A 64,013-nucleotide genomic window follows, 5' to 3' on the forward strand; every position below is an offset into this window, starting at 1 on the left:
CAGCTTGGGTGAGCCTAAAAGTTAGGTGAAGAAGGCCTCAGGGAATCACTTAAGCAGACAAACAATGTGAGCCTGGTTCATAGAGTCTAAGATCTGCCAGCTCTTTGGGAGATGGCCTCATCAAAGGAGCAATGGCCTCTGCCAGCATGTCTATCTGGGAGAAAGCTGTCCCTCCCCAGCTCTCACCCTGAGGCTGAACAATTCAGTTGCTCCCCAATACAGTTTCCCCTCATATGTCTATGGTGCCTTTCAAGCTGCTGGCCAGTGCTGGAGCTCAGAGAGAGTGAGTCTCAGAAAGTCTTTGCACACCCTCTGTCTCCCTCAGCCTCAATCTCCACTGGTTTTTGTAGCTAAAAGTCATGAGGACTTCTCTTCCTTGCACTGGAACCCTGGGCTGGGGGGCCTTTTGTGGGGCTGGGAACCCTTGCTCCTCACAGGGAACCTTTGCAGCCAAGATATTCCTCCAAATTGTTATCTGCCACATGTGGGTAAGGGACCAGCCCATTACACATCTTTGCCCCTCCTACCAGTCTTGATGTGGCATCTTTAATTCCCTGGTTGTAGGACTTCCACTCAGCCAGATTTCAGGCAGTTCTCAATGGTGACTGTTCTATAGTTTAGTTATAATTTTGATGTGATTGAGGTATACTCTTGATTTAAGAGATGTGTGAACAAATTTAGCAACAAGTTGTCATTTTCTGTTTTTTAAAATAATAGACCATCAATGAAAAATTTAAAAAAAAATAGAACTTATGAAATTCTATAGGAACACAGAAATGGCTGGAACAAATGGTTTAAAAAATCACGTCATGAATGAGTGATTTGTGTGGTCAAAAATATTTTATATATTTGTGATAACAATTTACTATACATGACCCAAATTCAATGTATAAACATAATATATAAAATTAAATTCAGTCATCTTTGATAATTTTCTGACTGTCAATCCTGGAAACCACAGCTTTACACATTTTTCTATTCTGCCATTACAAAGGTGTGTCAGTCAGGGTAGGTGAATGGAATGTATTTTATTTAACAATGTGCTTTCTTGATTTAAAACATTTAAATATTTAGGCATATAGTATATGGGCCTCCATGTGTACTCTTGCCAAGGATTCCACAAATTCTAGGGACAGCATGAACCTAGCACCCCAAACCACAATTACATTTCCAAATTAGACTAATGCTCACTGAGAATTAGGAGTGAGAAAGAATGATTTACTGGCAATATCTCTCTATTAGGACTAGTTGGTGGCAAGAGTAAGAGGGACAGGGCTGGGGGAGTCCTCAACATGATTTTTCTGGGTCACAGCTCCTGTAGCAGGAATGTAGTCCAAGGAAGGGGCTTCAGGTTCTGTTTAGGATGGTTGCAACAACAGGTGGGAAACACGATTCTCCTTCTAGGGCTGGAAGAGAGAGAAAGAGACAGCAAAGCAAATAATCAGCTTCAGAGAGAGCAATCTGGAAGCCTGAAGACGGAACAAGAATAAAACTGAAGTCTGACAGGCTTCTGTATTGAGGCAGAGGAAGCAGGGCGACTGGGTCTGGAGGTGAAGGCTCAGCCAGAGCAGACAGGAAAACAAAGGATGCAGGACTGGCTAAGGAGCCCCAGGCAGTATTCTGCAGAGCCAAGGACCTGGATTGGCACTGGCCAAGGGCAGGGACAGGGTTGGGCTGGGTTCAGAGACCTGGACTGTGATTGAGCTGAAGAGAAAGAGGAATGCAGTCAGGAAGGGGAGCTTTGTTCTTTCTGTATCAGGAGCAGCTTGCCTGCACCACATTTGGGCCCAACTGCCATAGGGTGTGGCCTGGATGGGTTTGGCCAGGGGTTGGAGATTCATGGCCCTGAAAGAGGAGAGGGAGTCCAGGCATATTAACTGATAGCTGCTAAAAAACAGTTGGCAGATGAGTTTTCCCTAGATCCTGGAAAAAAAGGGGTGTGTGACAACTAATCAAGGATCAGCCTGGGCTCCCTTTTCTGCCTTCTGGATTAGGAAGCGTCTTATGTCAAATACTTGAAGGTTTGCAATAAATAAGGGGACCAAGAGTCCAGGAGGAGTAACATTCCTCAGGCTCTTTGCTTCTGGGTCCTCATCCCTTCTCTCCTGAGTGACAGGGAGGGAGGACAGTGATTTCCAAACACTGTAGCTCTAGACAGAGGCTTTCCTTCTGCTATGTCTGATCTCCCAGAGGCAATCAACTCTCAAGTTCTTTTTTCTCCAGGTCAGACACAGAAGGCTAAGTTACACATTTCCCAAAGGAAACTGACTACTTTACTAAGGGAAAAGTCACATCAAAAGCTAGATAGTACAAGACCACAGGGATGGATGAAGCCACAGGGAATCATGTTTTATCTGGACAGAATCAAATTCAGCCTCAGGAGATTCAGCTGGCTCTAGTGTGGACACCAGATCATTTCTCAGAGACCCAACCTTGCATGGTCCCCTGGGCTGAGCAATTCATCCCAACAACAGAGCCAGTGAATTCATAATGTGGGTTCTGGCTGCTTCTTGGCCTTGCTTGACCCGAGATGTTAGTCAGCATTGCATAGAATAAGCCAGCCTAATTCTCAAGAAAGGAGAAAGAACTAATAATTACTGTGGACCAACCGATGTGTATGTGGGCTTTTGTTTAATTCTTCCAACAAGCAAGATAGGCTAAGATTTGTTTGGTGTGAGGTCTTAGGTAACATCCTTTCTTTTCCCACTCCTGCTCCCACCAGGTTTTGCATAGATGTGGAGGAGACTGAGAAGCTCAAAGGAAAAAAAAAATTAACCATGCTCATAGTTGGAATGCTAATGGGAGTCTAGATTCAAGCAGGAAGCAGGTGACCCAGTCCTGGTGAGGAGGTATAAAGCAGAAACCGTTACATGTTGCTGATGGGAGTGTAATTGGTGCAGCATTTTGGGAGGAAATTTTGTAATGCAATTAAACAATTTAAGTGTGCACACAACTCCTTGACACAGCAACTTCATTGCCACAAATTTATTCTACAGATTTTCAAGTAAACAAAGATTTGTAGGCAAGAACATCCATGGCATCACTGTTTACCACAGTGAAAGAACAGAAACACATGCCCATCAACAGAGAAACAATTTAGTAAAATATTCTATGCCTATTAAAAAGAAGGAGGTAGATATCTATATGTGCTTATATAAAAAGATCTATAAGATATAGGAAATGAAAACAATGCAAAAGAGCCTTCTAATACTAAATTACTTGTGAACTTTTAAAGAAAATTGACTATATAAATATTTGCACTGGAACAGAAAACATCTGGAAAGATACATATAACAAGAAACTGAACAGTGACCACTGCTGGGGGACCTTTATTTTCTATTTTAAATTTTTCTCTACTGCTTTGAATTTATTTTCATGAATATGTATTACTTTTTAAATGTAAAAAAGAAAAAAAGAAAAAAGGAATGTGAGACCAATGAAAGGTAATTTATCAAAAAGAAAAGAGGGACTTTTTAGTCAAGTTTATCATTAGAAGGCAACTTCAGTAATAGGACGTGAAGGTCAATAAGACATGGTGGCTGATTGGAGGACCCTTCGCTCAACTTGGCAACATGAACATGCTGCTCTCCTTCATTAAGCTCTCACTCCTTGAGACCCAAGCAGTCTTGCTGTGGGGACTCCAATAACATGGCTGAAGAGAAAAGTGGTTCCCTTCACCTCTTGAAACCAACTCCTGAGTCATCAACACATTAATAGCGAAAGCACCAGTGGCCAGAGCCACTGCCAGGGATTTGCACTCAGTGACAGGGTCCCTACTCAGCCGAAGGAAAAGGCAGCAAATCTGGTGGATCCCAGCCCCAGCTAAGAGCAGAATGGATCTCCAGCTTGGTTACCACCAAGTCTTGGCACAGTGGAGGTGATGACAGAGTTGCAGGTGTCCAACAACAGCAGAAGGGAGCAATCAGCAGGACTGGGTCAGGAATGTATCTGAATAATACAAGCTTGAAAAATCCCAGAAACACTTGAGGAAAATCTAACAGAAACCGGAATGTCTGAGTGAGTCCTTCAGCATCTTAATCTAATGATATTCAGGTTTCATTCATTCATATGATATACTAAGGTCTTACTATGTACAGTAGTGAGCACAGGGGATACAGCCATGAATAAGGTAAGCATGGAAGTTATTGAGTTCAATTGGATCAACATAAATACATTCTGTCAAGAGAGAAAGAAAAGTCAATGAATTACTCAATTAATTGCTTGATTACAATTATGAAAAGAGCTATGAAGGAGCAATCAGATCTAATCCAGTCATGCGTGTGTGTGTGTGTGTGTGTGTGCGCGCACGTGTGTGTGTTTTTTGGCCAAGAAAAGCTATAAAGAGTTACTTTGTCAGGAAGTGAGGATAAAGAGTAATTATGATAATTTAGTGAAGAAAAGTGAGGGACATCATTCCTGGCAGTCAGGTGCAAAAGCCTTGGAGGTCAGTAAACTGGCCTGTTCCAGGGACTGAAAAGGTGACTGAACCCACAGAGAGAGGCAGAAGTGGAAGAGGTTGAGGTCAGGTGGGAAGGAGGAGCCAGAACTTTACAGGCCATTTTGAGGACTTGGGTTTTATCCCAAGAGATTTTAAAAACAATGGCATATTTTTTTTGTATCCAAAAGCTGGCAAAGTCTAGGGAACACTCGTGTTACAAAGAATTTCTAGCCCGTTTTTACAGGCAAGACCAGTGCTCTACAGCTAGAGGGCTAGTATATGTGGTTGTGTTACAATTGGAATCTAGCCCTGGCCAGTGTGGCTCAGTTGGTTGAAGCATCCTCCCATAAACTGAAAGCTCTGTTAGATTCCCAGTCAGGGCACATGCCCAGGTTGAAGGTTTGGTCCCCAGTCAGGGCACATCAAAGGGGCACCTACTGGGTGTTTCCCTCCCCGCCTCTCTCCCTCCCTGCCCCTCTAAAATTAATGAGCATGTCCTCGGGTAAGAATTAAAAAATAAAAGTAAAAATTGGAATCCAAGGTCTCCATAAAGCCCCATCCTTCTTTCTTCTGGCCCCCAAATCACAAACTCATCATCTCAGTAAGATTTTCTTGTTTCCCCATCCAACCTGCTGTAGTCTTCTCTGTAACAGCAGGAGGAGGAGCAGGAGGAGCAGGAGGAGGAGGAGGAGGAGGAGGAGGAGAACAAGAATGAATATGGGAAGACTCAGTCTTATTGTCAGTTAACAGAGACCAGGGAAAGCTTGTTTCTGGAGCTGCCAAACAGCAGATCAAATGCAGACAGTACCAGGTGACAAGATGAGATCCAGGCATGTGACTCTGTGCTACTCTACTCTACTTCCCTATGAAAAACAGTAAACAGCATTTCTAGGACCAAGGAACTATGAACAAGACAACTTTCAGCTTATTTTTATCTTTAGCAATATAAAGAAAATAGGACATGTCTATATAATGCCCTGGGTTGAAAGTGAAGATTAATAAGAAGGATATACGGTAAGTGATGAAAAGCAAGGACCTACAACCAGGATTACTCTATCCAGCAAAGCTATCATTTAGAATGGAAGGGCAGATAAAGTGCTTCCCAGACAAGGTAAAGCTAAAGGAGTTCATTGTCACCAAGCCCTTATTATATGAAATGTTACAGGGAACTATATAAGAAAAAGATGATCAAAACTACGAACATTAAAATGGCAATAAATTCACAACTATCAACAACTGAATCTAAAAAAACAAACTAAGCAAACAAGCAGAACAGGAACAGAATCATAGGTATGGAGATCATTTGGAGGGTTATCAGCTGGGAGGAGGAAGAGGGAAAATAGGGGGGAAAGGTGCAAGGATTAAAAAGTACAAATTGGTAAGTACAAAAAAGACAGGGGGATGTTAAGAACATTATAGGGAATAGAGAATCCAAAGAACTTATATGCATGACCCATGGACATGAACTAAATGGTGGGATTGCTGGAGGGGTGGGGGTACTGGGTGGAGGAGGGCAAAGGGGGGAAAATTGGACAATTGTAATAGCATAATCAATAAAATATTTTTTAAAAAAGAATTGGAGTCTAGGCTCTTCAAAAGAGCTTTCTCCATCCATAGATGCCACTAGGAGGGTGGCCTGGGTGAAGCGGCCAGGGAGGCTGAGCCTCTCTAGGAGGAGGCCAAGGAGGCCGCTTGCCATCCCCCGACCAGGTCTCCCCATCCCCCGGGGGAGGCAGCTGGGCACTCAGTAGTCCTGGAGGAAGCAGCGCACGGAGAAGCAGTAGATCAGCGGGTCCAGGCAGCTGTTGAGACTCAGCAGCGCCAGGCTGAGGATGTGCAGGACGTTGAGCGTGGAGGCAGCGCAGCACCTGCCGCCATGACGCCCTCCTGCCCGGCCACCCAAGGTGCCAGCAGTAGGTGGTAGAGACTGAAGACAAGCAGAAGCCCCAGCACCATGTTCCTGGACGCATGGCGGCATGGACCGGCTGGGCCAGAGGGCTCTGAGAGTGCCTGCACCAGGGTCATGCAGGCCACGAGCACCAGCAGGAAGGCAGCCGCGAAGAAGGCCACGGTGGCGTAGGCCAGGCCTTTGCGTGCCCAGCCAAGCACGGGGCAGCGGACAGCACCGTCCAGCCCCGGGCGCAGCGCGTGCGTGGCGGCCAGCGAGGGTGTGGCATGGGCCAGGCGGGCCAGCCTGGCAGCGGCACCAGTGGCATGGACGGGGCCCCAGCAATGCGATGTGGGCGGTCGCCCTGGGCCCGAAGCCAGGGCTCCGACCAACCCGTGGCGGCCTACACTGATGACTGCGGTACAAGCCACGGCCGCGTAGGTGAACAGGTAGTGCGCAGCCCCAGGCACACGGCAGGTGGCCTCGGGGAAGGGCCACTGTGCCAGGCCCATGTAGCAGGTGAACCAGAGCGGCCGTGTGAGCATGAAGAGCATGTCGGCCAGGGCCAGGCTGAGCTGGCAGAGATGCAGGGCCTGGCCCAGGTGCCTGCAGCCACTGATGAACACCGCCATGGCAGCCATGCTGACGAGCAGCCCAGGGCCCCAGCGCCAAAATGTACACCATGGGCACCACAGTGAAGTGGGCAGGGTCATCCCTAGGGCTGCAGCTGGCAACACCCAGGTCCCCAACACTGCTATTCATCTTGGACCTTGGACTAGGGAGAGAAAGAGGTCACTGCAGAGGCTCACCATCTTCCCCCAACCCCAGTCCTTGCTGGCCTGAGGACTGAGCTTACCCAGCACCCAGGAGGGATGGAGAGGAGGGAATGGACTCCAGAGCTATTTGAAGTTGAGTGGGATTGTTAACAAGCTGTGGGAAGTGAGGAAGAGGCAGAAGTCCCAGACAGCTTGGCAATTTCCATCCTGATGCCTGGGAGGGTGGCAATGCCCTTCACAGAGGGAGCATGGTTCAGATATGTGGGGGCACAGGCGTGTGGGGGCACAGGTGTGTGCAGTCAGCCCAAGCAAGGCTGAGCCACCTGGGAGTTCCATGGAGAACCCTTCTCAGAAAGAGCCCAAGCCATCTACATCAGTGGGGGAACCGGCAGGGCATGGATGGAGGACCCGTCTTATGATGCACTGATCCAGAGGACAGGCCTATGCATGGTGACCCTAGACTTGTCTTGGTAAAGGTCCTCCCCCGGGGCTTGCCTGGAGTACCTTGGACAGAGCTGAAATGGGTTCCACAATGCTCAGGCCTTCCAGCCTGTCCTACCCTCTTGCCTTTTGACCATAAAGAAGTGCTGGATCTGACTCCAAACACTAGACGGCAAAGCAAAAAGAGCACAGGCCCTGTTGTACAGATGGTGTGCTGTAGAATTGTGCACGTGAAACCCATATCATTTTGTTAACCAGTGTCACCCCAATAAATTCAATAAAACAAAAATAAATAAATCAAGCTGAAAATTAAAGGGGGGGGGGGAGGACACAGGCCCTGGAATCAAGCAGAGTCTAGATAAACGCATTTACTTTTCATGTGACCGTGGGCCAATTACTGAGCTTCACTGAACCTGTCTTCTCTGCTGTAAAATGACGATTAAAATACCTACCTCAGTGTTGTTGGGAGGATTATGAGGAAACGAAAGTAAAACTGAGCACTGTGGCTGACCGTGGGGAGATACTTCATAACCGTTAGCTCCCTTCCCCTCTAGGCAGCGCACAGATAACTGTACGCCCACACAGGCACACACAGCATTAGAGGCACAGACACTCTGAGCGAATGAAACTACATAAAGACATCTGTGGGCATATTTCTCTCCTCTCCCCAAGGCAGGTAAGTGCACAAGCCAATGTCCTGTCCCTATTTTGGACACGTAGACAAATTCCTAGGGCGTCCCAAAACTCGGTTCCTCCAGTACCAAAATTTGTATTGCAGTACTTTTGCCTTTGAACCTCTCAGGGCAAGCCTTTGTGGAAGCCTGAGTGGGTGTACTCCTTTCTTGCCCTCCCTCCCCAGCCCTGTCCACCATGGCTCTAGTTCCCGACTGCCCCACCCCGGACCTCCGCTTGTCATCGCGCTAGATCAGTCCTCTCTTACCTCTTGCTGCTCTGGCTGCTGCAGCTCTCTCTGGAGCCCTGGGACCTGGCTTTAAGGAACTAAGACAAAACAGAACCCACTCCCACCCACACATTCCACACCCTCCCATCAACAGATTTAATCCCAGGACATGACATGAAGATTGGGTCCAACAATGCGGGGGAGGGCTGGGACCCACTGTGACAGCTGTGAGCTGGGTTTCTGGGGTGAGGCCAGGTCCCCAAGGGAAGGGAGTGTCACTGCAGGGCAAGAGGGCAGAGGGAGGGAGATGGAAAAGTAAAAGGAAGCCCTGGCAGCTGAACGTCATTGTGCTTACCTGACTTAGGTTTCAGCTGCAGTTTGGGGGGCACATTTCCTGGGGCCTGGCTTCTCCGTGGGCTCAGCAGCCACTGCTGGAGCTCAAGATACTCCTGCTGCTGTCAATCCCTACTGCTCTTCCACACCAGCTGGCCAGCCCACTCTCCTAGCATCCTGCCTTCCCACAGCTGCTGGGTGGGCCCTACAGCCAAGCTTGAGGGTTGGGGGGCGGGGGGCAGCTGTAGCAAATAACCAGCTTACAGGCCAAGCCTTAGTAAACAGGAACCCTCAATCTAATGCCAGCTGTGAGAGGTTTTACTCAAAGTCCTGGCTGGAGACAGCCTGGCAGTGGCATCCTGGAAGGGGAGATGGTGAGAGGCCAGGATGCTAGGGGTTCCAGGCTCTACTTTCATGGGCTTCAAAATTTTCATGCAGAGGAGCAATTCTGGAAAGCAAGGCAGACTGAATCACATTGGACAGATCACCCCATGCACCGTCAAGCTGAAGAGAGCAGGGGTGCCATGCCTGCCCACTTCCGACTTTGGCAGCTGGTGCAGTGGAAAGTGTGCCTTCTGGAGTCAATCAGGCCTTAATTCTAGTCTCAGGTCTGACACACAGGCACTTAAGCTTCCTGAATCCATTTTCTCATCTGTAGAACAGACCAGTATTTAATAATAGCTTTTACTGAACACTTATTATGTGCCAGGCACCACTGTAAGCACTTTAACCCACTAAACCCTCACAGCAATTGTAAGAAGTATTTATCATTATTAAACATATACTGCACAAAAGCTAGTAAGTGGCAGGAACCATTTTCTACCCCTCTCCCTTACTGACCAGCGTGGGTAAATCTTAGCAAGTTTTAAGTCCATTGTGGGAATTCCATTCTCCTTGCTAGTGATTGGTCTAGGAATGGAAATGTGACATAATTCTGACAAGTGGGATGTGAGGGGAAACCTAGAAGTCTTCTAGGATAGCATTCCTTTTTCTTTTCCCCTTTGAGTCTTCAGTGATCCTGACAGCAGTAGCCAATAGACTGAAAGCAGCAGAGCAGAAAGCTGAAAAAATATCAGTCTTTGATGTCATCGCAAGGTGGCCAAATTACCCAACACTGAAAATGAAGCTATGTTATCTCTGGACCTCTTATGTGAGTGAAAGCTTCCTTATTGTTCTGACATTCTATATATGTAGTATGTGTATACTACTACATATATATGCACTAATATATGTATATTTGTGTGTGTGTGTGTGTGTGTGTGTGTGTGTGGTGAAGACGGTTGGTAATGTGATGGTCACTTTTCCTTGAGAATTGCCACACACCTCCCTCTGATTCCCTAGGACCTCTGGGATTGATCCCAGGCTTCCGGCGCTGCTTTAACAGGCAGCACCCCTTGGAGTTGTCTGTCCCCTGCCTCCATGTAGGTATGCAAGCAGCACTGCACTGAGTGCCCCACCTCACCACCCGAGGCTGGCAGTTTCAGGTCCTGTAAAATGATGACTCGATGCCCATCTTTGTTAGCTCTGCAAATCTAAAATGCCCAAGATAAAAAGAAATTGGAAGGAATACTTCATGTGGCTCAGCTCAGAACGGCACAGGCAGAAGCAGGCACTTATACTCTGCCACACTCAGTGTGCATGTCTTTTGAACCAGCACTACTGTCACTTCTAGGAAAGAAAAGTAAGTGTGCAAAGGTGATTTACTGTGAGGTTTACAACAGTAAAAAAAAATGGAAATAATCCCAATGTTGTTCAGTGGGAGCTTCAGTAAATACATTACGGTACGTCCTTACAATGGAATACTACACAGCCATTAATATCAACAAGGTGAAACACACATGGAATGCTGTTAGAGTGTATTAGCTTTAAAAAGCAAGTAATAAAAATTCATTTTTTAAATAAAATTTTTTCATTAAAAATATCCATATAAAGGCAGAGAAAGAAGTTAAAAGGTACAGTTATGCAAAGGCATTGACAAAAGGAAGGCTAGTAAATGCCAAAGGAGAGTGTAGACTTCCAAGAGAGAAAGCAGGGCCAGGTGGACATGATGTCTGTTTCAACACTGGCCATATTTTGACCCTGGATACATTGTATTGGTTACAAGGCGGTAGATTCTGTGTGTCCTTCCATGTTCTTGCTGTGATAGTGACATGGCACAGAGAGGCAAGAGACACTCTACTCTCAGGACTTCGGGACTATACGTCGAGTCTTCAGCCTGGTGGACATGACTATGTTTTGAATTTTGACTATGAACTGGCAGAGATCCAGCAGCAGCAGGAGCAACAGGCAGACGACAGCTGGGATACAGGTGATCAGTGATTCTCTCAGAGACACCAAACTGAAGATAGCCACTAGAATGGAAAGTCAGGTCACTGAGGTTCCCTGGGGGCACCCAGGAGATGGCAGGAGCTCAGGGCTCTCCAGCCAAGGCTGCCCATTAAGTACCCCCCACACCCCTCCCCAAACTAGCTGCCCTTGTCTCCCTTGCCCCCCAGAGAAAGCAGGACCAGAGATTATAAGCTTTTTTGAACTAATGTAACCCCTCTCAGAGGGCAAGGAAGAACCAGGAACAATACAACCAAATAGGGTAGGGAGGTGGCTAGACAGGCATTTTGGAACAAATTCTTCCTACTCCAACACCTTTCTTCATCCTACCGGAGGGACCAGGGGTTGGTGGTAAAAGTGAAAGAAAGATGTGAAAATGAAGGAAGTCCCAGAGGTGGACAGCAAGGCTGGGGGAGGGCTGGTAGTGGTGGCAGCGATGGTGACAAGGCCATGGGTACAGAAGAGCCTGAAGATGTCTGGCCTTTCAAGCAGCAGCTGTCTTTGTACACCAGTTCCTGGGGGCAGAGCTGCTATGAGGGGGGCCCTCTAGGACTTCTTGCCCCAGGGAAATTCTCTGCCTTTCTGTTCAGGGGGCTCAGCTTCCTTGTTCCCACCCACCAGACACAAAAGTCAAGTGGCAGCTGCTACTCTGTCCTTTCATATCAGGGGTGGGATGGGAGGAGAGCAGTAGGAGCTTTTAGGTTACAATACATCCTTATAATGGAATACCATGCAGCCAATAGAGCTGATAAGGTAAATGGTATATTTGACATAAAAGTGTTAACAGTGTACGAGGTTTGAAAAGCACTTGTCCTTGTCTGAAGACCACGGAAACTGCAGTACAGCAGGAAGTGCCCCTGGTTCCAGAGAAAAAGGGAGAGTAGCAACAGTAGAAGGGAACGGAGGAACAGCCAGGTCTTCCCATCATACCCCCCAAAAAGCCCCCCTTTGCCCTGCCCGATGAACCCCTCTTACCCATCATGAGCACGATCAAAAGAAAGATGCTGATCTCCTGCAGCGTCGGCGGGCCCAGGGCCAGCAGCAACCCGGACAGCAGTTCCAGCCAGCCCACGGCCACTTGGTAGCTCACGGGATCTGGCCGACAGCCCAACACCCTCAACGGGAACACCTCGGAAAACTGCTTGAACATGATTTTCTAAGGGCGGCAGGAAACACCTGTCAGCCACTCACCAAGGATCCACTCACTGTCCAGGTGCTTCACAGGGGCATTTGGTGCCGACATCAACTGCCCCAACAAAGGAACTACTCCTCTAGGCTGAGGCCATCCTAGAAAGGAGGGACTCCCTGGGGGTGCTGAGCTTTGGAATCAGTGAACAGACTTCATGCTCCAAGGAAAAGAGCTGGATGGTGAGGCAGAGAGGGACTGATTTTCTCATTGGACTCTTAACCAGTCCCAAATTCCAGGAAGAGAAGCAAGGCTTGGGCCTTCTCACCTAGAGCCAAGGCCTTGGGAACCCACAGCTTCTCTTTCTGCCTGGCCTGGTTTCTCCGCAGGTACTATTCAGGGAATATTTGGGATTGGGAGAGGGGATGAAAGGGCACCCTGTTGCTCATTAAACAGATTCCACTTTCTACATTGTGTGTTGGTGCCTGGGGCCCACTGTAGTAGTTGAGGGAGCTCCAAGTGCTTCATCTTGCTGAGCCAGGCTCCATCCTGGGACACAACCTCACCCCATCCCTCAGGTTGGCTATCTTTTCCTGCTCCTCCCACTTCAGCGCTATCTCCCCTACTCCACGATGCAAGGAAGCTCTAAGCTGTCTGGCTCTGGGGATGAACTTGCCCAAACCCACCACCTTTTGCCAGGACAGAAGGGGAGAATCCAGGCCTGGGAGAGGGAGCTGGAAGGAGTCTCCAAGTCAGGCTTGTTTGAGAGGCTTGTTTGGTGGGCATAAGAAGGAGCAAGCATTCCCCAGAGTCTAGAACTAGACAGGTGGCCTAAGGGCAACTTCTAGGCCTCCCTCCAGAAAAGGGCTCTCGGGATTATAAATTAGGAGTGTCTAGTTTGGGTCCTACTTCCCGACTAGCTGTGTAACCTCTCCATCCTCAGGGCGGGTTTCCTACACTGCCAAGCGGGGATTAGTAAAGCCCTATCTCACGAGGCTCCCAAGAACTCAGCAAAGGAAGGAGGGGAAAGGGGTAGGAAAGGAGCTGTGTCTCTTTTCCGTCCCGTATTTCTCCCCCAGGGTCCCGGAGCATTCCTCCTGGGGTTCTCAATTTGCCTAGACCACCAACGACCCTTCCGTCTATGGAAGATCCACAGAACTCAGAGAAACAACGCAGGAAGGCGTCAACGTCGAAATCAAGGTCCAGGTGCTCTTCCCCCAGCTCTAGCGCCACCTCGCCCGAAGGCAGGCGGGTCAGCGGGGCACAGGTGCAGGCAAATGGGGGCCGGACGCGCCGGGCGCCCGGGTAACTGCGGGGGTAACCGCCGGGGCCCATCCGCCCGCTACCCACGCCACGCCGCTCACCATCTGCTGCGATGCGGGAGCCGAGATCTGCTCCGAGAGCTTGGCCGCCCCCGTGAGCATGAAGAAGCAGCTCAGCAGAACGCGCAGAACGACAGCGACCAGAACAGGGAGCAGAAGCGCCATGGCCACGCAGACTCTCCGCGAGGGCGGGCTCACTCGCCCCGGGTCCGGCCCCGCCGAAAACCCGCCCCTGCCTCGGATGCACTTCCTCCCGTCTTCAGGCTCTCAGAGGAAGCTTGTTAGGACCTCCCTTTCCTCACCTTCCACGGGGGTACTACCCTCTCTTTTGTCCCAGCACCGGCTGCGGGGTCGAGGGTGGGGGCGGGGAAGGATGGGAGCGGCGTTTGCGGCAGATGGAACACTGGGGCCCATTTGGCTCTTAACTGACTAAATGGGTCTCCTTAAATTCAAGGAAATCTCCCAGTCAATGAGGCAGGGCGGAGTCAAACATGGGTATCTGGATGTGTCTTGCAGAAGCGCTCCCTTAGGTTCCAATGACCAGGGCTTCATTCCTGCCTGGGCCACCCTAGCTTCGCGACCTGAGCTGTCACCTGACCTCAGCCGGACTCAGTATCTGCTTCTGTAAATGGGGATAACGCCGCATCAGTCCTCCTGCGTCTGTAATAGGCCTAGCACAATGCCTGGCACGTGTATGAGCTCAAAAAAGTTATTTGCAAATTAGTTATGTTTATGAAATTATTAGTAATAAATCAACGAGTCCTTATAAAATAAATTGCTCTTTTGTACTTTGCCTGAAACCTATTTTCCCTCTGATTTCTCTCAGCTGAAATTAAAATATAAAATGTGTTTGAAAATTCAGATACGTGTGATATAGGAGGCAGTTAGGCGTGAGCAGAGTAGGACCCACAGGCCAAGTACAGGTCACCATGGCGAACGTTCCCCGGGCTCCAGATGCCTAGCCCTTACTGAACAACAATTGGGGTCCTGCTGCCGCCACTCTCTAGACAAACTTCCAGAAGCAAAGGTTTGGTGATATAGGAAAGGGATCTTTATTCAAAAGCTTCACAATTTTGGAATAACATCTTTCCACATGCATTAGTCACTCAGGCCTATTAATTAAAGCTAAACTCTTTTAACTCTTTAGTTACAGCTTTAATCACTTACGTCTATCAGTTAAGGCTAAACTCTTAACACCTGAGTTCTCCTAGCATTTTCCCCCTGTTAGCTTTAATTATCATATTTCTACAGGGTTAGTTTACAAACCAAAACAATGTAAGATACAAAAGCTACACATTCTTTTGGAAGAATGGCAGGTTTTTGCCTCAGAGGTCATTTCCTCTAGATCACTCAAAGAATAACCCTGCCACCCTCTTCCAGGCCAGCCCACCCTAGGCTGCACCCAGAGTTTCTTCCCATCTGTTGGGAAGCACAGGCAGCTGCAGCATGATCATCGAGGCATCCATGAGGAAGAAGAGAGTCCAAGAGCCAGAGAGAGCCTGTGCTCACCAGTCTGAGTCCTCCTTTTATTTCAAATCTTCTTGCTCATAATTCCATGTACTTTGAAGGCATTCAGCTTCTCAGCCAATCTTGTCCTAGGCTGTTTACCATTGCTTTGGGCAACTGCCTCCTACAGCACCTCCCTACTTCTCCCCAGTGATTTGATCATATTTCTCTGTATTATAACAGGCAAAACTGGGAACACGAGCATTGTAGGTTGGGACCTTGCCCCCAGGGTGACCCTTCCTCCCCTAGTAGGTCGCTGGTCATGTGGTTTAGACCCCCTGACCTTACCTCCCCTGGCATATAGCCAATCATGTGTTAGACTCCCTTAGAGGAGGAGCAGGGGTCTGGAGAACAGTCTCATATGACTACCTTGCATGACTCCATTAAGGAGGCCCTCAGGACAGGGAAGTTCTGACGGCATCAAATATTCTTAGTAACAAAACCTCTGTGGTATGTCGACCTGTTTTGGTCAAACTACAGATAACATCTAGGCCTCAGCTGTGTTTCAGCTCCAGGCCCAGAAGAGTATCATGACCAGGCAGGGCAATGCTATGCATCACAGTGGGGCCAGGGCCCACGACTAATGATCCCCTGCCTTGGTGTGGATTCATCAGTGGAGGCTAGGACCCTAAGACAGACTTGGAAAGCTGATGAGTATTCTATTGAGAGCCTCCCCTGAGACCTCCAGTTTAAAGCCCTTAAGACAAAGGACCAGCAAGCACACTCTCCCTCTCCCCTCCCTCTTGTCCCTCTTCTCTCTCTCATTCTCTCTCTCTCTAATGCCCTTGCCTTTCCCCCAGGCACAGTTTCTTTGCCTTTCTTTGTCCTAAGCTCCAAGAGCCCTTCTTTTGCCTCTGCAACTTGCTTCCTGAGTCCATACAGCCTAGTTAGCTCACTTCTACCCCTGTGACTTTTAAAATAAACTTCCACTTATCTTCGAGTGCCTCGTCTCTGAATTCTTTTCTCAGCCAAACTGAAGGACCAAGGTCTATCATCTGGTGCTGTTCCCCATTAACACTTGCAGCTGTGGGAAGAGAGGCTTCCACAGAACAAAACTACTGGCGACTCCTGGCCCATCTGATCCTACCTGGAAATCTGTCTAGACCTGGATGGGCAAACTGGGCCAGATTCAGTCAGCTCTCTGGTTTGTTTTTGATTCCCTCCCCCTTCCACAGCTAACAATGTATGTTTGTTTACATTTTTTAATGATAAAGATTTTTAAGCTAGCTTTCAGGACACAGGAAAATTGTATGAATTCATATTTTAATGTTCAAAAATAAAAAGTTTTATTGAAACACAGCCACAATCATTTGTGTACTGTCTACAGTTGCTTTAGTGCTGCAATTGCAAAACTGGGTACTGTAGTTACCACCTATGGCCTGCAAAGCCTAAAATATTCACTATCTGGTCCCTTCCGAAAAAGGTTGCAAAACCCGGGTCTAGTGGGCCAGAGGGGTTCCCTACAGGGGTCTCAAACTCCCCTGCTGCTTTCATTTCCTGTTAACCACGCTGCTTAAATCTTTTTTTTCCACCTACCCACAACCTGCTGCAGTAGAAGGCAGGCTGGCTGAAAACTAACATGTCCTAGGTGCTTCTAAAGTCCAAGCAGTTTCAACATACAGCTGTGCTATTTATTAATTATAAATTGGGCCTTTCGTTAACTATATCTTTGTCACTAACCCAAATTATTTAATCAATCAATAAAATAGCCGAATTCTCTATGTTGGACACTTAAAATTATATACAATTATGTATAAATGTGCAATGATTAAATTCCTCAACAAAAAGAGAAAAATTATTAAAGCATTTAATCACTGAAAACATATCCACATTAGGAAATTATATTTTAGGATACTTATCTCATACAAAATATAACACGATTATAGAATCTGATAAGCAATATGCATTTACTATTCTTTCTCCTTTATTAATTTTTCTATCCTTGGAATTAAAGTTGTGACTGCAAGTCTTAGAGCAGGGCCAGAAACCAACAGATTTCTCTGTTTTGACTCGGTCAAAGCTGAAAATGTAGCATCACATAAATAAACAGTTGAAAAAGGCAATAAAAATGTCATTGCCTTTTCATGGAGTTCTGGGTAACTTGTCTTTGCTTTTATCCAAAACTGAGTAACAGACATTGATTTAAATACTGATTGTAATCCTAAATCTGAAGATAACTGTGATAGTTTTTCTTCTTCAAAGTCCTTGAGATTACTATTCTGGCGATTCATAAAAGGATTAATTATCCATAAATTTCCTGAACGCAAGTCTTCTTCTGGTGGATAACAGTCATTGAACATTTGAGAAAGTCCTTCCAGGTGCTCAAAAACAATGCTTGCAATACTCCTCATATTTAAGCTTCATGAGTTTGACAATTCGGAAAATGAAGGAAACATGTCATAATCATTCTCTTGTGTGCGCTTCATCCACATTTTTAACTTTTCCTTAAATACATCAATTTTATTATACAAATTGAAGAGTGTAGTCATAGTTCCTTGGAGACTTAAATTTAGTTCATTTATAAGTGAAAAAATATCTGATAAATAGGCCAGCCTAGCAACCCATTCCTCATCAAGAAAATACTTGGCCAAATCTGAATGCTTTTGATTTAAAAAAATTTCAATTTCATGTCGTAATTCAAATAATCTTGTTAAAATTCTCCCTCTCGATATCCAGCGTACTTCAGCATGAAGTGGTAAATTCACATGCTCAGACCCCATCTCTTCACACAAAATTGTTAACATACGTGAATTCAATGCATTGTTCTTTATAAAACTTAAAATTTGTGCTGACTGCAAAAGAATTTCATGTAAGCATGGAGACAACTTTTCTGCTGCTAAATGTTCACGGTGAATAAAACAATGTGTAAATGCCACTGTATTCATAGCAACTTCTTGAATTTTTGCCCTTAAACCAGAATACCTGCCAGTCATGCTTGCAGCCCCATCTGTACAGATACCAACACAGTGTTTCCAATTCAGAGATTTACTACCAATATATTTATTTATTACTTCAAATATTTCAAAACCAGTTATTTGAGAAGGCACTTCAATACAGCATAATAATTCTTCCTTTATATCACTACAATCATTATCAATGAAACGAATATAGCACAAAAGAAGGGTGATATTTGAGATTTCTGAAGACTCATCTATCTGAAGGGCAAACCACTTTGACTCTGTGACTTTTTGAATCAGCTGATCTTCAAGGTCTGCAGACAGTTCATCAATCCTGTGTCCAATTGTACTATTAGAAAGAGGAATGGTTTTCATTTTGTCTCCAGCACTTGAACCCAAAACTTCTGAACACATTTCTACTAAATATGGTTTAATTAACTCTTCAGCAATGGAGAATGGCTTCTTGCTCGCAACAGTTTGGAAAGCAATTAAATAAGAAGCTTTCACAAGTGACTTTTCAACTAGTAAACACTTTTCAAACGAACTGTTTTGACATTCCATTTCAAGAGATTTTTGTTCAAAGAAATCTACTGATTTGTTTTCTAATTCTGAATGTTTTGTCTTTAAATGATGAGAAAGATTTGCTGGCTTCATGTTTTCAGCAGATAAGATTTCTCCACAAATGACACATTGTGGCCTTGGTGAACTTTCTTTTGACCCCGGATAGATAATAAAACCAACTTTTAAGTATTCCTCATCATAAGTCTGAAAAATACCTATTTTTCTTTTCTTTGCAGGTGGAGAATCAGGTTCCACATCACTTTTTCCATTAGGCACAGGTAAATCTGAATGAAATATTTGAATCTGTTATTCTCAAGAATAAATTATATTATTTATGTTTTTCCCCACACATTTAAAAATTATACTTTTTTACTGTTTATCAAAGGAATACACTGAAGTTTGAACACAAACATAATACTTCCATGACACCAATGAAAACAGAATTTCTCCTCTATCCAAAGTTTGGTCATTGGCTGAAGTAAAACTGTAAGGCGTGGTACATGATCCAGCAATGCCATATATTCAGTAGATTACTGGAATTATGGAAGATTGCCCTGGCCGAGTGGCTCAGTTGGTTGGAGTATTGTCCCTTATACCAAAAGATTGCAGGTTTGATTCCTGGGCAGAGTACATACCTAGGTTGTAGGTTCTATTCCCAGGGGGTGGGGGGTTCATATGGGTCCCAATCAATGTTTCTCTCTCTCTCTCTCCCTTCCTCTCTCTCTAAAATCAATAAACATATCCTCAGGTGAGGATGTTTTTTTAAAGAATTAATTACTTTACTTTTAAAAAGTTTAGGAAAAAAGAAAAAACAAACATTGCAAAAGAGCTAACATTTGGTGAATCTAGATGAAGGGTATATTTGTGTTCACTGTGCTATATTTTCAGTCTTTCTGAATTTAGAAATTTTTTCAAATTAAAGTTGGGGAAAAATGGTTAATTATTATTTTTAAGACCCAGTGTTAACTGAGGGTGCAGAGAAATGGATGTTCTCCAGACACTGATGTTGGAGCATAAATTGATGTAATTTTTCAGAATAGTAATTTTGCAACATATATCAAAAACTTGCCCTGGCTGATGTGGCTTGGTGGATTGAATGCCAACTGCGCTGGTTTGATTCCTGGTCGGGGCACATGCCTGGGTTGCAGGCCAGGTCCCCGGTTGGGGATGCGCAAGAGGCAGCATATTGATGTTTCCCTCATACATCAATATTTCTTTCCCTCTCCTTCTCCCATTCTCCCTCCTTCTCTAAAAATAAATAAATAAAATCTTTAAAAAACAATCTGTGACAACTTTTCGATTTGTAATTTCCCTACTTAGGATTTATTCTAAGGACATAATTTGACAAGTGTACGAAGACCCATTTACACAGCTTAACTCAACATTGTTTACAATATTAAAAAGCTAGTAGTAACCTAAATGTCCACTCTTAGGGGGATAAATATGTTATATACACTGGAATCTATGTACATCTATTAAGAATTCCAACATATATTTAAATTTATATTCACACAGAATGGTTTCTCTTGCAATTCAAATGAAAAAGTAGTTTACAACAGTATATAGGAAACAATCCAATATTTAATATAGAAATTTTTTAAATGCATAAGCACACACATACTCACACATTTATTTTATTATTTTTTTAACTTTTTAAAAAATTGATTCTAATGAGAAAGGGAGGGAGAGAGGGAAAGATAGGGAGAGAGCGAGGGAGAGAAATATCGACATGAGAGAGAAACACTGATTGGTTACTTCTTGCATACATCCCAACTGGGGACTGAACCACAACCCAGTCATACGCCTGACTGGGAATTGAACCTGCAACCTTTCAGTTTGTAGGGCGGTGTCCAGCCAATACAGCCACACAGGCCAGAGCATTGTTATTTTTTTTTCATCCTCACCCAAGGACATTTTTTTTTATTGCTTCTAGAGAGAGGAGAAGGGAGAGAAAGAAATATCGATGCAAGAGAGACGCATCATTTGGTTGCCTCCCAAACACACCCTGATCAGGGATGGTTACAAGCCCAGACTGGTGATCGAATGCACAACCTAGGTATGTGCCAACTGGAAATCGAACCTGAAACCTTTCGGTTACAAGAAGATGCTCCAATCAACTGAGCCACACGGGCCATAACCATACCCACACATTTAAATGCCCACTGATCCTTTACTGCTTTCCACATGTGAAATGTGTACATAATATTAGTTCACATACACAAAGAATGTATCATTTTAACAGAAATATAAAACAATCAAATATACTGAGGAAGGAAAATGGGATTCTTCTTGACACCTACCAAAAGAAAGGTACCCTTCAGCCCCTAATGGTGTGGCTCAGTGGGCTGGGTGTCACCTCACAAACCTGAAGGTCACTGGTTCAATTATCAGTCAGGGCACATGCCTGGGTTGCAGGCCAGGTCCCCAGTTGGGGTGTGGGAGAGGCAACCAATGATGTTTCTCTCACATGTGCACATCACATTGATGTTTCTCTCTCTCTCTTTCTCCCTCCCTTCCCCTCTCTCTAAAAATGAATAAAATCTTTAAATTAAAAACAAAAAATGCTTTGAGCCCTGGCTGGCATGGCTCAATGGATTAAGTGCTGGCCTGCAAACCGAAGGGTCACCGGTTCAATTCCCAGCCAGTGCACATGCCTGGGTTGTGGGCCAGGTCCCCAGATGGGAGCACGCAAGAGGCAACCACACATTGATGTTTCTCGTCCTCTCTTCCCATCTCTCTAATAATAAATAAAATAAAATCTTTTTTTAAATGCTTAAAAAATAAAAAGACACCTAAAAGCTCATGATTACTTTTTGAAAGACTAAGTTTTTTAATGCAGTATATTCAGTGAAGTAAAATTCTCAATAAAAACAAAAATCAAAAACTGCTCTGAGCAGAGCTATGAAGGTAACTGAAAATATACAGGTAGTGGGATTAAAACCTGTAACATGGATTGAAACAACAGTTTACAGCCTTTTCAAGTATGAATTCAAATAATTTTCCTGATCACCAATACCTAAGACATACAATTATACTTTTAGTAACTGACAACATAGTGTTTAAAAAAAGAAAGAACTAAGGGTAAATCACTAATGCTTTTTTAAAAATTGTATCTTAGTAATTATAATAGTCTGTCTATACATTTGAAAAAAGGCAGCGTACACAGGTCAGGTAGGAGACGTTTGTCCACTCTACATGAACTGTTTTGTGTGAATGTGGATTCAATTTAGTAGTTATGTGTATATGACAGTTATTATAAAAGGAATAAATTAGATGTTCAAAGTATGTGATCCAAGAATTAATGTTTTCACATTTAAGAAATTGTTAACAACTCTCTTTTCCCTTCTTAAAAAAAAAGAAAATAAACATTCTTCATATAGGAAGCACAAGAACACATACCTGCCTGACATTCCTTGTGTTGTGTATGTGGCTTACAAAAGATGGCCTTGGTCTGTGTGACGGGCTTGCACAATAATGCTTTGTTCTTTAAAAGCCTGGAAGGCTGGGAAGGAAGAATTTTCAAGGCATCTGTCTGTGTACTTCCCTAGTTAAAAACAAATTCAGAAAACAAAAAATTTTTTTTTAGTATCTTATCATGGACAATACTTGCTATCAATTGAAAGGCAGCATATACCAAGAGAAATATAATTCCTCTGAAAGTGTGAATTCAGCCCTGGCTGGTGTGCCTCAGTGGATTGAGTGCCAGCCTGCAAACCAAAGGGTTGCCAGTTTGATTCCCAGTCTGGGCACATGCCTGGGTTGCATGCCAGGTCCCCAGTTGGGGGCATGCGAGAGGCAACCACACATTGATATTTCTCTTCCTCTCTTTCTCCCTCCCTTCCCCTCTAAAATTAAATAAATAAAATCTTTAAAAAAGAAAAAGAAAATGTGAATTCAATTTAAAAAAGTGACTGTGGACTTCAGGCCAAGATGGAGGCATAGGTAGATACACTTCATCTCCTTCCACAACTATAAGAAGGATTACATCAACCTCAAAACTAAAAAAAAAAAAAAAAAAAAAAAAAAAAAACAGAAAATCTAACTGCATGGAAACCCAACAAAGATATAAAGAAGTAATACTCATCCAGACAGGTAGAAAGGGAGGAGCAGGGTGGAGGATGCAGTATGGAGGCAGCAGCAGTGGTGGCAAGACAGTGGCTGTGGCCAGCTGGCGGAAAGCGCAGTCACACATTATAAAAGTTAGGAGGAACACCTGGGGAACAATCCCAGCCCTAGACCAGACCATATAGCTCATGGAAAATAAAGCCTCATTGCTTCTGACTGTGAAAACCAGTGGGGGCTGGAGAAGAGGAACAAACTGCCAGGGATTCAGCAGAGTCCGCTTGTTTAGAGGCCCTCATAGTCCTAGGATGTCCGCAGACCGACCCACTCTGGGAACCACCACCAGGGCAACAGATAGAGGGGCGCCAGTCCCATATAGGAAGCGGGTGAAGTGCCTGGAAAAAGGGAAAGTGCTGAGCAAGCGGCATTGTTCCCTCTCTGACCTCTCCCCCACGTACAGCACCACAATGATGTGAAACAGGTCACCTGTACTGATGAATGCCTAAGACTCCGCCCCTTACATTGTAACAGGTGCAGCAGCTCTACCTAAGACACAGAGGCAAACAAACACAAGAGCCTGTCAAGATGAGGAGACAGAGAAGTATGGGAATGGATCAAGGTTCCAATGGGAGAACTAAGCGACAAGGAGATAGCCAACCTAACAGATACAGAGTTCAAAACACTGGTGATACTGATGCTCACAGACCTGACAAACATGCTTGAGTACAGCAAAAGCAGAAGGGAAGAAATGAAGGCTATGCTAAGTGAAACAAAGGAAAATCCACACAAAACCAATGAGGAAGGGAAGGAAGCCGGGGTTCAAATCAACGATTTTGATCCTAAGGAAGACATGAACAGTCAACCAGTATAGAAGGAGGAAACAAGAATTGAAAAAAGTGAGGAAAGGCTTAGGAACCTCTGGGACAACTTTAAATGTGACAATATCTGAATCATAGGGGTGCCAGAAGGAGAAGAGGAAGAGTAAGAAATCAAAAACTTATGTGAAAAAATAATGAAGGAAACTTCCCTAATTTGGTGAAGGAAATAGATATACAAGTCCAGGAAGCACAGAGCCCCAGACAAGCTAGACCCAAAGAGGACCACACCAAGATACATCATAATTAAAATGAGAATCTTAAAAGCATCAAGAGGAAAGCAGAGAGTTACCTACAAAGGGGTTCCTGTAAGACTGTCAGCTGATTTCTCAAAAGAAACTTTGCAGGCAAGAAGTATTCAAAGTGATGAAAGGTAAAGATCTACAACCAGGATTACTCTATCCAGCAAAGCTATCATTTAGAATAGAAGGGCAGATAAAATGCTTCCCAGACAAGGTAAAGCTAAAGGAGTTCATCATCACCGAGCCATTATTATATGAAATGTTAAAGGGACTTATTCAAGAAAAAGAAGATCAAAACTATGAACATTAAAAGGACAACAAATGCACAACTATCAACAAATGAATTTTAAAAAATTCAACTAAGCAAACCAGAATAGAAACAGAATCATAGGTATGGGGATCATTTGGAGGGTTATCAGCTGGGAGGGGGAAGGGGGAGAAATGGGATTAAGAAGCATAATTGGTAGGTACAAAATAGACAGGGGGATGTTAAGATTAGTGTAGGAAAGGGTGAAGCCAAAGAACTTATATGCACAACCCATGGACATGAACTAAGGGGCGGTGGGATTTTGGAGGGAAGAGGGGTACTACACAGGGGGGGGGGCAAAGGGTAAAATATTGGGAGAACTGTAATAGCACAACTAATAAAATATACTTAAAAAAAGAAAAACGTGCCCTGGCTGCTGTGGCTCAGTGGATTGAGCGTCGGCCTGCGAGCCAAGTGTCGCTGGTTCGATTCCCAGTCAGGGCACATGACTAGGTTGCACGTCAGGTCCCCAGTTGGGGGCGCAAGTGAGACGCAACCACACCGTGATGTTTCTCTCCCTCTCTTTCTCCTTTCCCCTCTCTCTAATAAAATAAAATAAACAAACAAATTAATGAATTTAAAAAAACTGAACAAACAACTTTACTTTAAAAAAAGAAAAAGAAAAAAGTGACTGTGGAAAATATATACTAATTCCTAATTCTTTTAATCAGTATTAGTTCCATTTACTGACTTTTAAAATTACTCTGCCTATAGTAACTACAATGAAAAAATCTTTGCTGATTAGGACAAGTGACTATTCAGAAAAATTAGATCCGACTTCAGACTAAATGCAAAAATATATTCCACATCAAGTAACGACCTCAACATGAAAAATATTAACTTGAAGTCACTGGAAAACTTTCAAATGACCAGAACAAGAAGCAAGTGTTCTTAAATAAAAGACGAGTTAAAAACAAAGCAAAAAAAAGATAGACACATCTGACTACCTTAAATTATTTTTGCAAAGGTCTTTATAACACAAAGTTGAAGGATAAGCAACAGAGTGGGAGAATGCATTTGATTTTTTTTTTTTTCATTTAGTTAGTATTTACTATAAGCCAGGCACTGTTTTAAGCCCTGGGGATACAGCAGGAAACAAGACAAAATCCTTCTTTCATGGGCCTTACATTCTAGAGGGAGGCACAGAAAATAAACAAGTAAAACAAATATATAATGTATAATTTTAGGTAATGATCAAGTGATGTGAAAGAAATAAAGTAGGGTTAGGGAACGAAGAGAGGCAGTGTGAAGGAAGGGTAATTTTGGAGTAAACAATTGAGCAGAGACATTCTGAATATTCAAAAGAACAAGTCACGCAAAGGCCTGAGGTCAGAGGACTCCAGGAAGAGGGATTATAGGTGCAAAAGCCCTGAAAGAGGAAAGAGCTTGGCCAGCTTTGGGAATGTCAACAAGAACAGGCTGAAATAAGTAAGCAGGGGCTAGAATGACACATTTGGAGAGGTAGGCAGAAGCCAAATTCTACAGGATCTGGAAGGTCTGAGTTTTTTTAAAAATTAGGACTGTATTTTAAGTGTGATGAAAAGTCACTGGCAGGCATATTTAAATTTATGTTTAAAATAGATAATAGATGCAGTGAATTATGTAATAATTCAAAGGTATAAAAGTATATACATAAAAAGTAAGTTTTCCATGCCTGTCTGCCATCAATACAGACTCTACCCTGAACACATACACTCTTCTCAAGTTCTTATACATTCTTCCAGAGATGATCTGTCAGTGATTTTCAATAGGTATATCACAATTTTTAAAACATGCAATACATCACTATTTAGCCAGGGGCACTGACCTCTTCTCCCTTAGATTGTCCCCACCCCCCCCAAAAAAAAATAAGTTGCTTCTGACCACAAATGATATATTATTAGCAAGGTTCTGCACCGTGCATTGTCACTTAGCAAACTGTCTTGGAGGTATACAGTATTCCCTCACTTTTCGGAGGTATTACGTTCTAGACCCAGCTTCACGGCCTTATCCACCACAGAGTGATGGATTTCATCAGGAGAGAATCCCTTGTAATCATGGACCAATTCTGGCCACAATTTTTTCCAGCTGGCATTCAAAGTCTCACTCTTCATCTTCTTTATGGCCTTTTGAATATTTTGGAGACACGATGCAATTTTGTACTCACACCAGTACGCCTTTAGCGAGAAGTCTTCATCCGAGTCCATAACTTCAACGAGGTTTTGCAGGGCGTTTCAAGTGTAGAGCGCCTTAAAAGCGTGACTAACGCCTTGATCCATTGGCTGAATGACTGATGTGGTGTTAGGCGGCAAGAAGTCTATATGGACGCTATCATGTGTCAGGTCGACAGCATGGCCTCCAGCATTACCCATTATCAGAAGCACTTTGAAATCAAGGCCTTTCTCTGCCAGATAAACCTTAACCTCCAGGATAAAACATTGATGAAACCAATCAGTCGTGAGGAGTTTCGTGATCCAAGCCTTAAGGTTGTGCATCTGGTACACAGGCAATACATTCTTGTTTTTGTTTTTTAGGGCCTTTGGGTTCTTGGACTTATAAATACGCTGCTAAACGATCATACAGTTGCTTGGTCTTCTTCTGGATGGTGTTTGTATCCAGCGAGATATTCTTTTTTCTGCAATCATTTATCCATACAGCTAATGCTGACTCCATCTTCACCATGATCTTATTGCGGGAATAACCACCCTCTTTGCTGTTTTGTTGAAAGTCACTGATGCCATAGACCTGATATTCTTCTCGTCCTTCTTTATATAGCAAACCGTAGACTCATCGATCCCGTAATGGCAGCCAACAGACGCATAGCTTCTTCTTTCCTTCAACATGTCGAGAAGTTCCACTTTCTCTTTTATGGTAAGCATCTTCCTCTGGCACTTGGGTTCACTGCCAGAATCCTTAGAAAATGCAGAACGTTTGGGTGGCATCACAGGCTTTGCAATAAATTCAGCCTTTAAGGAAAATTTCACAAAACACAACACCACAGAGCAAAACTACGCACAGCAATCGGAGGTTGGAGTGAAGTGGACAAGGCGAGATGCTGAACGTATGCGCATAGTGAGGGATAGCAGACAAACTGATGCTACAGTTACTGAGTCAATAAGTGCCCAGGATACACAAGACAATGCTCTGGTTGGTCGCCCTCCATCAATCAGCCAATCGTATACAATCTCACGTAGGCAAACGAGCTCGAGTGTACATCTCGTTTTCAGTGTAATGTATGTGTTCGTCCCCCCCAACAAACATATTGTAAACAGTGTGCAGTATTTTATTTCGATTTAATATTCTTTTAATGTTAAAATCATTTATTATATTTTTATATATTTTTTGAAAATTTTTAGGCAAAAATCATTAAAATCATAAATACTATGCATATAAATACGTATACGGTACCACAAAATCCCGCGATATGGCGAAAAATCCGCGATAAATAATTAAATATAGTATTTTTAAAAATCCCACGATACAGTGAGGCCACGATAAGTGAACCGCGATATAGAGAGGGACTTCTGTACTACATAACTTTGTATAAAGCTGCCTCCTAAAGGTTTTATACACTGAATTTTTCGCAGGTAACCTGAAGTGTCTCTGCTGTTGAACATTCAAATGTTACAAATCTTTTACTGTTATAAACAATGCTGCAATGACTATCCTTACACATAAATTAAATCTACATGTGCTATTAATCTATATAAGAAGGTCTTGTAAGTACTGTTTGGTGGGTTAAGAGTACCGTTATTTTTCACTCCATAAGGCGCACTTTTTTCCCCCAAAAGTGGGGGGAAACGTCTGTGCGTCTTATGGAGCAAATATTGCGTCAGAGACCATGATGTCGGCAGTGGTGACAGCTGTTAGAAGAGGAAGCGGTGGGCCCACACAAAACCCCTGGGGACACTTAAATGTCCCACTTTACGGCTGAATCTCAGGGCATCTGGTCAGTATGAAGATAGCGAAGAAAGTGATATCAGTGATTGTGAGCATCCGAGCTTCATAAATTCTGACACCAGCGATGATGAGTTCTTGGGGTTCCCAGAAAACTACAAGAGTACTTGAACCTTAAAGTCTCTCCTCATTTGTTAACCACAGTGATGGTGGTTCTTAATACTGCTGTTGACTGCTGTTCATTTTACATGGTTGAAATATTATTGTTATATTTTATTAAATATTTTAGTACACCTTTTGGTTCAGAATATTTTTTTTCTTGTTTTCCTCCTCTAAACCTAGGTGTGTCTTATGGTCAGGTGTGTCTTATAGTGTGAAAAATATGGTATATTAAAATCTGTATGTTACAAATTTTAATTGTGATGGTACTGCCAAATTGCTTTCCATATAAGTCATATCAAATTAAATGACCTTCAGCAATGTACGTGAGCCTGTTTCCCAACACTCTAGTCAACACAGTATTATCAGACTTTTAGCTATTTCTCAGTAAGTGAAAAATTATCTAATTGTGGTGGCATTATGCCCTGGCCAAGTGGCTCAGTTGGTTGGAGCATCGTCCCATCCACCAAAAGGTTGCAGGTTTGATTCCAGATCAGGAAATGTGCCTGGGTTGCGGGTTCATTCCCCCGGTTGGGGCGCGAGCAAGCAGCAACTGATCAATTTTTCTCTCTCATATCGATGTTTCTCTCTCTCTCTCTCCCTTCCTCTTCTCTAAAATCAATAAACATATCCTCACTGAAGATTTTTTTTAAATCTTAATAGTGTCATTAGGTATTTTTCATGGTTAAGCATTACTTGTATTTCTTCTTTTGCGAACTGTATATTCATATCTTTTACCCTGTTTTCCTTTATCCCTTATCTTTTAAAGAATTCTGTGCAGCTTTTTTTGAATGGGTAATGTAACATGTGACATAAAATTAAGATTCAAATTGTAAACAGTGAAAAAATAATTCCCTCTTAAAACTCTCCCTCAGTTGTTCAGTTCTCCACAGAGACACCATTGTTATCTATTTATTGCCTGCCTTCCAGAGGTATTATATATATATAAAGGCATGTGTTGTTTTTAAAGTAGAAATGGCAGTATGCTATACAGTTTTGCACCTTTTTTTCTTATTTACATATAAGACTGCTCTATGTTTGTACATATAGAGCTGCCTCACTCTTTTTAACTGCATAGTATTCCAATGTATGGACATAATGTTTAATTTAACTATAGTCCCAACAGAACCACAGTGTGTTCTTGTGCAGGGGACTCCACCTACCAGGCCATGTGACTAAGTGTGAGATTGGAGAGGGGTGCATTTCAGGCTCTACCCATGTAGGGCTATTTTTTTCTAATTAGTATTATACAATAACTCAGGATGAACTCACAGTGGCCCTGATCACTAATAAAACAATTAGGTTGTTTTCAAGTTTCTGCTCTGAACAATGCTGCAATTATTATCTATGCACATATTTCATTTCATGTATGCGCAAAATATATATGAAAAATAAATTCCTTAAAATTGAGTTCCTGAGTAAAATAGTAGTTACATTTTAAATTTCAACAGGTTTTAACTAAATTGCCCTCTGAAGCAGTTTTAACCACTGCTATTAGAAATATGTAAAAATACCTTAACAATATTGTCAATCATATTTTTCTTTGCCAAACTGATAAAACTGTAGTTCTAACTGGCATTTCTCTAATTTTGAAGTTAAATATCTCTGCATAGGCCTAAAAACTATTTTGTATTTCCTAGTCTATAATCATACTTCTGCTCACTCTCCTAATGGAAAGTGGGTCTTTTTAATGATTCATCAAAAACTCTTTACATATAAAAAGAAAACTAGCCTATAATAACATAAATTGCAACCTTTTCATTTTTTTCATTTGTCTTGACTTTGAAACGTAATTGAAGTTCCCGACACATGTCTTATGGTTTCTGGATTTTACGGAATATTTAGACTTTTCCCACTTCTGCATTAAAATTCTTTCCTATATATTTTCCTAGTACTTTTAGTGGTTTTTACACTTAAGTCTTTTCTCCATCTGGTGTTCATTTGGGATTAACTTGTGAGATATAAATCCAACAATATCTTTTTCCATATGTCTACTCAGTTGCCACACTATTTATTGAATAATCTAGATTTCCTCTACTGATCAAAAATGCCACTTTTATTATTTCTAAATTCCCATATATATTTAGACCTATTTCTAGACTTCCTTTCTACTGAGTTTGTCCACCTATTCACAGCTTCAGTATCAGTTTTTTTAACTATGCAACTTCATAAAACTTGTAGTTTTCCTATAATTTTGCAAACTAGCTCTTCCTCTTCTTCATTGTTTTTCAGAATTTCATTGAAGGTGGTTAAGCATTGGAGTTACACAATCTGATTTGTTTTAAGGTCATTCTGGAAACAGAATGAAGAAAAAAAACTGCAAAGGGCAAGACTGCTAGCAGGAAGACACGTAGGTCATTGCAAAAATCCAGAAGAAAGGTGATGGTGTCTCAAGCTAAGGAGGCAGTGAGTAAGGAACACTGGAGAGGAAGCCTGGGAGGAATTAAAGGGTCTTGTTGTAGACATACTGCTTGAGAGAGCTATTAATCATCTAAATGTTCAGTAGGCAGTTGGATACATGAATCTAGAACTCAGATGTCAGGGCAAAAGAAATAAAAACTGGGAATCAGCCACCACCTAGGTGGTGTTTAAAACCACAAGAATGAAAATGAGTCCTGCAGGAAGTATGTAGATTGAGAAAAGGGACAAGTATGATGACCTGGAATTGAAGAATGCATTTTAAGAAGAAAGGAAAAATCAACTGTGTCAAATGTTACTGAAAAGATGAGAATAAAAACTGAAAATTGCCATTGAATGTGGCAAAATAGAAACTTGATAGTGTCCCTGACTGGGAGTTTCAGTTAAATGATGCAGACAAAAGCCTGACTAGAGTGAACTAAGAAAAGACAACATAAGAAAATGGAGGCAGCAGGTAGAGGCCACCTTTAGGGAAGTCTCTCCAAAATGGAGAGCAGAGAAATGGGACATTGGCTAGAGGGCTATGGTGTTAAAAAGGATTTTTTTCAAGAAGCATGACTGCATGTTTTCGTGTTGATTAAAATGATGACTAGAAGGGGGCCGGGGGTCAATCCAGAATATGTAAAGAAATTCTATAGTTCAATAAGAGAGACAATTCAATACAAAAATAGAGAAAAATTAAAAAGAATAAAATTCAAATAATCAAAACTGAAATAAACGCAAACTCACTAGTACACAGTGACATGCAAAATAAAACAAAAAGATATTACTAAACAGACCAGCAGAAAATGTTTAAATCTGACAACATTAAATGATAGTGAGGCTGTGGGAAAGAAGTACAATCGTAAGTTGTTGGTGGCAATAAATACTGGAATGGCCTCTCTACAGAGCAATTTAAAAACTAAAAATGCAAATATGCTTCAACCCCCAAATTCCTCTTTTCCTTACCTACACTAGACAAACACTTGCACACGTGCACAAGGAGATATCTACAAAGATAGTCATTGTGGCAGAGATTTTTAATAGCGAAAAACTGGGAGCAACCTAACATTTATTAATTGGGCAATGGACAAATAAAATGTGGTACCTACATACAATAAAATACTATAGAAAAGTCAGTAGGAATGTGCCAGATCTATTAGGTATCACATGGATTTTTTAAAAACAGTATTAAATATTTTCCATGGACTTGTATATATGAATGTGAAAAATTAAAAATGGTCTTAAAGGACACACACCAAACTCCTCATAACATTTACATCTAGGAATATAAAAAGTGATTGATTATTTTTTAAAGATTTTATTTATTTTTGTTTTTAGAAAGAGGGGAAGGAAGAGAGAAAGAGAGGGAAAGAAACATCAATGTGTAGTTGCCTCTTGTGCGCCCCCAACTGGGGGCCTGGCCCGCAACCTAGGCGTGTGCCCTGACTGAGAATCAAATCAGCAACCTTTGATTCACAGGCCGGTGCTCGATCCATTGAGCCTTACCAGCCAGGGAAAAAAGTGACTAATTTTTTTAAAAAGAAAATAAAAAGGTAGGATGAAAAAAAACTGTGAGCAAATAAGCCAAATCTGTCGATGGTTAATTCTGGATGGCAGGAACACAGAAGATCAGGAGTTGGCAAAGTATTTGGCTCTGGGCCAAGTCCAGCCCATCACCTATTTTTGTAAATAAAGTTTTATTGGAACACAGCCACTTACTGCACTGCAACAGCAGAGGTAGAGTTGAACAGATACCATGTGGCCTGAAAAGCTCAAAATATTAACTATCTAGACCTTTATGTTAAAAAAATTTGCTGACCTTTACATGTTTTCTTCTTTGTACGTTCCTGTATCTTCCCATTCCACCAATTTAAGACCATTTAAATAACTTGAAGGAGATTCACACTAAAGTCCTGGGGGGAAAGGGGGGGGGGGTTCTAAATCTGACATTAAAAAAAATCAAAGAGTACTACACTATTTGTTATTATTATACTTTTTTAGATCTAATTGAAAATTTTATTCTGTAACATAGTGTAAATCACTAGTTAAAGTAAATTATAGAAGGACTCCACATAGGGAAAACATATATGGGGTAGGACTAAAGTAGCTTTACCGTTGTGAGTACATGAAACACAGAGTTTATTCTTGTATTATTATTTATTAATTATTGTATTTTTTCCATATGAACTTTTGCCAACCCTATTATAGGGCAGTCACATTTAATATGAGAGATGTTTCTGAAAACAATGAATCATTAAAAACTAACACAATTTAAGACTAGTTGTCCCATACAACTTGGAATAGAGCATGTCCAAGCTGACACTGGGTCAGCTTCAATTCCCAGTCAGGGCACATGCCTGGGTTGCAGGCCAGATCCCCAGTTGGGAGCATGCAAGAGGCAACCAATCTCTTGCACACTGACGTTTCTCTCCCCCTCTTTCTCCTCTCCTTCCTCTCTCTAAAAATAAAATAAATATTTTTTAGAAAAAGAAAGAAAGAAAGATAGACAACTTGGAACAGAGCATGTCCAAGCTGACACTGGGTATCAATGAAACCCTCCTCTAGGTTTGGCTCCAATGGCTCTTAGGCAGGGACCTAGATACGCGTCCTTTACAAGAATGGGGTGGCAACTCCTGCTAGAATGTTCTTTTTTACTTTACCTGCTCTTCTTCTAAGCTTCTAGAGAAATGAAGTGAGTGATAATTCTGGGATCTGCTTTCCTCTGGAGGTATTCTGGGAGCTCACTGTAGAGTTGAGAAAATTATCGCTCAGGAAAGCCCAGGTTGCTCTTCCCAGCCAACAATGTGTTATTGCTGCTGCTGCCCATGTAAGGGTAGCTAGAAAGCTGGGACTACTGGTCCAATAGCTAATGCAGTCACACCAATAACTACTGTACAAATGAGCTAGGTACATGACATAGTCAATGGGGAAGGCAGAAGGCTCTGGAACTATTACAAGTTTCACTGGGACTTGCAGTCAAGATGGCGGCACAGACAGACACAGCTCGCCTCCTTGCACAACCACATCAAAATTACAACTAAAATATAGACAATCATCCTTGGAACCATCAGAAATCAAGTTGAATGGAAGTCTGACAACTACAGAATTAAAGAAACCACATCCATCTAGCTGACAGGAGGGGTGGACATGCAGAATGGCTGGTCCAACATCCACGTGTGGCGGATAAAAATTCAGGAGGGATATCTCAGGAACAAGGAGTCCCAGCGTTACACCAGGCCCTGGAGCCCAGGGTTCCAGTGCCAAGAAGATAAGTCCCCACAACTTCTGGCTGCAAATCCAGCAGGGATTAAGTCGGTGGAAGAAACTTCTGGAGTCCCAAGCTGTTGCTCTAAAAGAACCCGCACATGGACTTACTCAGACTCACTGCCTCTGAGCTCCAACACTGGGGTAGCAGCTTGAAAGGCACCAGTGGCAAACAAGGAGGAACTGAAATGTCTGGCATCAAGGTGAGAGCTGAGGGACAGCTTTCTCCCAGACAGAATGGTGAGCAGAGGCCATTGTCCCTTTTCTGAACCCTCACCCCACAAACCACAGAGCTGGCAGGCAGGTGCCATATCTGAGACTCCATCAACCTAACACCATTTGCCCTGCCCTGGAGATGCCTGAGACTGTGTCCCACCCAAGCTGTTAACAGTGACTTTTCCATATGAATTACTGGTCTTGGCTCATGCTTCACAACTTCCTAAATCCTCTCAAATAAGCAACAGCTGGCCTCAGTGAGCCCCTACCCCCTGTATCTCTTGCTAAGTGGCCCCAGGCCCAGCACTGGCAGCAGCCAGCCTAAATTCAGTTTGGCTCTGCCTGGGAATTTCTAAGCCCAGCACAAGTAGCAGCCATCTCAGATTTCTCTATAGCTCATGTAGGGTCCCAGGCAAAACACAGGTGGGGGCTGACCTTTACCTGCACTACCCAGGAAACTCCAGAGCCTGTGCACCCAGGTGACAGCTACAGACCACGCTGGAGCACCACCACCTTGCACCTACAGAGCAGATGCTCCACAGAGCGGAGACTGGTGGTAAGTGGTCATAGCCAGTCCTTGCAGCTGACTGGCTTGGGTAAATCCCTCCCACTGACCTGCCAAAAGCAACCAAGGCTCAACTACAAGAGGAGAACGTACTCAGCCCACATGAAGGGCACATCTCGAGTACCCAGCTTGGGTGACAGGGGAGGCTGTGCCACTGGACCCTACAGGACACCTACTACATTAGGCCATGCTACCAAGACAGGGATTCATAGCAACTCTACCTAATACATACAAACAAACACAGGAAGGCTGTCAAAATGAGGAGACAAAGAAACATGCCTCAAATGAATGAAAAGATCAAAACTCCAGAGAAAGAACTACACAAAATGGAGGTAAGCAATCTATCAGATGCAGAGTTCCAAAACTGGTTACAAGGATGCTCAGGGAACTTTGAGGACCTACCTCAAGAGCATAAAAAAGATCCAGTCAGAAATGAAAGATACACTAATTAAAATAAAGAACAATTTACAGGTAAACAACAGTAGAGTGGATGAAGTTGATAATAAATCAATGATTTGGAACATAAGGAACCAAAAAACAACCAATAAGAACAAGAAAAAAGAATCCAAAAATAAATGAGGATCATGTAAGCAGCCTCTGGGACAACGTCAAGCATTCCATCATTCGCATCATACGGGTGCCAAAAGGAGAAGAGAACAAGCAAGAAACTGGAAATCTATTTGAAAAAATAATGGAAGAAAGCCTCCCTAATTTGGTGAAGGAAATAGACATGCAAGTCCAGGAAGCACAGAGTCCCAAACAAGATGGATGCAAAGAGGCCCACTCCAAGACACATCATAATTAAAATGCCAAAGGTTAAAGATAAAGAGAATCTTAAAAGCAGCAAGAGAGAAGAAGTTAGTTACCTACAGGGGAGTTCCCATAAAATTGTCAGCTGATTTCTCAAAAGAAACTTTGGAAGCTAGAAGGGATTGGCAAGCAATATTCAGTCATGAAAGGCAGGGACCTACAGCCAAGATTTGCTCTACCCAGCAAAGATACCATTTAGAATCAAAGGGAAGATAAAGAGCTTCCCAGACAAGGTAAAATTAAAGGAGTTCATCATATCCAAGTCATTATTATATGAAATGTTAAAGGGACTTAAGAAAAAGATAAAAATTAACAATAAAATGGCAAGAAATACAAATGTATTAACAATTGAATCTAAAAAACAAACTAAGTAAATAGGAAGAACAGACAGAATCGTGGATACAGAGAGCTTTTGATGGCTGCCAGATGGAAGGGGGATGTCAGGAGAATGGCTGAAGAGGTGAGGGGGTTAAGAAGCACAAACAGGTAGGTACAGAATAGCCATGGGGATGAAAAGTACAGTATAGGCAATGGAGTAGCCAAAGAACTTATACACATGACCCATGGACGTGAATAATGGTGTGGGGACTGCCTGAGGGAGTGGGGGTGCTGGGTGGAGGGTGGCAAAGGGGGAAAATTGGGACAACTGTAATAGCATTATCAATAAAATATAATCTAAAAAAAAAAGTAAGTTTCAATGAGATGGGCTCCTCCTAAGAGAAAGTGACTGTGAAGACCTCATCCACACTGGGCCAGTCACTCACTGAAGAGGTGTGTCCTATCACCACCTCCCTTCTTCAGGCTTTTTCGGCTTTCTAAATGAGAGTCCGAGTCACCCAAAAACTCTGGTGGTGGAGAGTGTGTAGCAGTAACTGTCCTTCCGTCACCGAGTGGCTTCTCGCCGGGTTTCTCCTGAGGGTATAGCACCACTCTCCTGTCACAGAAGCTGCTCCTCTCCACAGCCTTTTGTTCCTTCTACTCTGACCTCTGGGGCTGACTCTTTCTCTTTCTGAGGAGCAGACACAGTGGTACTTTTGGCTGGTCGTTCTCTGCAGCTCGGACACTCTGCTGTGTCTGGTTTTGCCCCAGCAGCAGGATCTCCCTTCCTTTCTGGCATGGGCTTTGCCAGAATGGCCTGGACAGACTTCAGATAGGTCATTATAGAGCCTTGGTCTCAAAGTCTTTCCTTCTTCCTCTCTGAACTTTGTTTGGTTCCCCAATTGTATGGTTTTGACTCAAGAGCTCCTGGAATTACAAGGACTACGTTTGGAATTAACAGTAAGGCTGCAGGTTTTCTCCTCCAGAAAAGCCATTTCTTCTAGAGAGGAGTTGGCAGGCCACAGAGGGGATCAGCCTGACAAAAGGAACCACTGTGTGCTCCAAATCAGGCAGCCATTGGGAGCAGCCCCACCCACACCTATGCCAGAGGAATGGGAGGAGGATGAGGAGGAATTTTTGCAGTGGGATGAGTCCCAGGACAACCCCAGTATGCAGGCCACATAGTCCTCCTTCTGGGCTGTTAGGTGCTTGGGGCTGCTGCCCCCTCCGGAACTCGGCGCAGAGCTATGAGCTGGCCCTCTGGAGAGGGCCCCATCACAGTGCTTGCGGAAACACCCTGCCAACATGCTGTTCCAATGGTCCTTGAACTTGCGCAGCTTCCACACCATGGGCACCTTTCCTCTTTCTTTCCATTGCCCGTTACAGTTCTCTAGGTTTCAGAGATGGCAAAACGCTTCGGAAATGTCAAAATGCTGCAAGATTTACTAAAGGCTTTAGTTCACTTTCCAAGCTCACAAGGTGTTTCTGCAATTACCAGATGCTTCAGTTTATACAGTGCTACTTTGGAGATGCCAAAGCATTTAGAAGACTGCAAGTGCTTTAAGGTCTACACCTGACAGCCGGAGCTGCAGCCCTTGGGCAGGCCTGTGGCCTGGAGGTCTGTATTTGATGGCGGCTACAGGGCAGGGCTGGGTCGGCGTGTGGCCCTCCCTGCTCCCACAGCCATGCCAGGACGGCTGCCCCTTCTAACCCTTTGCCACCACAGCCCCAACTGCCTGCTCATCGACCACCCCAATCCTGTGGCCTCCATCAGAGATCTGACTTCACAGAGCCTTTGTTTTTCTAATTCTAGCAAGGCTTCCTTTATTAATTAATGGGTATCAACCCAAGCAAAATTTCAACATCCCCTTCATCAGCCTTGCACAAATTTACCTTCTTTACCACTTTCGCATTCTTTATTAGGAGGGGTTATGTTGTCTTCCAAGTTAAAGCCTCTTTAAATTATGGTAAACTTTAAATGTTTTGATGGTAGCTTTAGAGTTAGCAGATATAGCTTGCCTGCTCATGTTTATATTCTTAATGCCTTGGTGGGCTTTAAAATCGGAAAACCAGAGCAGGCTGGGTGGAGGGGGGCAGAAGGAAAAATTGGGACAACTGTAATAGCATAAACAATAAAATATTCTTTAATAAAATTGGAAAACTGGCTATGACTTGAAGTAAACCTTTTTGTTTCACTGCCACCTCCTTTCAAATCATCAAAATTACTTCATACCCTGAATGGTGTGGCTCAGTGGGCTGGGCGTCATCCTGCAAATCTAAAGGTCACCAGTTTGATTCCCAGTCACGGCACATGCCTGGGTTGTGGACCAGGTCCCTGAGAGGGGACGTGCAAGAGGCAACCGATTGATGTTTCTCTTGCACACTGATGTTTCTCTCCCTTCCTTCCTCCCTCCCTTCTCCTCTCTCTAAAAATAAATAAATAAACTTTCAAAAAATACTTCATGCCTTAGCATAGATGACAGCTTGAACTTAGGAATCCATTATGTCGACATTGATCTTATAGCCATGTTGCCAAGATTTTTATCCATTTATTCCACTATCCTTGCCTGGTTATAAGATCATTTTATGAACTAAAGGGAGTGCCTGCTTCACTGCTACTTGGTTTTTATGAACATTATCTCTAATATTCTGCAGGATGCACTCTTCTAAATTAACAGAATGAGATATCGCAGCAGTAGTCTGGCATTCTTCACAGTTTTATCACATTTAACTTCTGTTCCAAATTTATTAAATTCTGGGCACACTTTTTAGTACTAGCACCACCACGTAATGAATCTGAATGACAGTTATTTGATACAAAAAATGATTTCTAAAGTATCAAAAGCAAATGTTAAGAAAGAAGCCCATAGTCACCAAAAACATTAACCTAAGATCTAAGACATGATGTGATATTGATGATGGGAATTTTGTTTTCCTACTAAGTGATGCTGATACAAGACAATAATGACATAGTTTGTAATCCTTTCAGCCTGCTAGATTTGAAATTATGCATTTCCCCAAAGTTTTTTTTTTTAATTTTAGGAAGTTTAATGATATTTCAAATTTGAGACGTAAAGTGGGGATTTAAATCTTTTATTTTGCACTATTTGCAGCCTGACATAATTCAAGGATGCATAAAATGACACTATACTGAACTTTGGCAAGAGACTACCTAGTCTAAAATTACTTGACTGTAGTAAAACAGAAAAATAAGTAACCAGATGAAATTAACAAGTATTTAAAGAAATTAAGGCACCAGACACAAATGATAAATCAAGAATACATTCTTATTAATACTGTAATTTCAAGATTTGAAAACAAAAATTAATGCACAATATATCATTCCACTTTTTATCTTTTATTTTTTTTAAGATTTTATTTATTTACTTTAAGAGAGGGGAAGGGAAGGAGAAAAAGAGAGAAAGAAACATCGATGTGTGAAACATCAATCAGTTGCCTCTCATGCACCCCCAACTGGGGACCTGGCGCCTGCACCCAGCATGTGCCCTGACTGGGACTCGAACCAGTGACCTTTAGGCTCACAGGTTGGCATTCAATCCACTGAGCCACACCAGCCAGGGCTTACTCCACTTTTTCAAAGACTAAGCTGTAAATAGAAATGTACTCAGATATATACTAGAAGACTATATCCAAAATAAAAATAAGGCAACATTATCAGGCAAATATTAACAATAAAACTTACATATTCGGTGATCTTTGCTGCCTCTGTAGTAACTGCATCTGTTATAAATTAAAACATACATTATCTGCAGTATATACAGAAATAAACCCTGAAACCAAGAAGTTACTTTCCTCTCACTAAGGTGATCTAGAGTCTAGTCCAGAATTCCTCAAAAATGGTCCAAATATACTCAGCCTCAATATCACCTGGCGTTCTTGGTAAAGGTAAGGATCCCTGAGCTGGAATCCCAGTCTACTGTATTAGACCTCTGGTGGTAAAGGCAGCTATATTAAAATTATTTGGGTTCTTAAAAAAATAAATCCTACATGCCACTTCTTTCCCTATCCATTTCACCCTGCTTGCTGCCTGCCCACTTTGCTCCAAGACAGAGGAGCATGTTTCCTCAAGTAAATATAAATATTACCAATAACAGCTACATACACTAGATAACCCTCATTTCCACAGTCTAAACAAATGCCTTTATACCAAGACATACCTTTTAAAACACTGTTAGTGCTCCCTGTGGGCTGGTCAGGAGATACACTTGCTAATGACATCACACAGGTTATAACTGGTGTTGTATCTGTCCTTGCAGAAGGGAGTGCCATTGAAGCCGTTGGTGCCTTAGAAATAATTACTGCTTAAAATAAAAAGGTAAGACCTAATATAAACAAAAGGGTTGCACACACACAGACAAAAACCATATAACAACTAAATTTTCAAGATGCAATGCGGATATCTAACTTTGTGTAATGTTTGGGATGGGTGATACTGTTCAGATTAGTGTTCATTAGGACTTAGAGAGGCTGATTCTCTAAAATTATAAACTTTAAATGACATTTAACAGGTAAAAAATGTAAGGTATTGTCTTCAGGGTTAGCTGGGCTATTCTATTCATGAATGTTAAAACTTCTACACTTAACGTTGCTTCAAATAAAAATTTAAGATGATAATTTTAATAAATAAGTTGATGACATAGGTGTCCATCCACATAAGAACACCAGCTTTGTTAACACTACATCACAAAATGAAAATTCTACCACCTACCTGAGTAATCTCAGGGAATGGATAGTAACAAAAAAGATTAGTTAGAAGTATATCTGGATTAAGATGATGATTAATAAGACTGCAAAGGCAGACAAGAGCCAGACTGTAAGGAGCCAAAGCACATGAGTTCTGTCAATTCAGCAGCACTCCAGGCTTTGATCAGAGAACATAACATCAAATGTTTTTAATCTAGCTCAGAGAAGTCCTACTTCAGGGAACTACTTTAAAAGCATGCCATGCATCTATCTATTCATATGGATATTTTGACTACATTAGCTGTCCTACTTGCAAAATTATTTTATTCTTAGCCAAGAAAAACACTGCTACCCATGAAGAACTGATCTACTTTATTTTCTGATATAATTAATGTGTTGTTCTTTTTTCGTTGGCTACAAACAAGGACTGGATCAAATCTCACACCAGTCACAGCAACTATATTAACATACTTATATCCTCTCCCTTTGTCTGCCCTAATTTCCTATTTTTATTTCTAGTTTATAAACTGAATAGCATATAACCCTAGTATGGTTATTTATATACAGATAAAATCAATCAAACGCAATCAAATCTAATTTTCCTATAAAATTAGTGCTTCTACATTTATTATTCTTGGTGTGTTTGATTATGACAGCAAAAAGCATCAGGATTAATGTTCCCTCAAGGGCAATCTTTAAGGATTCTTACAGGAAATTTTTAGGAAATTCAGGCTATCTGAATCCAGTGAAATTCTGCTTTTATTATATCATTTAAAACTGTATGCTAATATTATATCCTAGCACTGACATAAAGATCCCATTAGCCAAGTTTAATTTTACCTTTTCTTTGTGAATCAGGGTTATTTGTAGTTTGCTGATGACAAAACTCCAAGACACAAAACAGATTACAAAAATGTTTGACGTTTCCTCGCCATTTTATGGACTCATTTAGCTTACCCTGTCTTTTACAAGCATCACACTTGGCCATCTGAGAAAGAAATGTAAAAGAGGATAGGCTTAAAACAATAACAGACAACATTATGAGTTAGTTGAGATCACAAAATGTAAGATTTCTACCAATGATACACCTAATAAGGGGTTATATCCAAAATTCATAAAGAACTCAACACCAGAAAAGCAAACAATCCAATTAAAAAATGGGCAGAGGACCTGAGTAGACATTTCTCCAAAGAGGACATACAGATAGACAATAGACGTGTGAAAGATGCTCAACGTCATTCATCATCAGGAAAACACCAGCTCACACCTGTCAGAATGGCTATCAGCAATAAATCAACAAACAAGTGTTGGCGAGGGTGTGGAGGAAAGGAAACGGTCGTGCACTGTTGGTGAGAATGCAAATGGAAAACAGTATAGAGGTTCCTCAGAAAATTACAAATGGAGCTGCCTTATGACCCAATGATTCCACTTCTGGGCACTTATTTGAAGGAACCCAAAATACTAATTTGAAAGAATAAATGCACCCCTATGTTCATTACAGTGTTATTTACAATAGCCAAGCTATGGAAGCAACCCAAGTGCCCATCAACAGACGACTGAATAAAAAAGCTGTCGTACATGAATATAATGGAATATCATTTAGCCATAAAAAAGAATCACGTCTTACCATCTGCGACAGCGTGGATGGACACAGAGAGTACTATGCTAAGTAAAATAAGTCAGTCAGAGAAAGACAGCTATCATATAATTTCACTTATATATGGAATCTAAAGGACAGAATAAATGAACAAAACTGAAACAGATACATATATAGAGATAACAGACAGAGAGCAGCCAGATGGGAGGACTGTTGAGGGACTGGGTAAAAAGGGCAAAGGGATTAAGAAGTATAAAATGGTAGTTACAAAATACTCATGGAGATGTAACGTACAGCATGGGGAATACAGTCAATAATATTGTAATAACTATGTATGGTGCCTGGTAGGTGCTTGAAATATCAGTGGAACACTTTGTAAAATACACGATTGTCTAACCACTCCGTCATACATCTGAAACTAATACAAAATAATGTTAAATGTAAACTACAATTGAAATATAAAAAATATATATTGTAATTAAAAATATATACTTAATTGTTTCATATAGATACCCTCAATACAGAGAATATAAAAGTTGATCTCCTGTTTCTAAAATTACCAATGAAGAAATCTAAAGATAGGTTCTATTTTTAAAAGGTTGAGGCAGTATATTGTAGTAGGAAGAATATGGGCTTTGAAGTCATAAAGATTTTGATTCATTCAACAAATATCTAATGAGATATCCTTGGTCTTGAACATTAAGATAGGCTCTGGTCATATTAATATTATTATGAAAAAGACATACCTCTCCTCAAGAAAATTCTATTTTGGGAATTGGGGAGACAAACAAACAAACAGATGATTTCACTGGGGTGCTATAGGTGCTGTCTAGCTGTCATCTCCCAGCTTCTTTAAGGACATTTTACTTACTCTTTTTCCATATTTATAAGCTGGCAATAATATACCTACCTCTTGGGATTCTGGTGGGAATTAAACACTTATGAAGCACTGGACATATATTGGTGGTTCAATTAATTGTAGATTTCATTGTTAGCCTTTCAAAAAAGTAATTTTTTAAAAAGGAGTTGGGTACAGAGGTCAGTCATAGTCATTTAACCTAAGAAATGAGAACAAGGTCTGACCTCAAATTCCTCAGAGTAGTCTTCTGTATGAAAGAGTCTTAAGGCAACTTAACTATGTCAAGTTCTAACTTGAAAAAACTCCTTATAAGAAAGCAAAATTTAAAAGAAACATATCCTTGAATAACAACAAAGTCTCCAGAAATTCTATACTCTTTACCCCAAAGATTTCAAGTTTTTAATCAATTGAATTTTGCTTCAGGAGCCCATAGCTTATTTTACCCAGTTCTAAACACAAAATGTTATTCACATAATCTGAACATATTTTAAACAGAAAATAATTTTTACAAACTTCAGAAAGCCAAAGAGGTATATCATATTTACCTGATAAAACAGAACTGTATATCTGGACATGCAATCTTCACAACAGAACTCTTCTAACTTGCCCTCCAGTCGGTTTTCTACCAAATTAGGGGATGTCTGTGAACAATAACGGCACATCCTACAGTAGTTTCCCCACCGTTCTCCAAAGTCACGAGCGGAGAGGGATTTGCAAACTGAGAACCAGAAAGGATGAAAGGAAGAACCAAATTTACATGAACATGAAGGAGGTAAAGTGAGACTCCACAATCTTAGATGCCAACTTTAAGTTAATTCCTAAATACTGGACACAATTATTTGCCTATAGGTTAAAGGATAGTCTCTATATTCACAAAACAAACTCTTCTCACCTTTTTCATATACTCTAAATATTAGGCCATCTATATTCAGAAACATCAGCAGTACATGAATTTCTTAAGCCAAGAAGCCATATGCTTAAGTACCTTCTTCACAAATGGGTGCAAGAAGGAAAAGATCTCAGAAGTCACAGCTCTACTTATGAAGAGATTTTCTGCACTCTATACCAGGGGTCCAACCTTTCCGGCACCAGGAACTGGTTTTGTGGAGGACAATGTTTCAGTGGACTGGGGTGGGGGAAGTTGTATCAGGATGATTCAAGCGCATTACATAAAGGCTCACCTCCTGCTGTGTGGCCCAGTTCTGAGCAGGCCACAGACTTCAGGGCTTGGGGACCCTGCTCTACACTAATGCCATTGATCTAATTATATTTCAAAAGTTTTCTTTACTGAGATTATTGTAACATTTAAAAAAATAAACTTTAAAGTGAGTTAAATATAAATTCAAAAGCTTCAAATTATACCTCATAAAACAAATTTCTTGAAAATTAGCTGTGGATTAATAGTCAACCTAATAATGACTAACTACTTCATAATAACCACATGCCCTGTGGATAAAACTGAACTTTTTCTTTACCTTCACTACAGAATGGTTTATCGACCCCTGAGAATCGTACAGTCTCCTTTATAATTTTCTGTAGTTTACAGTAGTCACACATTGCTATAACTTTATTTTTCTTTCTGTAGTCATCAGAACAAGTCTTGCCACAAAACAGAAACATTTTACCCTGCAGAGAAAGAACAATCATTAAGACCTAATTCAACAGTTGCTTTATCTTTAAGAAATCCTTTTCCTTCTCATTTCAAAGCAAATTAAGTGACAAAGATGAAGAGACAGAAATGCTTCTATGGGATAAGTTTATATTCAATCCCTTTCACAATCTCTCTTTACCTTGAAGAAAAGAAGTTCTGGCTTTGTGGCAAACAGATGGTTACAGTGCTGACACGCGAGTTTACCAACTGCAGGGGCTGCAGCTACTTGCTGGGATTGCGCAGTAAAAGACGGGAGACCAGCTGCAGCAGAGCCACCGATGGAGCTGGGGGAACCGCCGGAGGGGTTACCTCCTCCTGCTGGCACTGTTGACCGGGAGGGCGGCCTTCCTTGGCCCTGAGACAGGGGCACTGCTGAAAAGTTTGTTCCTTTTGGCTTGTTAAATACATTCTAAATGAACACAAATAAGGCAAACATTTTTAACAATTGAGAAGTAATGGAACTCGGTAATTTTTATTTTCTCATTTTAATAAATTAACTCCCATGCAACATTTCTTTAAACTGTATAAAGTAGTATACACAGAAAGAGTTTAAATGGCATACTTCCGAAATAGAAGGACTGAGAAATGCAGGCTTTCCAGACAAAGACCTCTAGTACATCTGACCCTAATAAATTTGAGCAGGTGCCTTCTTTCCTGCAACATAGCCCTCTATCTGCACTCCCATCACAACCAGCCTCTAATGGCTATTAAGAGCACAGTCTTTCTCCCTAGTACCTGGGACACTGCATCAGACACCTGCCCACCCTGGAGGATCACTAAACTCTACTTTTTCTGAGAGTGAGGAGAAAATGTGACAAGTGAAGGCTTACAATTAATTCCATGCCAGGAGTCATTCCGTATCTGGTCCAGGATGAGAGGAAGGGGCACATGAACACATCACCATACCACATATCCAAACTTCCACAGTTGAACAGAATTTTTTTCTAACTTAAATGTAATCTTTTATAAGTATGGACCTTCAGCAGTTAACATCTTGCCACAGACAAATGCCTAAGAGAACTGAGGGGTAAAATACCTGAGGTCATACCTGGAAAGCCACAACACAACCGGAGCTGCAGAAGCTGTATATAGTTCCACTGGACACGGCTAGGTGATACTGAGGGATTGCTGAGGTTTTACAACTGTGACACGAAAACTGGACACCTTGGTAACAAAAATAGAAACCAATGAATAAGTTACACAGATGAGCAAATAATTCAGAAGTGTGTTAGAACAGAAACACAAATTATAATACACAAAAGAAAAATCAAGGAACTTTATATTAACCTGTAAAGCTAACTACAACTTCCTTAATTAAGTCCCATTTACACAAAAACTAACCTGAAAGTTATGTGGTTTTTTTTCTTTACATATATGAAACTACAAAAGAAATAACCAAGGAAATCTGTGCAAATCTATTTTCACTTAAAAACCAGTTCTTTGAAACTAAAATAATCTTGTCTTTATTTAATCTAATAAATTTATTTTACAATAAATGAAAGAAAAGCCATTACATTCTTCTTCAATAGTTACTAAATCTTTAATTTTATCAAATTTAAACATTACCTGAAGAAATAACTGTCTTAACTCTGTAAGCAGATAAGCAATTAATAGAGCAGAAAAGTTCTGTTTTTCCTGAGTCATTCGTAGTCTCAATCATTTCAGCTGAGGGCCTCACTGATTTCCCCAAGGCATATGGAGGAGTCTGGGCTGAATTCTGTTAAGAAAATAAAATAATATTCACATGCCTAAGCATATAGTACATACATGCATATTATTTAAGAAAAGAAAAAAGAAAAGCTACCTATAACCACTGCCTTTGGTTGAAATATTTGAGCATGACAGTGAGGCCACAAAAAGCATAGACTTTTCTGAAAGGGAATGGGGGAAAAGTAAGTTCTTTCACAGAATAATAAAATGTAAATGGAAGAAAGTTAGTAACTACTCAGATATACTAGCAACAGAAAAACACATTAAAAATCATGAATTAAAAGAGTCATCGCATACTTTTCTCATTACAAATAATCAGAGAAAACCAGGTAACCCATGAACCAAAGGCTATGCTCAGTGAAGATTTGGACATCAGTCTAAGAGAGAGTCTAACATCTTTAAGGTTACTTAACTAGTGAGACTCTTCAGGAGGAGTAGATAGAAATGATATTTAATGTATATTAGATTATCCTGCAGAACTGCTTCTTTTCAAGCTGAGTTTCATAATAAAAATTGCCCGTACGTTTATTCATGTTTTAAGAAACAATAATAATAATGGCTACCATTTATATTATTTACTAATATTATTACTTATTGAGTGCTTATCATGAGCCAGGACCCATGCAAAGTAATTCATATGCACTGTATCACAGAATTCTTTAAACATAGCAAGATACTTATAAAAACTAACAAAAAGTTTAAATTATCTTTAGTTAGATTTAACTTAACAAATAAACAGAAAAGTAAGAGATTAAACATATTTCATCTGACTCCAAAGTCTAAGCTCCTAACCACAACAGTTATACTGTCACTGACAGAATATAAGGTCTCTCAGTAAGCAATTATATGGGGAAGTAAACGGTGAGAATACACAAATTGTGAAGTTTCATTACATAATCTTCCTGGTAAAAGAAAATCATTTATGCAGTAGATAGAGTATAATAGCAGTAACGAAATTAGGAATGAAACTGATTTTTGGATTACATAGAAAGATAAAATGGATTCTGACACAGTAGGAACCAGACTGTCAAAAGTGGCAACTCCTAGAGAAGTAATACTTTTCAAAGATGAATCTCCATTACCGACTGCTCAGAGGAATTAAATATAAATCAAAGTACTTGCTAAGTAAAAAAAATTTTAGCCCTGGCTGGTGTAGCTCAGTGGATTGAGCGCCAGCCTACAAACCAAGGGGTCACCGGTTTGATTCCCAGTCAGGACACATGCCTGGGTTGTGGGCCAGATCCCCAGTTGGGGGCGTGTGAGAGGCAACCACATGTTGATGTTTCTCTCCCTCTCTTTCTCCCTTCCTTCCCCTCTCTCTAAAAATAAATAAATAAAATCTTTGGGGAAAAAGAATTTAATTATTACTTATAACCTTTTTCAAATATGTAAGTTTTTAAAGACCCCAAACCATTTAGCAATAATTGACACAAATTGATATATTTAGTAACCAAATGACTCCATTATTCATTATAACAAATAATAAATTACCTGAAGTATTCTAATAAGGCAATGTTGCCAAAATAGTTACAATTCACTCCAAAACACATTAAAAAACGTATTTTCTAAAAGGAAAAGATATGCTTTAGATTCATTGATTTTATCACTTTGTGACTTTTGGTCATAGTTTATTTATAATAATATGAGGGTTTTCTTTACTATCAATATATCACAACAGATCTGACTCATACATAGCAAATCATGAAATTACTCTAGTGAATTCCTGGCCAAGAAAGAAATCCTAAAAAATGATCTAGTTCACATATACCATCTCACTACCAAAATCAACCCTTACAGTATCAATTGCTGGGAAGAGCTCCCTCTTTTTTATTGTGCACTTCATCCCTGCACAGCCATCTCAGAAGCGGTGAGCCTAACTATATGCAACAGGCTGATATCCATACCTGCTTATATGCCGTGACACTTGTTGAAGTAAAAACCTTCTGGGACTGGCGAGGACCAGAGCTACTATAGCAATAGCTCCCACAGTTCTCACAACAGTTCATGGTGAGGTTGTTGGTAGAGTGAAATTTTGAAAAACAGGCATCACTACAAAGACCATGTACCACATTTTGATACTTAGCTTCAAATCGAATCTAGGAAATAAAAACACATACACATACAAAATAAGAAGAGCCAGTTAAAAAACTCTGACCTTTGAGCAGAATCCCAATAAAGGTAAAATATAACTTACATCAGCATTCTTCTGACACGTACTGCACCTAGTTGAAATGCTATTGGTATATATGGTAACAACAGGTTTTTTCTTTAGCTCATAAGAAGGCATGATTGGCTGCAGAAATCTTTGCTAGGAGAAGAATTTTCAAATCGGGTTGTGATTACATTCTTTGGATTTAAAATGTCTCTAAAAATAAATAACAAAGGCACAATGAAATGTGTTCTTCATAATTATAATTTCTTCCTCTTTGTGAGCTAAAATAACTACATTTACTAAGGGCAGCTATTGTATCGTAGAAAATGAATGACCCTGCATAAGGCATCTGGAGACCTGGGCTTAATGATCAGTTCTGAGCTGAGTGGCAATAAGTGAGGCAATTACTATCTCAATTTCCTCATCTATAAAATGGAGTTTATAATACCCAATTTACAGATGTATAAAAAAGAATTATTTTAAAAATATATCCAGCTAGATGCCCAGGACAAAAACAGTGAAGCTTACAACTCCAACCAAGTTTCATTCACTGGAGTAAATGGAATAAGTGGCCATCCTAGTCCAGACCATGAAACACTTGTCCTCTTATAAGCCAACATCTGCCAAGAGTAAAAATATGAGACAAGAAATAAATTTAAAAATAATAAATTTAAAAGCAAGATCTGGGAAACAGTGAACTACCAAAGAGTAATATAAAAAATATTAGCATAACATATCAAATTCAGCTATAACTGAAGACAGCAGAGCACAGATGACAAAAGGACTATTAAGGCTTGGTATCAGAGGAGAGAATCAAGAATAAGACAAAAGAACACAAATGATTGAGTCGTTCTGTGAAAAACCTAAAGTCAAGAGTTCATTGTTGCAATAAGCACCAAAAGTAAAAATAGAGGCAAAGTATTGCCATTCTTCCAACAAATATAAAAATTGAAGGGAATAGTCATTAATTAAAAACACTAGTGCAGGCCACAAAGTAAAAAAAGTTAATGGCAATAATAATATACACTACAATAATCTGTACTAATTACTATGTGCCAGACATTGTTCCCTTTTCTCAAATTATCCAATTTAATTGTCACAAGAACTCTATGAGGTGAGTATTATAACTGCCATTTTATAGATGAGGAGACCAAATCAGAAAGGTCAAAGTCACACAGCTGGTAAACAGTGAAGCCAGGACAGAAATCCCAGCAGTCAGATTCTAGTCTATGGAATTAATCATTTCAGGATTCTTGCCTCACATCCTGTACCTTTATTATACAGAATTGTTCCATGGTGAACTATGTAAGAACAACAATAATAATAAAATAATTTTCTCAAACTCACCTACCTTTAAAAATACAACAGTGAATCTTAGAAACCAAGTGGATATGCTTATACATTTACTAACTTTGAAAAGTGATTTTTCTCTAAAAACTGAGCAATAAAGAATTTTATTTAATAATGTGAATCTGTCAGTGGCATAATGTATATAAAAGTGAACCAATGAGAGTGTCTTTAATGAAAATCTGTGCACATAAATATAAATGTATTCTAAACCTTATGTATCCAAATGAATGTTACATCTTAACATTTATCTAAGAAAAACCATATATCTTCCGACAACATGGCTCAAAATTTTTTTCTAGTTTCTTTTTTAATTTATAAGAGCTCTAAGATCAACTTCTTAATTTCATAGCCAAATAGCATGTTTAACAGTATGATTCAGCTTAACTATGACAGTCAGCTGATAAGGCATCAAATAACTTTTGAAATTTGGAAAAATCAAATCCATGCTGAAAAGACCGATGTGCCAGATAACTTAGTCTAAAGGAATGTTTTGCCCTGACTGGTGTAGCTCAGTGGATTGAGTGACTGTCTGCGAAACAAATGGGTTGCTGGTTCAATTCCCAGTCAAGGCACATGCCTGGGTTGCAGGCCAGGTCTCCAGTTGAGGGGCGAGGAAGAGGCAACCACGCATTGATGTTTCTCTCTTTTTCTACCCCTGTTCCTATCTCTTTAAAAATAAATAAAATATTAAAATAAAATTTTAAAAAGGAATGTTTCATAAGTTCTGCAGGTAATGCCAAATCAAGAGATTTAAAAAACTTTTTTAATAAGAGCAGGTAAAAAGTCCCTGGCACAAATGACATTGTTAAAGAGAAACATATGCATTTGGATGTATAAACTGTGTATGTTCTCTAAATTTTAACTCATTTTCATTTGATATTTGACATGTGAAACAGAATATATAAAAACAGAAAACTAAATTTACTCTTCCAAATCAGCTTCATGAGAATGACATAAAAGGGTTAAACTAAGGTATTAAAAGGGCATTTTAGAACAAAACTGAATTTTAATATCTAAGTAAGATATTTTAAAACTCCACTTTCAGTTGGAGATTTCCATTTTTACAAGATCTACTTTTAGATACCTAAAGCCAACACACCAAACAGATAAAGTAACTGTCCTATATCTCCAAAGACAAAATAGGGGCCTATAACTTATATTAAATATACATAATAATATTAATTTTATTATTAAAAATAGTAATATCCCACTTACTAAGCATTTGCTATGTGCCAGGCCCTGTGCTAACACTGTCTCATTAAAATCTAAGGCAGTAGATACTACTTGCCAAAGAAGAAACTGAGGCTTAGAAAAATAAGATATCTAGCCCAAGGTCATACAGCTAATAACTATCAGGGCCATGATCTAAAACCAAGCTCTTAACTTTCCTTGCTCTGAATTAGTGACCACTGCCAACACCCTGTATTCCTAGAATTACATTACCACCGGAATAGGCAAAACATGCCCAATTCTGCAAAGGTACTAGGATAGAAAGAGAAGTTTATGTGACTTTGCTACTATTTCTTTCTCTTTCTGAGTCTATACATTATTTAAAGCAACAATGATTCCACAAAAAAAGCTTGCAGGAATTTTTTTTAAATACACACATTATATTTGTGGCCATTTAGTTTTTACCTTCTAAAGAATTAAGTAATTTTCATACACTGTTTTATTGTGAGTGACATTATTCTATTCTTCAATAACATTAAAGATAAACAATTCTGAATGGTTGTCTACAATTAAGGATATATGAGTGGTCCTACAATTCCCACAAATTGTTTGCTATTTATTTCCATTGTAAAATTTAATCTGAAAGAGATAAGGAAAACTGGTTTAGGCAATATTTTTAGCACCAAGTCATTTATTTAATGTTACACAACTTTGGAATCTGCAAATTTCTCCATTAGCTAGAAAGCTATTCCCACAGAAATGTGCTAAAAAGATTTAAAGTAGCAACGGCATGTTTGAACTGAACTATATACACACTAAAAAAGTAAAAAGGGAATATAATTAAGAATTTTATACTTCAAGCAGTTTGTGCAGGTTTTCTTGGGAGGAGGTGGTAAGCAGACAGGTGTAGAATATCTGGTGATGCACCGCATGGAGCAAAAGAGCTGAGTAGATCCTGTCTTATTATATGCAGTTTGCCCCTTATAAAGCATTGTTTTACAACCAAAACAAACAATCTGCAAAGCTATAGCTGGAACTGAAGGAAGCAATCTATTTGGGCCAGATGATGCAAGAGGAAACTGAAAGCCTGGGGTCAACTGCTGGGCTATTAAAAAAAGAAAAAGAAAAGTTTTAGTGTCAACACAAACACATATACGTTCTCTATTTTTAGGACAATTCCATCAGTCTTAAAATCGAACATGAATGAGGCAAGAAGCACTCAAGGGGATCTCAAACTTTTTAAACCATGACCCATAGTAAAAACTACATTTCATGTTATAATCCAGGACACATGTACGTATATATATACGTGTGTGTGCGTGTGAATATAACTTAATAACTAAAACAGCAGTTTCATGAAATAATGTTTCCTTACTACACACATCACACTCTGATATAATCTTACTCTATTACACTTTTAAAATGTTAGTCAAGACCAGGAAGAAAAAATTTACACAAAGAGGTACTTTCCCTAAATTCTGCTAGTCAAAATATAACAAATATTAACCGTAATTAACTTTTGCAGTTCTATTTCTTACCAAGAAGACTGTCATTAACTGAGAACACAGCACAATTTTCAATTCACTTTCTTGAGTTTTTGGCTTTGGGGCATGTCCATACTCCTTAAAGGAAAAAAAAAAAGAGAGCGAGAGAGAGAGAAAAATGAATATGGTTTCAGTATTTGAATAAGCTAGAAATTCAAGAAAAAAATAATTGTCATATTCATCTCTTCTACATTCTAACTGTAATCACCTTCACAACTACCTCAAGTCAAAATTTTTACAAGTTATTAGAATAAATTTAATCTTTACAAAAAGGATCTTCCAGAATTGGAAAATCTTTTATTATGGTTATATCTACTTTGCAAATGTAGTCTTCATAGATGAGTAATACACAGCTTTTCAATGCTGAACCCTACCCTTTTCTAAGGCTGTGTTTATGAGGAAGCAACAAATTAAGTTAAATCTGGATAACTTAAGAGTTTGTAAACTTAGTTATTTTAGCCAAGAGACTTTTAAGCCGTCATATCAGTTAACAGCAGACAAACCACAAGAGTTTCAATGCAATCTTCTCATTATACATAAACTCATCACAGCCCAAATCAGATTTACCCTTAACATATTCTTTAAAATAAAATATAATCATGAAACAAAAATTTAAAAATACATATACTGTACCTATCTTGTAAAAGACTGTCTTTATTCTGAGGTCACAACCATCCTAATTATGGGAGGATGTCAAAATAGCCTTACATACTTCAAAATAATAAGCTTTTTAAAAATAGTATTACTTTTCTGAAATAATGATGATAACATATGGTAGTTGTATTTATTTTATTTTATTTTATCGCTTTAAGAGAGAGAGAAGAAGAAGGAGGATGGAGGGAGGGAGGGAGAGAGAAACATGGGTTTGTTGCTCCATCCAGCTATGCATTCGCTGGTTGTCTCCTGTATGTGCCTGGCTGTCAGGAATGGAACCAGCAACCTTGGCATAGTGGTATGACATTCTAACCAACTGAACTACCCGGCCAGGGCTGGTAGTTGTATTTTTTAATCTCCCTAAACAAAGCAAAAATAAATGACTGATAAATCAGGTCCCAGAGTTACTTTTGAAATTTCTTTGAACTATTAAATGCCAAAGACTAATAACCACTGCATTGATTCACCGCCTCCCATGACATACATTCTGGCACCAAATGATCTGTTGCCTATAAGGTAGGCACTATACAGTGTATGCCGTCTTTATAGATGAGGAAAGTGAAGCTCAGAGATGTTCAGCAATCTGTCAAAGGTCACAAAGATACTAAGCACACAGATGGGAATTAAACCCAAGTATCTATGTTCCAAAACCCATGCTATCTCCCGCACAGGTGTACCAATACAACAAAGCATTATTACTATAATGAATTCAAACCCTGACCCCCAACTGAAATTAAGTTCCTCTGTTGACATCTCTCACATCTCACTTTTACTCATAAAAATACATTATTTTTATGTCAATTTGGGTGATAATCTCTTTAATGTCTTAACACCCTTCCTTTTCCCCTGCACACACACACTAGAGTGAAAGGACCATGTCTACCATGGATACAGACCATATTTGTTTTTCCACATCTCTATGCTCAATGCCCGGCATAGTAAACATAACACAACAGAGAAGATAATGAGTTCTGACAGGAGACTGAAATAGAGGTGATCTTGGCTCAAACAGGTCACACGTAATTTCATCTTTCTTAGTTTCAATTTCCTTATCTATAAAACAGAGATATTATCTAACCCATTATACAATAGAAAAAAAATTAATTTCACCCTTGACAGTAAAACTATATCTTAAAAGAGAAAAAAAATTTGGAGGGTGGTCTGTGGGATTCACTTTAAAACTGGTTTCTCTTTTCTATCCTAAAGGCTTGGACAGAAAGGGCCCAGAGGTCTGAGAGGGGGGAAAAACCTAAGATATTCCCCTCAGCACAAACTAAGTATAGTGGGCAAAAGGGTTTTGGACAGGTGTGACGTGCCTGGCACACCTTCCTCCAAAGAAGCCATTTCTTTTCCTAATGTGGGGCATTGAAAAATTAATCCCTGCCTTTTGTCATCTAATGGTTTTGAATCAAATGATGCCTTTTAACCCTGTTGTCCAATCTGTTGCCCCCAGAATACAACAAGGATGCCAGCCTGTTAAACCAAGCACACCATGATCCGGGGACAGCCAGCTGACCTGGACTCTGCAAGATCCTTCCCCATGTGGGAAGGCCACCCTCCCCGCACACCCCCACTCTTATTAGAGATTTCTGGACCCAAGGGAAGGTAGGATGACGACCATGTCCAGCTTGAAGCAGCTAGAGGGGCACGAGACCTTCACCCATTGTCCTTTATAAGAGTATAAAGGGCCTTAAGTCTGAGAGGGGGGAATTGTTATTTTTTATTGTTATAAAAAATTAATTTTTTTTTTTTAAAAAGAACACTATAGGAAAGGGTGAAGCCAAAGAACTCGTATGCATGACCCATGGACATGAACTAAAAGGGATGGGATTGCTGGGGGAGGGGGGCTGCTGGGCGGAGGGGAACAAAGGGGAGAAAAAATGGGAACAATTGGAACAACATAATCAATAAAATATACAAAAAAAGAGAGAGAGAAAATTTTTAAGATTTTATTTATTTATTTTTAGAGAGAGGGGAAGGGAGGGAGAAAGAGAGGGAGAGAAACATCAATGTGTGGTTGCCTCTCACATGCCCACAACTGGGGACCTGGCCTGCAACCCAGGCCTGTGCCCTGACTGGGAATCGAACAGGTGACCCTTTGGCTCACAGGTCAGCACTCAATCCCCTGAGCCACACAAGCCAGGGCTTAAAAGAGAAATTTTTTGCCAGGCTATCTAGTTTAGGATACCACAAATAGAAGAAATGGCATGTGCAAAGGCAAGGAAACAAAACTCAACAGAATAGTATATTTTAGAGTGAAATGCTAATAGTCTGCAGGAGCATAGATTAGAAAAGTAGGAAGATGAGTGATGATATTAAAGAGGGAAACAAAGGCCTAAACATGGATGTCACACTAAAAAGTTTATGCTTTATCATACATGAGGAGACAGGGCTTTAAAGGGACTAATGTCATCAGATCCATCAAGTACAATGTTATCACTATACAGTACAGCGTTTTGATGGGAACTGTACCTGAAGGAAAAGGATGAAGTAGGACATTGTTATAAAAGTTTAAATGAGAATGAAATAGGAAGAAAAAGAGACAAAGTCCAAAAATACTTAAAAGGTAAAATCCACAAAACCTGACAAACAAATGGTTACTTTTTGCAGAAGAGGAGGAAGAATTTACCATATGGAGGAAAATTAAGTGTCACAGATGCCATCATCCCCCACCCCACATCCTGGAGACACTACGTTAGATCTTTTCTCAGCACAGTGCTCTAGAAAGGCATGAAGTTGATGAGTGAGACAAAATCTAATTTGCATTCCTGTTCTGGAATAATACTGGCTTTGAGATGGCATGAAAAATAAATTATCATTATTTATTATTGTTATTTATATTATTTATATTTGTAATATTGCTTTTTTTATGAAATAAAGCTAATAACTACAGAATATAAACTAAAAGAACTGTCCTACAAAAAAATTAATAATTTTCTTGCCAAAACAACTAACTAGTCTTTCCACACTGACCTCCATAAAATTTCAATCTGGGTCCCCTACAGGGAAGCTAAGTACTCTTTCCAAACATGTTAACTTACTCTCCTACTTAAAACCCTACAATGGCTTGCCATTGCTCTCAGGAAGAAAACCAAAATTCATAACAAGGTCCAGCATAATCTGGCCTCAAATTACCTGCAGAGCCTCATTCTAGAAGCAAGATACTATAGGCTCTGAAGTCTACCTGGATCTGAACCCAGTCTTTGCCACTTGTGACCTGTGATCTGTGGTTAAACTGCTTGACTTCTTTGTAGTTTGGTTTCATCTGTAAAGTGGGAATGATATGGTTGTGAGAATGGTGGCTGGGACAATCTAAGCACATGTAAGTATTAATAAGTTACTATGTCATTATAATATAACTGATATTACATGTTGATATATTAATGCCATCTATTAGCACTGTTGTTGTTATAATCATCATCACCACTTCATGTCTTTCTGTTCCAGGTCCCCTGGTCTTGTAGTTCTTCAAAAGAGCCATGAATCTTTACAACTCAGGGCTTTCCTACGTGCAGATCCCTGTGTCTGTAACACTCCTCTTGCCTTTGCCTAGCCTATTCATTCTTCATAATCCAGCTCACAAATCCTCCCCTCAGGGAAGCCTTTCCTGGTCAGCCTCTGCCCCCAACCAAAACTAGGTCAGATTAGCCATTTTATGCTTTCCTTCCACAGCACTTGTCAAAGTTTGTAATTTTATATATTATTTGATCAGTTACTTGTATTTCTCCTGCTGACCTGTAAGCTCTGAGGGAAGGAACCAAGATGACTTTGGTCACTTCCCGGATCCCCTGGCACAGAGTAGATCACAATACTTAAGAGAATAAAAGAAAACTGTCAGATACAACTTTTTTTTTAAAAGGTACCAAGCATGGAAAAATGATAACATATACTGCTTTCTTTTTACAAAATGAAATATACAGTTACCAAGATCTTTTTTCAATCAAAAAACATAAAAACTGGTGTTCTCATCTAATGAAGGGAAAAAATCAGTTTGGGTTGTTTTACAAGCTAGAAATTGCCTAACTAAAAATTTCAGTTCACCAGATACATAAGTGCGGCATTGGTGGTATAGCGGTGAGCATAGCTGCCTTCCAAAAGAAGGAATAAAAATGTTAAGTAAAATGAAATTCTTACTTGAGCATTGTCAGGTTCTTCTTTAATTTTCTCCAAAAGGCCCTGCTGTGGTGCCATTGCTTTGTCACATTCACCATCGAAAGGTTCTTTCATTCTAATTTTTTACGTAAAGGAATTCCCCAGTCTCAACTAATAGATTTCTTCTTGGTAATGGAAAGCTTGGCTCCTAAAACATAACATAAAAGATTGATTGGTACTCAGGTTTATTCCTTTTTTCTTTTTTCATGTTTATCTATATGAAAAGCTTTGTGTTGAGCACAAGGCTTTTCAGCCTTTGAAAAAAACTTTTTTCTGGGGCCATGACTATTCTCCGTTCTTCCTGCCTTCTGCTCTTTTAGTAACTACCTTCACGTAAGAAAACTTTTCTGGCAGTAGTTCCCACTTCCCTAATATTTTATAGACAAGGGCTCTGGTCTTTTGCATTTTGAAAGTTACAGAGGGAATTAGACCTGCAGACCAAGGCAAGGGAGGAAGTTAGAACAGCGGTCCCTAACCCTTTTGGCACCGGGGACCGGTTTCGTGGAAGACAATTTTTCCACCTACGGGGGGCGGGGGGCGGTGAGAAGGTAGAGGGGATACAAAATTAAAAATAATTTCAAGTGCTGGTGTGGGGATGATTTTGGGATGAGTCAAGAGCATTACATTCAAGTTCACCTCCTGCTGTGCGGCCACGTTCCTAACAGGTCCGGTGGTTGGGGACCCTTGCCTAAGAGGAAATGACTCAAATAGCTTCTGACTCCACGAGAATTAGTACTTGTACACCCACCTCAGGTTTTTATTTCTCTAAATGGGCACATTGAACTCCCCACCTCTAACTCAGCCTTTACTGGAGGCCTCCATAATGGCCCCATTTCTTAGCCTCAGATGAACAATAGGTACTTAATGGGTCAAGGTCTCCATGAGAGCCATTCCCATGAATAAGACCCTCTGAGCTCTGATTAACCTTCGCCTTCCTGTAAACAATAAACTCTATTAGACATTCAGCAGACTTCCCTTCCTAGAACAGTAAACATAATAAACAGGACGTAAGAAATCTGACGCAAAAAGATAGCTCCACTAAGTTGTCTTTGGGTAGTCAAGCCAGTCTTGGAATGGGCAACTAAGAGATGGGAACTTCGGTCCACCTGCCAGTTATAATAACCTATGAGCGATCATCTCTTTTTCGACCGCCGTATTCGCTCCGAAACTCTTGTCGCCACCAATAATTCTCACGCGCGTCATCGAGTACAAACACTGCAACGTTGTACCGGCTGGAGAGAAAGCCACCCGCAAAAAGCCAGTCATTCCCTGCAGTGAAACCCGCACCGCACCAGCCAACCACTCCACCCAAGTACCGCCCCCGTCCGACTCCCGCCCCATCACGTGGTGTGACTCCGCCCCCGCACAGCCCCTCCCACTGCCACCCGACGCGCTTACCTTCTGGTCGCCTCCCTATTGCTAGGCAGCACCGGCTGGAGAAGGAGTAATAGGACCCCAGAACCCGTGACGGGTTCTTGAGAAGAGAATTATCTTCTTAGCGGGATTCTTCCGAGTGATCCATCGCACGAAACACCCAGACAACTGCGCGTGCGCTGCTTTAGGCTCCGCCCTCTTTCCCAGTCATGCTCCAGTCCTGAGCTGAGAGGTTCTTCCCAGCCTTCCTCTTTCCTTAGTTATGGTTGGCTTCTTAAAGAGACCAAGACCCAATTGTGAAAAGGTAGAGAAAGGGGTTTGGGGGAGAATATTAGGGGCGTTAGATGGCTCAAGAAGGGTTCTGCATCATTCTATAATGCTCATTTCCAGTAAGAACATAATAATAAACAATAGCTAGTATATATGAAGCCAAAAGCTTGCTAAGCACTTGACATGCATCATACACTTAGTCCTCACCACAACGCCAAGAGGTACAAATTTTTATCTGGGAAGATGTAAATGAAGAGATTAAATTGTGCAAAGTATTTTTTCATTCAACATTGTTTTGGGGATACAACTATGATTTGTAAGGCTGTGTAGTATTCCCCTGGCTGGTTTGGCTCAGTGGATTGAGCGTCGGCCTGCGAGCTAAGTGTCGCTGGTTCGATCTTCCAGTCAGGGCACATCAGAGAAGGAAAACTCTGACTCCAAAAAACCTCCGCTGCCTTGCGGCATACCTCTTCAGGGGAAAGGCTAAGGGAGTAAACCCCGACAGAAAATCCGGAGCCGGAGTCCCTAAGGCGGTTTGACGTTGTAGTCAATACCGGCAACTCCTGCGGCGCACCTGAAGCCAAGCTGTATTGACTCCGCCTTTCCCTTGGATCCTTCAGCTGCGAAGAGAGGGGGGGTCTGCTGCATGGGCAACAGCAGACCCTCCATATCACCCTGCCCAGGCTCTGTAGCTTCAGCTTCACTGGAGAGGACACTCCAGCGTCATCGCAAGATGTCGATTCAACACGGGAGGAGACAGATACCGTGTCACTCCCGAGTCGGACTGCACAACCATTCTCGGTGGTGCAGATAGACTCTTAAGAAGCTACACCATCGTTTCTCGAGACGGACGGCTGCCGACCGATGTATTATTCCATTTTATGAATATGCTAAATTTAACCAGCTACTACTGATGGACGTTTGACTTGTTTCCAATTTTTGGAATAATCCTGCTGTGAGTATTCCTGTATTTTGTAGCAGTTACACACATATGCTAAGTTTACTACGTAGCAGTGAAATTGCTTGTTTTGTATTTGTAAAACTTAACTAGATAATGTCAAATAATTTTAGAAAGTAGCAGTTTCAGTTTGCACTCCACCAGCCATATATGAGAGTTCCAGTTGCCCCACATCCTTGCCAATAATTACTACTGTACATATCTTTCATTTTAACCATTCTGATGAGGGGATAGTGGTATTTCATTGTGGTCCTTTTTTTTCTAACTTTTATTTTTTTAATTGTTTTTCTATTACAGTTGCCCCACTTTTCCCCCCACTGCTCTCCCCTACCCAGCCCAACTCCACCCTCATTGTGGCCTTAATTTGGATTTCCCAGATTACAAATGGTTGAGTCCATTTTCATAGTTTTGAACATCTGGTTATCCTCTTTTGTGAAGTTCCTATTCAAGTCTCTGACCCACTTTTGTATAGGATTGTTGGGCATTTTCTTACAGATATGTATTCTGGATATGAGTCCTTTGTTGAATGTACATACGTATTGCAATTATCTTCTCCCACTCAGTGAGCAGCCTTTCCCCTTTATTATAGGTGTCTTTTTTTTTTTAAAGATTTTATTTATTTTCAGAGAGAGGAGGAGTGAGAAAGAGAGGGAGAAAAAACATCAATGTGTGAAAAAATCATCGATTGGCTGCCTCTCACTTGCCCCCAGCTGGGGACCCAGCCCACAACCCAGGCAGGAATGTGTTGGGATCAACCCCGCCACCTTTTGGTTCGCAGGCGGGTGTTCAATCCACTGAGCCACACCAGCCAGGGCTATTATTTGTGTCTTTGATGAACATAAAAGACTTTTATGCTCAGTGCTTCTTGATGTCCTGTTAAGAAATATTTTCCTACCAAAAGTCCTTATTAATTTCTGGAACTGTTATTTGTCTTATATAGATCTACAATCCACCTAAATTTGGGTTTTGTGCATGGTATGAGGTAAGTCAAATTTCATTTTTTTCCATGTGAATTAAACTGATTAAGCACTACTTTTGAAAAGTCTGTCCTTTCCATAATGCTCTGTATTGTCACCTTTGCATATATAAGTTGCTTCAGGACTGTGTAATCTATTCCTTTTGTCTACCTTTGTGGAAATACCACACTGTCTTAATTTCTGTAACAGCTTTATAATAAATCCCATTATGTTCTTCAAGTTTATCTTGGCTTTCTTGGTGCTTTGCATATTCATATAATTTTTAGAGTCAGCTTGCCAAAAGCGACAAAATTTTCCTTATAAATTTTTGAAACAGCTAGGATTTTGTTTAGTATTGCACCAAAGCTGTAGGCATGTTTTGGAGAATTGGCATTTGTTACTCATTGGGTTGAATTGTGTCCTCCAAAAAGATATATTGAAATCCTAATTTTCAGAATATAATCCTATTTGGAAGTAGTGTTGTTGCAGATGTAATTAAGGTGAGGTCATATAGGTGTAGGGTTGGCCCTTACTCCAATTTGACTAGTCTTTATAAAAAGAGAAGATGTAGAGACATGTGCTGGGAGAATACCAGGAGACACCTGAGGCAGAAATTGAAGTGCTACAGCTGCAAGCCAAGGAATTCCAAGAATTAGTGATAAACGTCAGGAGCTAAAAGAAGCAAGGAAGGATTCTCCCATATAGGTTTCAGAGAGACCATTGCTCCACTGATACCTTAATTTTGGACTTCTAGCTTCCAGTACTGTGAAACAATAAATTTCTCTTTGTAGCACTTCATTACAGCAGGCCTAGGAAACTAAGATAAAATTATATAGGATTGAATCTTTCAATCCATGAAAATGGTATATCTCTTTATTTATGTGTCTATATTTCCTCTTAATGTATTATAGTTTTTCAAGCGTAGGGATCTCACATCTTTTAGGTTTATTCTAAATGTTTGATATATTTTGATATTTTACATGATAGTATTTAATTTTTTTAATTATTTTTAGTATAACCCCTGCCTGCTGTGGCTCAGTGGATTGAGCGTCGGCCTGTGAACCAAGTGTCGTTGGTTCAATTCCCAATCAGGGCACATTACTAGGTTGCACATCAGGTCCCCAGTTGGGGGCGCGTGAGAGGCAACCATACAGTGATGTTTCTCTCCCTCTCTTTCTCCTTTTCCCCCCTCTCTAAAAATAAATAAATAAGTAAGTAAATAAATAAAAATTGTTAAAAAGAATAATATAGGAAAGGGTGAAGCCAAAGAACTCATATGCACAACCCATGGACATGAACTAAGGGGGGTGGGATTCCTGGAAGGAAGGGGGGTACTGGGCAGAGGGGAGCAAAGGGGAAAAAATTGGAACTACTGTAACAACATAATAAAATATACTTTAAAAAAATTTTGTTTAATTATTTTCAGTATACATACAGAATTACAATTAATCTTTGTATATTGGTCTTGAAGCTAGCACTCTTGCTAAATTCACTTATTAATACTAATACTTTATCCATATATATGTATACTTTTATCCATATATTTTAATATTTTCTAAGTTTCCAATTATATAGAGAATAATGACAGATTTATTTCTTCCTTCCCAAGCATATAACTTTTATTTCATTTCTTTACCTATTGCATTGGCTATATTAAACCTCTAGTAATGTGTTAAATGGAAATGGTGATGTTGGGCATCTATATCTTTTTTTTTTTAAGATTTTATTTATTTTTAAAGAGATGGGAAGGGAGGGAGGAAGTGAGGGAAAGAAACATCTGTGTGTGAAAGATATATCAACTGGTTGCCTCTCACATGCCCCCAACTGGGGACCTGGCCTCCAACCCAGGCAGGTACCCTGACTGGAATCGAACCAGTGGCCTTTTGGTTCGCAGGCCAGCACTCAATCCACTGAGCCACGCCAGCCAAGGCTATCTCTTCTTTATGCTATATTGCTTTCAACATAAAATTATTAAATATTATACAGGGGTGGGTAAAAGTAGGTTAACAATAATAATACAATAATAAAATAATTAATAAGTAAATCATAATACAAGAATCAACTCTGTTTTGTGTAAACCTATTTGCCCACCCCTGTATTTGCTTTAGAACTTTTGCAATTACTTGTGGGGAATTACCTATGATAAATTGTTTCCATCTCCACCCATGAAGAGGGAGACTATTTCCCACCCACTGTTTTTGGGTTGGCCTTCGAATTATTTTGACCAATATAATGTGACAGATATGATATCATGTGACTTCCCAAGCATTGGCCTCAATTGTCCTTGCAGCTTCTGCTTTTATTTTCTTGAACCATTCCCACCACCATGTCAAGTTTAGATGCGTTAAACTACCGAGTGATGAAAAATCACATACGGAGAGTAGCCCCATGGCCGGCACCAAGACCCTATATGTGCAAGTGGAACAATCTTAGATCCTCCAGACTGTTAGATGACTGCAGCCTCATAAGTGAGCCCACATGAGATCGGCACAATTGCCCAAGTAAGCCCAAATTGTAGATTAATAAATGCATCTTGTTTTAAGCCAGTAATTTTGGCATGCTTTGTTATTTAGCAATAGATAACTTCAAGAATTGATATCTTGAAGTGGAGTACCGCTATAACTAAAACTTAAAAACGTGACATTGGCTTTGAGGCTAAGCAGCAGGCAGAGTCTGGAAAGACAGCAAAGAGACTATTGGTAGAGACTGGAAGAACAGTGAGAAAATTGTTATCGGAGGCTGTAGAGGGACTCACCAGTGTTATGTAGTGGCAGAATGTTTGGCAGCACTGCCACCTGTACTAACTTGGAAGATAGAAAATGTACTTAATGAACTTGTGGATCTGGCTTAAGAGAATTCCAGGAAGAATATCGAAAGTGCCTATTGATTTATTTTAAACACCTATGATAAGGTATTACAAAAGAGAAATTAGCTAAAGAAGGAACTGTTTCGTTTTCAAGCGGAAGTTAGACCAACTCTATATAAAGAGTCCAGGACCATCTCTCCATCTAACGGAATATCAAAGATAAGAAATGGGCCCTGACCAGTGTGGCTCAGTTGGTTGGGCGTGGCAAGTCAGGGTGCCTGCGAGGGACAACTGATCAATGTTTCCCTCTCCCATCGATGTTTCTCTCCCTCTTTTTCTCCCTCCCTTCCCCTCTCTCTAAAATAAATAAATAAATAAGAAGTGGCATCGGAAGAAAGATTAAATCTAGGGCATTGGCCTCGAAGTTAAGATCAACTTGAGTGCAGGTGTAAGACTACATCAGGAGTTAAACAGTGCCTCATAGACCCTCTTATTTAT

At 40.7% G+C, this 64,013-nt stretch overlaps 2 protein-coding genes and 1 pseudogene across 4 annotated transcripts; all 3 read right to left on the reverse strand.

Moving 5' to 3' along the window:
• Positions 1-951: 951 nt before the first annotated feature.
• On the reverse strand, positions 952-13,865 carry TMEM35B (transmembrane protein 35B). 3 transcript variants are annotated; one of them, XM_090271548.1, is made up of 3 exons: positions 13,593-13,863; positions 12,078-12,258; positions 952-1,406 (listed from the first exon to the last, which is right to left on the reverse strand). In XM_090271548.1, the coding sequence occupies exons 1-3, from the start codon at positions 13,713-13,715 to the stop codon at positions 1,348-1,350; spliced, it is 363 nt and encodes a 120-aa protein (XP_090127674.1). In that variant the 5' UTR covers positions 13,716-13,863; the 3' UTR covers positions 952-1,347. The 3 variants fall into 3 exon arrangements, with proteins under 3 accessions (XP_090127674.1, XP_090127672.1, XP_090127673.1); XM_090271546.1 differs by lacking the exon at positions 952-1,406 and adding an exon at positions 10,589-11,128 and having other exon boundaries at positions 13,593-13,855; XM_090271547.1 differs by lacking the exon at positions 952-1,406 and adding an exon at positions 11,290-11,959 and having other exon boundaries at positions 13,593-13,865.
• Positions 13,866-16,900: 3,035 nt separating this feature from the next.
• On the reverse strand, positions 16,901-58,796 carry ZMYM6 (zinc finger MYM-type containing 6). Its single transcript, XM_090269077.1, is given in 18 exon segments — positions 16,901-18,798; positions 21,914-22,058; positions 39,312-39,349; positions 39,787-39,927; positions 41,153-41,300; positions 43,314-43,486; positions 44,244-44,394; positions 44,559-44,828; positions 45,468-45,583; positions 45,986-46,136; positions 48,034-48,225; positions 48,324-48,412; positions 48,415-48,494; positions 51,657-51,906; positions 52,340-52,372; positions 52,375-52,423; positions 57,134-57,299; positions 58,550-58,796. Coding segments are annotated over 17 exon segments (3,951 nt in total). The 5' UTR covers positions 57,227-57,299; positions 58,550-58,796; the 3' UTR covers positions 16,901-16,966.
• LOC150014577 (3'-5' RNA nuclease TATDN2 pseudogene) lies at positions 32,697-36,957 on the reverse strand (annotated as a pseudogene).
• Positions 58,797-64,013: the final 5,217 nt, after the last annotated feature.

Source organism: Furipterus horrens, unplaced genomic scaffold, assembly GCF_987537825.1.
Source record: "Furipterus horrens unplaced genomic scaffold, mFurHor1.1.pri manual_scaffold_3, whole genome shotgun sequence".
In the NCBI taxonomy this organism is placed as follows: domain Eukaryota; kingdom Metazoa; phylum Chordata; class Mammalia; order Chiroptera; family Furipteridae; genus Furipterus; species Furipterus horrens.

What these genes read in the sequence shown, in the direction of transcription:
- TMEM35B (XM_090271546.1), bottom strand. Translation starts at nt 13,715, where the DNA reads ATGGCGCTTCTGCTCCCTGTTCTGGTCGCTGTCGTTCTGCGCGTTCTG. An exon ending in CTCCCGCATCGCAGCAGATG is followed by an intron (nt 12,259 to 13,592) that starts GTGAGCGGCGTG and finishes TGCCGCCCTTAG; the next exon opens with AAAATCATGTTCAAGCAGTT. An exon ending in TTTGATCGTGCTCATGATGG is followed by an intron (nt 11,129 to 12,077) that starts GTAAGAGGGGTT and finishes TTTCCATTCTAG; the next exon opens with TGGCTATCTTCAGTTTGGTG.